Source organism: Sycon ciliatum, chromosome 7 (assembly GCF_964019385.1).
Source record: "Sycon ciliatum chromosome 7, ocSycCili1.1, whole genome shotgun sequence".
Lineage (NCBI taxonomy): Eukaryota > Metazoa > Porifera > Calcarea > Leucosolenida > Sycettidae > Sycon > Sycon ciliatum.
The window spans coordinates 7,871,962-7,939,484 of NC_088649.1; the positions used below are offsets into that span (position 1 = coordinate 7,871,962).

The 67,523-nt window shown below is 44.4% G+C and overlaps 4 protein-coding genes and 1 long non-coding RNA gene across 7 annotated transcripts in view; 1 reads left to right on the forward strand and 4 right to left on the reverse strand.

Annotated features, from left to right (window-relative positions):
* Positions 1 to 208: 208 nt before the first annotated feature.
* LOC135820881 (zinc finger protein 554-like) lies at positions 209 to 13,770 on the reverse strand. Of its 2 annotated transcripts, none has more exons than XM_065333930.1 (6): positions 13,556 to 13,770; positions 10,605 to 10,825; positions 6,018 to 6,172; positions 5,166 to 5,295; positions 3,355 to 3,482; positions 209 to 1,663 (listed from the first exon to the last, which is right to left on the reverse strand). In XM_065333930.1, the coding sequence occupies exons 1-6, from the start codon at positions 13,662 to 13,664 to the stop codon at positions 985 to 987; spliced, it is 1,422 nt and encodes a 473-aa protein (XP_065190002.1). In that variant the 5' UTR covers positions 13,665 to 13,770; the 3' UTR covers positions 209 to 984. The 2 variants fall into 2 exon arrangements, with proteins under 2 accessions (XP_065190002.1, XP_065190001.1); XM_065333929.1 differs by having other exon boundaries at positions 5,166 to 5,514.
* A 7,121-nt stretch (positions 13,771 to 20,891) lies between these two features.
* On the reverse strand, positions 20,892 to 22,601 carry LOC135820886 (zinc finger protein 233-like). Its single transcript, XM_065333936.1, has one exon. The coding sequence runs from the start codon at positions 22,510 to 22,512 to the stop codon at positions 21,406 to 21,408; it is 1,107 nt and encodes a 368-aa protein (XP_065190008.1). The 5' UTR covers positions 22,513 to 22,601; the 3' UTR covers positions 20,892 to 21,405.
* Positions 22,602 to 37,261: 14,660 nt separating this feature from the next.
* Positions 37,262 to 40,984, reverse strand: LOC135820879 (zinc finger protein 23-like). The gene is made up of 3 exons (XM_065333925.1): positions 40,189 to 40,984; positions 39,522 to 39,670; positions 37,262 to 39,013 (listed from the first exon to the last, which is right to left on the reverse strand). Exons 1-3 carry the CDS (start codon positions 40,735 to 40,737, stop codon positions 37,888 to 37,890), a joined length of 1,824 nt encoding a protein of 607 aa, XP_065189997.1. The 5' UTR covers positions 40,738 to 40,984; the 3' UTR covers positions 37,262 to 37,887.
* Positions 40,985 to 50,531: 9,547 nt separating this feature from the next.
* Positions 50,532 to 62,220, reverse strand: LOC135820885 (protein mono-ADP-ribosyltransferase PARP15-like). 2 transcript variants are annotated; one of them, XM_065333934.1, is made up of 9 exons: positions 61,651 to 62,220; positions 59,208 to 59,335; positions 57,051 to 57,265; positions 56,274 to 56,621; positions 55,481 to 55,588; positions 54,838 to 55,047; positions 53,031 to 53,177; positions 51,436 to 51,523; positions 50,532 to 51,038 (listed from the first exon to the last, which is right to left on the reverse strand). In XM_065333934.1, the coding sequence occupies exons 3-9, from the start codon at positions 57,138 to 57,140 to the stop codon at positions 50,905 to 50,907; spliced, it is 1,125 nt and encodes a 374-aa protein (XP_065190006.1). In that variant the 5' UTR covers positions 57,141 to 57,265; positions 59,208 to 59,335; positions 61,651 to 62,220; the 3' UTR covers positions 50,532 to 50,904. The 2 variants fall into 2 exon arrangements, with proteins under 2 accessions (XP_065190006.1, XP_065190005.1); XM_065333933.1 differs by having other exon boundaries at positions 57,051 to 57,268; positions 61,651 to 62,219.
* A 4,655-nt stretch (positions 62,221 to 66,875) lies between these two features.
* LOC135820889 (uncharacterized) overlaps positions 66,876 to 67,523 on the forward strand; it is a 3,936-nt gene continuing 3,288 nt past the window's right edge. The window contains exon 1 of the long non-coding RNA XR_010554216.1: positions 66,876 to 67,393. This is a non-coding gene — a long non-coding RNA (uncharacterized LOC135820889). The remainder of the gene's footprint in view (positions 67,394 to 67,523) is intronic.

Sequence of the window (67,523 nt, forward strand, 5' to 3'; positions counted from 1 at the left end):
TGAAGTCGAAAAACCCTCTCCTACATTGTAACTGGTAATCGCCTGAAAAACAATTCGGCGAAGTGTGCCTCTCGAGAATTGTCCCTAGCATCGACCCCGTTTCGACGATTCGACGGCAACGAAATGTCACTCGACGAAATGATGTTCGGGGTACTGACCGAGAACCTAAAGACTAAAGAACTCATCAATGCGATGAAAAATCATTGAACTTCACAAATCGATCATTTAGGTGGAGGAATTGGTCCCACAAAAAAATGAGCACAAGTTTAGCCGGCTTTAGGAATTGTTTATCAGGCAGTAACGTTATAACCCTGTTTTTAAAGAACTGAAATAACAGACAAAAGTGATAATTTAAGCACATTCCACTGTACATAGCTCCGGGATTGAGTTGTACGGGACCAAATTGGGATGTATGATGGATAAAGAATGCAAAAAAATGATTTCGGGGAAGAACTGATTCGCAGGCAATGTTTTATGATAGATGTGTGCAGGGGTGTATTACGTACTGCTGCTGTGACAGTGACGAGACGTAAGCTGAAAACAAAGATGTTTGTGATGTAAAAACTATTTTCCTACTTGTAACAGGATGGTCAGGAGGTGGGCTGTGGCTATGCAGAGGTGTGATTTTGTATTTTATAGCAAACAAGGAGATATTCCCAAACCGAGACAACAGACAATAATTGGTCGTTATGATCAATGTGGTCGAGTGGCGTAAATGTTTCTTCAAGTAAAGTATGCACCTAGGTGAAGTAGATTATAGTACTGATCGCTTTCAAACCTGTATATATATATGAGCAGATCATCATGCAGTGAGTTCGAGACTAATTTGTTCGCATATTGTAAATGAAGTTTGTCCTCTGTGTGAGTTCGGGCAGGAGCACACGACTTTGAGAATTCTGTGAATAACCTCTTTCTTGAATATTCACGTTCTCGTTCAGGTCGATTACTTGGTCTGTTGAAATACGATCTACACGACTTGCTCATTTATGAAAGATCCAGTGTGTGAAATCGTTCATGAGCATGTAGAATTGATAACTGCGTGAACGATTTTCGACATGTCTTGCATTTGTAAGGCCCCTCTCTAGTATGAATACGTTCATGAACACGAAGATAGGACCGCTGCTTAAACGATAATTCACATGTCTCACACTTGTAAGGCCTCTCCTCTGTGTGAATGCGCACGTGTGCACGTAGATTGGATGGATGCTTGAACGATGCATCACATGTCTTGCACTTGTAAGGCCTTTCACCTGTGTGAATATGTTCATGGAGACGTAGTACAGATAGACTACGCAACTCCTTCGGGCAATGCTGACACTTGTGCAACGTTTTATACTTAGAGAGCTTGGCTTGTTTGGAAACGGTAGTGGTAGCCGGAGACCCTGTGGACTGATGCAGGACGTCATGCCTGGGTTCTAATTGACTTTCGTTCCCATCCCCTTCCTTAAACGGATCTTGTCTTTGCTTTTCAGAACTTCCCATACGACCAAACGGAATGCCAGCGGAAGATGCAATCGCTGTCGATGTCAGCTGTGCGTCTCCATGGAGGTGATTGTGTAACTGTCTGGTTTGTTTTTGACTCCAACGCATATCAGCATCATTCGAATAATCTGATACCACATCTGTCCAACGTTCCTGCTGCTGATCGCCAATCTGAGTACCGCTGTGGAACGAAACAAATGTAAACAATAGTAGAGCTTTTGTTCTTTTTCTCAGGACTCTAAGCGCATAGTTGGGACACTATCTCATGCCTGTGCACGTGGATGAACCATTGGATATAACTTGCTAAAACAAATAAGTATTGCAATCTTACACGATTGGACAAGAGTATGGCTACGGGTCATGATTAAACAACACACCCCTAGTGTTTAGCCAGAAACTGCAATAACCTGACAGACACTCAACTACCTGGGAATGAACACTCGAATTCTTGTCATGAATGACAATCCACCACTGGCTTAGCCAAGAAGTGCACAAATTACGTACAACATTGACATAGCAGAAAGACACTTTTTTTACCAGCCGTGGGCCATCCCCTGCTTTCAGAGGTGCGAAACGTTTTACGTTTTTCATTCACTATCGTGATCAGGAAAAAAGAAATAAAGACTCGGATAGTAAGCCCATTATAGGTATGATGAAGAAAGTAAAAGGACAACATGTTACGAGTTATGACAAACTGTTCACCAACGTAACCAGATCTTATACAGTCAGCGAGTGCGACAAAATGGCACAAAACTGACAAGGAGTAATGACACTTTCGGCGACCTGACACCTAGCTGCAACTCTTCTCCAAGGCGCATACCAACAACCTTCCAACTTGGAAGGCTCAGGCTCGGAAAGGTCCAAGAGGGGAAGGAAAGCGCAACGAGGAAGAGCAGGAGCTACGCATCAAGGCAACAAAGACCTATCATGACCTATACGGCGAAACGTACGTCTTGTGGAACTACTTGTTATTGTACATAACTAGTCCATCATACATGATAGTGGAGTTCAGTAGGATGTTGGCGTTTCGGTTTGTCACAATTCGTCTTCGCTTAGCTTCCCCTTCTATGTTTATCACATAAACTTGAGCCTCCCAAGTTGGGTGGTCTGTTGCTCTGCGTCGATGAGTTGTGGTAAGGCCGGTCTGTCCAATAGTCTTACTAGTTTCGTCATCATCCAGTAACTTTCGGCATTTTTTGTTGCCGTGATGCGTAGCTCATGCTCTTCTTCGTTGCGCTTTCCTTCCCCTCTTGGACCTTTCCGAACCTGAGCCTTCCAAGTTGGAAGGTTGTTGGTTTGCGCCTTGGAGAGGTGTTGGAGCTAGGTGTCAGGTGGCCGAATGTCTCATTACTCCTTGTCAGTTTTGTGCCATTTTGTCGCACTCGCTGACTGTATTAGATCTGGTTACGTTGGTGGACAGTTTGTCCTAACTCTTAAAATTTTGTCCTTTTCCTTTCTTCATCAGAAAGAAAGACACTCTTAAATACTGTTAAATCGGAAAGTCTAACGAGTCACAAAGTCTAACGTTTGAACGTCCAATTATTTTTTTGTTATTGAAAGAAAACCGTTATCGCTAGATGTCTGTGTAAAGAAGCGCATACAGATGGGTGGCCAGGTAGCCATCGTTAAACTTTCTGCACGTAATCATGCCAAAAATACAAAAAACGTTAAACTTTCTGGTCGTTAGACCTTTCGGTTTTAGAGTACATCAATATCCTACAGTCCTACTCGTGAATTACAATGTATTTCGTCAAATTTACTCCCAAAACGACACCCTGTGCAAAAAATACAAATATATTCAAGATATCAGAATACTGTACAGTGTTGTAAATTAGAAAAAAATGAGAGATCAACAATTTAGTTTCGACTTACATCGCTCCCTGAGCAGGTCTTTTTGGGAAGGAAAGAGGGAAACGTCCAACTGGGCGAACAAATGGCATTGCCGGTGCGGTTATGTATGGCGAGGTATACACTCCTCCTATACCATCCAACTTCGGAATCTGTATATGGACACAATGTAAAAGTGTGCGTTTGATCACGATCAATGTTATTATTGCACTACACATGAAAACTTCAGTGATGTCACTATGTGTCACTTCTTGGTTGTATGCAGTGGCTATGCACGTGTTTCACTGTCCATTGGTACAACAATGTTTCCTGTTTAGGGACGCATGGAAACGTGTTCGAATAATTCTTGATTTTCACTATTGCATATTCTGGGATGGAGAGGCAAGGTTCAGTTTATAGTAACGAAAAAAGAACCACGAAACCGCAAGTTACGCTATAATGTCCACTAAAACCCCAAATTATCAGCTCATGCGATAGCAGTGCACGACACTGACCGACAGTACTGACAATCTTCAACTAACTGGCTAACAGCTCTAGCACATCTTGGATGCGCACTCCAACAGCCTTCCACATGGGAAGGTTCTAGGTTATAGAAATAGCATGAGGAGGGGAAGTAACTGGTGGTGTTAGTGGATATTATAGCTTACTTGCGGTTTCTTTACTATAGATCGCATATTCTGTTCACATTTTATTGCACAATGTTTCCATCGATTTACAAAGTCTTGAATATTTTTATATGTTGGTTTGAAACGGTGTCGTTTTGGGAGTAAATGTGACGAAATACATTGTCATTAATGAGAGAGTAGCCACGTGTCCGTCCAGCTTGTTCTCTTTATTCGGATTGCAAGATTGTTGTCTCCTAGCAGTTTGTTTATTAAAGTAAACGTAAGATCGTACGTTTGTACGAGACTACGGTCCTGTCCTGTCCTGTCCTGCGGTGCACACATGTACATGTATATGTACATGACTGATTGTCGTGCATGCCCAGACGTCCAGCACACACGCGTGTCGAAATGTGTTTTTTTGCCGGGAAAGTCTGTACAAATTAAGTCAGGGTCCCTTTAGTCCTTCGCATTTTGAATACGAATCCCTATCTAGTAGGGCCGCAGTCACCCGATTCGGTGGAAGTGCGCGAGTTCGTTTGGAAATAAAGGAGGAAGGGAGCGTATCAGCTTCCTGGGACCAAGACCATTCGGCTCAGAACCCCGAAGACTACAACTTGTGAAATTTTGATTTTAGGCTTAACTTCCCCTTCAACGCCTATCGGTATCACATGTGTAACCAAGCGGAAAGCGCGAGCTCCGATGTAAGGAGCTAACTTACACCTCTCGTTCATTTATCTTTTTCTTGTAAAGAGGGTTTTCAAACCACATAGTGCCCACGCCGTTCAAGGTCACAAAAGTGACCGAAAAGTAACGGACCCTTCTCTGGACGGATGCTACGTGTATAATATTGCGTTCTATCTGTGTTTTTTTAGTATTAAAAAAGTTACTTATATGGATTGGGTTGGAGAGTCAAGGATTTCTTGAAGTTTCTAGCTCCTTTTTTCTCCTTCTATAAATTACTTCCCTTCGGGAACGGATACGATAATTTATTATTTTATTTTTTTATAAATTACTTATCATTATTAGGCTTTTGTCCTTTACTATACAGTTAAGGCTTAACTGATATGGTACAAATCAGTCAACTACATTATACAAAGCTTTCGGCAGTCAACTATACTGTAATGGAGTGGAGTGTAGTGGCAAAGCACGTTAAGGCTAGACTTAATTGATCTAGGCTAAGTTTATTTGATATTCGCTGTGTTCTTCTGTAGTCTATTCTGGTTGACTTACCTGATTGTGTGTGCTATATTGTCCCTGTAACATGCTGGTGGCCTGCACCGAATCGGTAATGTGTGGTTTGGATTCCAGCGTGGGCCAGTGAGCGTCTTCCGCTTCCTGGTGCATTGTTGCAGCAGCAATCCTAGGAGTGGAAGTACCCCATGTGGCCATGTTAGTCACAATCTCTGAGGACCGACTACGTGTTTCGTGGCCCTGGTTGGTACTAGATGATGCGGCAAATGGGTCTTCGTTGAGGTAGATGTCCAGCTCTTTCATTTTGTCTTGGCTCCAATACCTATCATAATCATTGGATACAAATTCGGTCAAATGTTCTTTTTGCTGGTCGCTGCTCTGAGTACCGCTGTGGAACGAAACAAATGGAAAAAATGGTTCGGCTTTCGTTTTATATCAATCCATTCTGAGCGCCTTGTTGGGACATCCCTTATCCTTATGCACGTGGAAGGACCCTTGGATACAACTTGTTAGAACCAATAGGTATTTCTATATTACACAATTTACTGGACAGTACAGTTACAGGTCATGATTAACAACCCACCCTTCTTGTTTTATTGTTTAGCCAGAAGCTGCTTAATTCACGTAGCCCCTCAACTACCAGTGAGCCATCACTCGAATACTTGCCATGAGTAACAATACAAGGCAAGGAGAGCGACAATCTTCGGCACATCCTTGACATGGCAGACAGACCCTCAACGACCTAACATCTTGCACCAAAGTGGAACTTAACAGCATCAATGTCCTACAGCCGTTTTCAAAAAACGTACAAAAACATTCTACATATCAGAATAATGTACAATGTTGTCGATTAGAAAATATTGACAGATCAATCATTTTGTTCCGACTTACATCGCTTCATGAGAAGGTTCTTTTGGGAAGGAGGTTTCCGAAGGAAGTCCTAAAGAAGGAACACTTCCCACTGGGCGAACAGATGGCATTGGCGGTGCGGAAGTGCTTGGCGAGGTATACACTCCTCCTATAACGTTACCACCCAACTTTGGAATCTGTATTTTGGAAACAATGTAAAAGAATGCGTTTCATCGCGATCATTGTTATTATCAAAACTACACATGTCTAATTTATTGATGTCGCTACGTGTAACTTCTTGCTTGTTTATTAAAAGTACGTACTTGTTTGCAATATGAAACTCGGATGTTGAGCCATAAATAAATGTAGAAGAGAAAACTTAACTCGTATCCATATGTCCTTTTCTCTTCTACGTACTTGTTTCATTGCCCATTTGTACAGCGATATTTCCGTTTGAGTGGTATACCAAATCTTGTTCGAATTGTTCTTGATTTTTCTTTGTTGCATACTCTCGGATGGAGAGCCAAGAATAAATTTAAAGAAACAAAAAGAACCTAGAAAGCGCAAGTTACGCAAGAATGTCCACTAACACCACCAGTTAAACAGGCAGCTCATCCGATAGCATTACACGACATTGACCGACGGTACTGACTTTCTACAACTACCTGGCTAACAGCTCTAGCACATCTTCGATGCACACTCCAAATTAATATTTTAAAGAAATAAAATGAGGAGGGGAAGTAACTGGTGGTGTTAGTGGACATTATAGCGTAACTTTTGGTTTCTTGGTCTTTTTTCTTTACTAACTCATTTATAGTTGATAAATATGGTGGTAAAGACACACCCGGCAATATGGCGGTAAACACACGCCTGCCCCATTCTAACTCATTTATAGAAAAGAGAAAGACCAATAAACTTCAAGTGTCGCTATACTATTAAACCTTGGCTCTCCATCGGAGTCCGTTTCTGAACAACTTATTTATACATTGCATATACTGTCCACATTTTATTGCACAATGATTGTATCGATTTACACAGTTTAAATAGAGTAGCCAAGTGTTCGTTCAGTTTGTTCTCTATCTTAGGATCGTAAGATTGTCTCCTTTCACTTTGTTCATTATCGCCGATTGGTAGCAGATGAACGCGGCGGAAAGCACGAGCTGCGATGTCAGGAGCAAACCTACACCTCTCGATCATTTAACCTATTCGTGAAAGAGGGTTTTCACACCACTGAATGAAACTGCATGTATTTCGACCGTCATTATACAAAAATACATACTGTGATCACCTAATACCCCCGTCGTCGAAGGTCACAAGTGTGACCGAAATGTAACGGACCCTTCTCTGGACGGATGCTACATGTATATGTAGGACTCAGTATAGAGTCCATGCACTATATGATGTCCAGCACCCTATATAGAGTCCATTGGTCCAAAATCCACTATACAGAGTCCAGGAGTCCACTCAGTTTTTATCAGCTTCATCCTGCCGCGCAATCCCCTATAAGGAGTACACTTTTTCTACAAGTCCCCTATTCACGGTCCAGGAGTCCAGTTTATCCAGTCACGCCGTCCTGTGTGTTGTGCCCGAAACTGAAGAGAACAAACACCTTTTCAGTTTTGCTTGCCTCGTGGCAGCGCATTCCTTTCTTCACTTCAGCCATGGCTGCCAGTTCTGCTGTGCAGTTGCTGACAGTAATCTGTTTCGAGCTAACCAAGGAGGATAAGGAGACGTTCAAAATCAAATCTGGAAAGCGTCTTGTGGTTCTCTGAAGATGTTTCATCAGTGCGCGGGATGAAAGCAGAAATTGCAGAACGAGAAAAGTTCAGCACAGTTCAAATCTGACGAGTCAGGTACACTGACACTCTCTTTCGTTCGACGCCACAAGGATCCCCTGTTTGGCTGGCCATTGCTGCCAGTAAGGCGTTTGAACGGTTTCATCAGAGCGAGGGATGAAAGCAGAAAGCGGAGAACGAGAAAAGTTCAGCACAGTTCTAATCTGACGAGTCAGATACACTGACACTCTCTTTCGTTCGACGCCACAAGGATACCCTGTTTGACTGGACAAGAGCTGCCTGTACCACCGTGTCAAAAGGCTGTCCAACTACATGGCAGGACGATGACTGAGGTAAGGAAGCTTTTACTCGTTTCGATTGGTCTGCTGTTCTGTCGTTATGCTTGAATTTTTTTCCATTTTCAAGGATCGTATCGCGTTTGTTTGATGTTGCTTGAATGAATGCCCTAAAAGTAATCAACCACTTCGTAATAGTCCTCAAGGACTGCAAGGACTTTGCATCAATTGTATACGCATACGATCGTCTAGCTATCATCAATTATTATTTTATTTCATGAGAAATGTATTTTTATCCCTGTGATAATTATGTGAACTTCACGACACTCTTCCTCTACTAGGCTCTAGTATGATGTCAAATACAATGGGATCCACAAACGCAGTGCCAGTGTACTAGTAGTAGTAGTAGTAGTAGTAGTAGGAGGAGGATTTCTCGTATGCCGATGACAAGAAAAAGCTTCTCAAGCTAATACATGTACTCGTATTCCATGAAGTAACCGTTTTGATGTCACAAACATGACATTGTGTCAGTGAAACTGCCTCGTGACAACAAATCGTTGCATTTCCATCTTGGGGAAGACTGACTGACGGCAACGCTGTACAGATTGTTCAAATCACCTCATTTCAATTTAGTTGCAGTGAAGTGAAACACTGTGTACACTACATGTATGGTGGTGTGTCTGTGCATCTTGAGTGTGCACAAACGATCTTACTGTAAGACATGTTATTATAACGAGTCGCAAATTTAACGATTGTCCAAAATTCATAGGTTAACGAGAAGATATGTTAACGATCTTGAAATATTCTGCCATATCCACACACAGCATAATATGAATCAGTACGGCCTCAACGGATCTTATTATAACAAAGAAATGTCCGTTAAAACGTTAGATTTGCTTCCTCGTAATATTATACATGTCTTACAGTATTCCTCGTATTACTAATAGATTATTGTCCCCACCGTCACCTGTTCACAGGTCTTTGAGTGGATGGATTTTCATTGAGCATTACATTCGTTGAGAACTTGGTAGTTGTGTGCTTCCATGCATCATTACGGTAATACGCGTATCCTTGTGCTATCTATTTGTTGCAGGTGTGCTGATCTTCAGAAGATTGCGGAACTGAGTGCTGCTGAACATTTGCATGGCCATGAGCAATGGCCATGAGCAATGGTGAAGCTTGCTATTGCACTCTCAGCATGTTCTAGTATTATGCTGACTACTGCACTATGTTACTCTCTTACGCTACTACACGTATGTAAACGTGCGCGCATCCGCCCATGTATGCATTCGTTTCGTATAATTATTTGTTATCCCTCTTGACTTTACGTGTAAATGGGTGGACGTTTGCATGGCTGTTGGAGTTGCGTGTGTATTGTGTCTCTACTCTTTTCTTGGTGTTTTCCTGGCGTTGTATAAGTTTGCGTGTGTGTGTGTTTGTGTGTGTGCGCGTGCACAATCATTTGAAAACAAATAATTAATCCTTGGCTCTCCGTTGTTCTCTTTCGATTCTTGGTTTTTTTCTAGGTATTTTCTTGGCGTTGTGTGGGTATGTGCATGTGTGTGCGTGCACAATAATTTGGCAACACTACATGATTGAGATATTGTAATTTGCAGTGTCTGCGAAAAGACCACTTGATTTGAGGATGGTGTTTGTAGGGTTTTTCATGTAATGAAGTGGCTGCAGTGGCGCCTGAATACTTATTTTTTATCTTGAGAAGTGAATGATGTAAAGGATTAAAGGGAGAGGCCGTTTTCTGGTTAATATTCACTGCTTCAGCAGATCCTTTGTCTAATTTCGAACTCTGGATAGGGGATGCCTAATTGGCTGGACTTTATACAGGGAGTGTTGTCCACATAAAGATTCCTTATAGTTAATTTCAAAGTTTTGACTCCATACAGTTGATTTTGGACCAATGGACTCTATAAAGGGGTGAAGCCAATTGGCTGGACTCTATACAGGGAGTGATGTCCATCTAAACTTTGAGCTCACAGCTGATTCCAAGTTTGCACTCTGTACAGTGGATTTTGGACCAATGGACTCTATATAGGGGTTGGACATCATATAGGGGCTGGACGCTCTACTGAGTCCAACATATATTATTGCGTTCTATTTGTGTTTTTTTTAGTATTACCTAAGTTACTGATATATGGACTGGGTTGGAGAGCCAAGGATTTCTTGTTCTTTATTTTCTCCCTCTATAAATTACTGATTTTTAATAGGGTTTTCCTTAACAAAACAGTTTAGGCTTCACTGATGGCTTCACTTTTTCTCCTTCTATAAATTACTTCCCTTCGGGAACGGATACGATAATTTATTATTTTATTTTTTTATAAATTACTAATCATTATTAGGCTTTTGTCCTTAAATATACAGTTTAGGCTTCACTGATGTGGTATAAATCAGTCAACTACATTATACAAAGCTCTCGGCAGGCAACTATACTGTAGTGGAGTGGAGTGTCATGGCAAAGCACGTTAAGGCTAGACTAAATTGATCTAGGCTAAGTTTCTTTGATATTCGGTGTGTTCTTCTATAGTCTATTCTGCTTGACTTACCTGATAGGGTGCATTATATTGTCCCTGTAACATGCTGGTGGCCTGCACCGAATTGGTAATGTGTGGATTGGATTTCAGCGTGGGCCCGTGAACGTCTTCCAGCTGTCCAGCGTTCCGCGCTATATCCGTAAAGCTCGTTTCAACGCCGACAGCAGGACCTGGCAATCCGTCGATTATTTCATCCAAAATATCGTGCTCTCTTTGTGCGTTAGTAGGGTCCCCTAACAATACGGGAATGCACGACCAAAAGTGAAGAATATTTATTTTATGGTGAAAAGAAGAAGGGCAAAATGTTACGAGTTATGACTAATGACTCTTTTCACAATAATTTTATTGGCTCACCATCCGATTTAATTATTTTTTGATATTTGTTTGCTCAAATAAGATTTCGGTGATAAAAATAGCATTCATGGCGTACTTCGAAATCCAAAAACAACGAACGAAGCCCTCGCTTTCCATTCCGTCTTTGTTAGACACCACATTGGAGAATGTGTCATTACACCAAGCGCAAATTTAACATTGTGTGTTTCTTATCCTGCTGCAGCAGGTTATACCCTCATTTGACTTTCATTTTCCAATGAATGCAAAACTGCAAATCGATTAAAGTCCAGCTATAGCAAATTTACATGTATAATTCAGCCACAATGAAAATCAGGAGCAGGACAGCATTGTATTTCTAACTGTCCATCACCGTAACCAGATCATATACGAACAGCGTGTGCGACAAGAAAAGGCACAAAACTGACAAGGAGGCCTGAAAAATTCAGTGACCTGACATCTAACTTCAAGGAAGATTCCAAGCTATGATAAACCATGAAAAAAGGGGAAGGTGAGCGGAAGCAAGACTCGAGACTAAACTAAATCTAGAATGAAACTTGTACCACACAATTCAGTATTGTGTTAGCTGCGGGACCTTCGGACTGGTTTCTGCTAGTGTTGGACACAAACTACGGCTAAAATTTAAAATTTTGGTTGTTTTTTTAGACAATGATTCTTGGTTCTCCGTCCGAGTCTAACATCCACACCTGATGAGTCGTCAGAATCCAGATGGCCAAGCCTACTTCGTGTGATACTACCTGTTATTGCCGTTCGTAATCCCACCAAAAATTCCACTCTATATGTAGTTTAGGACGAAGAGATTGTACCATCCATTCTGTCTCACTTCGTGTTCGGGTAACTTCCAACCTTGTTGCTTATCTCCGATACACATGAGCAGCCCAACTTGGGTGGTCTTTGTTTCGCGTGCTCGAAGTAAGCCTTTCCTGTTCTGTGCCGTAGTTTTTTGGTCTTCGTTTCCAACTCGTCATAGAGAATATTCTCAGTTTGCTGTGATGTTTAGCATGCTTTTGTCTTGAATGCGCTCACCTGTACCATTTCGGTCCTTTCTTACAGATTACGTAAAGTTCATAATATGAACTTAGAAGTTACAAATTCGGCGGTGTTAATCATTAAAATTGGCTGTTCAAAAGAAGAACACACGCTTCCTGCCGTACTTGACACTTGACTGACTCACGACTGCATCCGGAGCATGCGAGGAGCACGTCGCACATTCCACTCGGCATACCTGCAAGAAAGCACCACTCCCTCCTCAATACACAGTGTTTCGGGAAATTCACCTCTCGTCAGGTGGCTTTTGTTTGGCTGAGTAAGGTTATGCCTGAGTCAGAGTCGCTCATAATGTTGTGTAAAGCAGTCTTTGAGAGCTATCGGCTCTTGAAAACGTGTCGCCTCCAACGAGGTGTTTGTCGCGCTCAAAACAAAGTGTCTCTGCAATTTTGTATCCCTGGAGATGGTTTGATCTGGAGGGAACTGTATATGTGGTGATTTTCAGGCACAATCTTCCTCAGCCTACTCAAGCTCAACTGACGAGGGGTGAATTACCCCAAACACTGTGAATTGTAGTGTGACGCGTTTCTGCAGATTTGCCGAGTGGAAGGTGCGACGTGCTCTTCGTGTGCTCAGAATGCAGGCATGAGTAAGTCAATAGTCAAGCTCAGCAGAAGCGTGCGTTCCTCGTTGGAACAACCAGCTTTCAGATTATATTTGACAACAATAATATCATGATAAAACGAACTCGGGCGCATCACGTTTGCACCCATTTTACATTTACATTATACTACTTGTACGGGTTATGATTAAATGTGCACCAAGGTAACCGGATCATAATATGCTGTGAACGAGACCGATGAAAGGCACACAACGAACTAGAAGAGTACATTCAGCGACTAGACACATCGGTCTTTCACGCCTTCGAGGCAGAAACCCATAACCTGTGAACTTGGGAAGCACAGGAAGGGGGAGGTCGAATGAAGGGAAGGAAGGAGCAAAGGATAATAGGCATTAGCTATGTCCGACGGCAACGAAGAGAACCAAAAGTCTATGAACGACAACGACATTAGCGGGAAATTTGGACATACTGACCTTACTGCAATTCGACGACGTGTATCTACATGTATTATGATCATATAATCACTTTGGTGGACTTTTGATCATAACCCATAATATATTGTCCTTCCTGTTTTGTCCATGAACACATCTGCTCGCAAACTCAGTTCTAAATCCAGACCATGTTTTTTTGCTACATGTATGTTCACACTCCCAGCTCAAAAATAATGAAGAAAGACAATGGTACTGCGTCGAGGACGAACGTGACCACTATTGAGCAGGGCCTGCACCGAGACGCAGCACTGATGGTAGGACATTGATGGCTCTGCCAACCTGAGGTCTCGGCATCACGGCCAAAAACGCGCACCAAAAAACAAAAGAGAGAGAGCTGTACGAGTCAGCAAAGTGAAAAGAAGGGAAGTCTAGTATTAATGTTGGTCTATCAAAGAGCTTGGTACCCTAGTTTGCAATGAAACAGCCAACAATGGATTTGCACTACACTCCTTAGAATATTGGAACAGGACGATTAGTTTTCAATAACTGTTATACACTGTACATGTACTCACGTGCCGTCGGGTAATTCAGGTAGGAGAACAGATCGGCATCGGACTCTTGTTGCGCATGTCCCGTTTGCTGGTCACTACCATCAATACCACTGTTTCTCCGGTCTTCCATGACCCTGTGCCTATGTGGTCAAATACGAAGAAGAAAACACTTCTAAAGAGACTGATTGGCTGATGAACACACAGACTTGAAAATACAAACTTCAATACTCAACTAATTTCAGAAAATAATGAGCACCGTCTCAAATTCATATTTGCCCGCGTAGTGTTGAAGATTGTATCACCCCGTTGTTGATGGTGTAATATCGTAGGCGAAACAGTAGCAATCATCGAACTTATGGTAAGAGAGTGAAATAGTGGTATTCCGCCAGTCTTGTTGTTACACGATCGTGTACATTCTCATAGTGTGAACATGGATATGAATTTCCAGTGCCAGTATTATGCCATGCGTTTTCTTTCTTGTAAGGTCAACTCGACTGCACAGACTCAGTATGTAGCACTGGCTCGGCAAAAGAGTAGGCAAGGAGGAAGTCAGTTTGTCGCGCAATATCGTAGTAATACTTCAGTGATGTTCAATTGCATCACTTAAACTGTGCAGCACTACAAATATCGACGTGTAGTAACCCTATCATGGTCAACTGGAGTAACGGGGATACAAGGTCGTGCTTACCTGGCACGCTTATGTATATCAAAATGGTAGGTCCAATGTAGCAAAAATTTGCTCCACACCTCAGCCAAACAGAGATCAACGAAGATATTATAGTACTCGGAGCGCTACACCGGTCCACCTCCCATCATCACACGGCTGACACTGAACGTTTCTAGTTCTGCTCTCTAGATCAAGGTGTGGGTCATCGTCACTCAAAAAGTCGAGTGCAGCTATTTTTGCTCCCTGCACGTTGCCCTGATGAAAACTTAAACCGTTTTCTAAGATGTGTCACACTCGCATTTGTCACCCAGAATACTGTAAACGTGTACGTAGCTGCTCCCGATTAACCCAAGCATCGATATATCGTTTTAGGTTGAATGAGAAATGTTTCTCCAACAGGACGGAAAGTTTGCGCATTGTTTTCTCAATTGACACGATAACTTCGGATGATTCGATAATGGGGCCGGGGAAGGTTCTCACTAGTAAGTTAAGAATGTTTTCCTAAACGTATGCATTGACATTAAATGCACAACTAGTTAAAAAGAATACTACAAAAAATCAGACGAAGCTTTGCTGCCTTGAAGATTGAGCAAAATCGAAATAGGATTATGATAATATATTTGCAAAGTGGTGCTCACGTACCCTTCATAAAGGCCTTACATTCGGGAGAATTTTTTATTATTATTTGTAGTGCACTAGACAGGTAAGCGTCGTTTGTGGTAACGTTCTTGCATTCTGAGATTTGATGAGTGCGTGGATGATTTCTCGCATACCTTATGAAAACACGGCGTCTCCCCAGTAAGTAGATGTGAGCGCAAAGTTGATAATTGCCTGAGAGACATTTCACACACTTTGTATGTAAAAGTAAAACGTTTTTCTCTTTCATGTAAGCGATTATGAACATGTAGAAGGACCAGGCGATGGAAGGATGGAGAGAGAGAGAAAGAGAGCACTATTTGAAGTGTTTGGCTCATTGTAATTACTCCAGATTATTGAATGGTGTATGATCTACTCGATATTTTCTACAATGGTTTTTCCTGATTTGCGGGATCTCTTCTTTTGCTGTTTGCGTGGTTACACGAAGTGGCTGTCTGGTGTAACTGCACCAGATCCTGGGGAAATTAAGTAAGATGCAGAGGCAGGATCGTCCAGTGATGCTACACTGCCGTTCTGTGTGCAACGCCGCTGCTAATGCCCCCAGCGAAAACACCAAAAAACAAACACGTGAAAGGACTACAGTATTTATCGTTTTGCTAATAAATGTATGACTGCTCGGACAGTCGATAATCGAAACACAGAGCACCAGCATGATGTTTTCATATTGGGAACCACACAACAGCTTAATTCTCAAGCCAAAGAATTGATGAATACAAAACACAGAGCGACGCAACAAGAGATCATCCCGCAACCAAACCAACATGGGTCTAATGTACTGAATAGTTCTGAAATATACAGGCCAGACAACGCAGTGCAAGCACATAATGTTACAAGGTACTTGAGTTGCAGAACAAAGTGGAACCAAAGATACACTGGGTTATAGCTGCACACTTGTGCATGTGCTTGCTTAGCCTAAGAACACTCAATCATGATGATAGAAACGATTCGGGGGAAACACGCTAACACCGAAGTAAGCATCAACACGTAAATAGTGCAGCTCTGAAAAAATACATTGGCATGTGCATTGGTGTGCAAAGTAGTATCATCCTTGATTAGTCATCCAACCAAGACTTAAATCAGGTTCTAGACGCTGAGATCGCACGCCGAATGTGAAGTGCATCTAGCCTTGAACCTGTCGCACAAGGCACACACACATGGCAAAATGACATCCACTCTAAATATTTCCAGAGGCCAATCATGACAGAACACTGAAATGAAACCACGGGCTCAACCAAGTAAACGCAAAGGAAGTTAGTCAAAATAAGCCATGAAGTGCTTATTTAATTGCAGCGCTGACTGCAGTGTGGCGTTGTAGCCCAATGCCCACTGAGCACAGACACAAGCTGCATTCGACAGGGGCAAGACATACGCTTTTAGTATAATGTCATAAAGTACAGCATTCCAATGACATTACGGACACCTCGGGCAAATGCATGGTCTGTTCGTCTGGCCGACTCGGCTACGCACGAGAGTGTGTGCATGTACGTGTGCATGTACACGCGCATGTAAGCGCGCACGTGCACACACACACACACACCATGTATTCGGTGCGTATGGCGTAGCAGTTGCGGCGTAATGAAGATAGAATCATTACCATGATGTTACATGTACATGAACAGTGTATGTTTCAGTGTAAAGTAAATTTTATTCCCGTAGCTATGCAGAAGACGTTACTTCAGTAACGTCTGGCGCTAGCCAGGGTCCACACAGCTTTAATTTGGTGTTTGTTTGTTTGTTTGTTTGTTTGTGTCACGCCTGGCGCTATCCCGTATCTGTCCCGTACCGTACCGTACCAGCCAAGACAGCTGGCCACAATATATTTTGGTTTGTTTGTGCCATCGGCATGCCTGACGCTATCCCGTACCTGTCCCGTACCATCAAGAATACGGTACAATCAAGAGAATGAGTATATATGCGGAGTGTATCGGGGTAATGCATTCAGTGCAGTAACATTTTGTGTGGATTTGTGTGCGAGGCCGAGATCCCACTAGCAGGCTGGCTGGGCCGCCTGTCGACCAGCCCGGGAATGGCATGTAGGCCGATAGCATAATAATTATAACGTATATAGATGTATAGCAGGGAGTCGTATTATGTAAACGACTCAGTGCTGTCTAGGGAGATTTTCTTGAAAGAAATACGAAGTAGGGAGATGAAGAAATGCAATTAGAATGGATGTTAGTTGCCGAATATGTGACATGATGCGTCAGCTAAAACAACCTTTGGAAGAGAGATCCCGTCGTCTCCAAAATAATCCTGAACGGGCGAGTCAGCGCCAGTCACAGGAAACGTCGGAAGAGAGATCCCGTCGACTCCAGAATGTCCGTGATCGGCAGAGTCAGCGCCGGTAACAGGAAACGTCGGAAGAGAGATCCCGTCGACTCCAGAACATTCGTGATCGGCAGAGTCAGCCCCGGTCACAGGAAACGGCAGGACAGACATCGCGTCGACTCCAGAACGCCCGTGATCGGCAGAGTCAGCGCCGGTCACTAGGGGTGTGCGGATAATGCTCGAAAAGGTGGCAGATTCTGCTCGAAAAGCAGTGAAATTGGCAGAACCATACAAACCTATGGCGGGCAATTACTCGAATTCTGCTCCATTTCTTTATCCACATACCAAACATGCAGGAAACTTACCAAAAAAGTACCGAATTTGCCAATTTTTCTGCCGGCATTATCCGCAAATGCCTACCGTTCACAGGAAACGTAACAAAAAAATTAAAAATTAAAAATATACAAAAAATATTAACGCCGTAGCAACAGACGTCACTTCAGTATCGTTTGGCGCTAGCCAGGGTTCACACGGCTTTGGCACGTCACATGCATGATGAGCAAGCAAAAAAAGCATAGCGTAGGGCCCTGAGCTTCCAAGCTCTCTCGTTTTATTGCAAATTTCTTCGACACAACTTAGTTACTTCACATCTTTGAATATCTCATAATCGATCCAATTGAACTCCGTATCAGTTTAGGAAAATTCTCCCAGGTATACACTAGTCACCACAGCCATGTGATGACATTGGGATGGGCCATAGGTACGATTGCACTCTCCAATTACAATAAATTTGCGCAGATTATCTGTGCAGAAAAAAAATCAAATGCATACCGGCAATCGATGGATGAAGAGAGAGTATGTAAATACAAATATCTTTCCACATGTTCAGGAGCTTACCTTTTGGAGTTCACATCGTTTACACGATCTCTCATGCTGTCTTACACCTTGGCTTTGTTGACCATGGATACGCAATCCCAGAAAACATTCTACAGGAGCTACTAATGTTTTTCACGCTCAATCTCGGCGGTCTACCTCGTCACGTCAATAAAATCCTCCGTGACACTGGCTACAGTCACAAGAGACGCCTCAGTAAGGTAATGAGAAGGACAACACCGTCGAGATCAAGGACAACGAGAAAACAAGACACTCAATAAATACAGCAAAGAAGAAACGAAGACAAGTACAGGATTCCTATATGTTGCCACTGGCAACTGGTTCGGTGGAGAGGACGCTACATTTGTTTGTACCCAGTGGGATCTTTGCTATTCGTATCGAATGAACTGCGACGTCATCACTTCACAGCCCCATATTGGGCTTTGGTAAAGCTGAACGCGTGTGCGAAAGGACCACCCAAAAATGATCTGGTCTAATAATGAGCTCCCAGCGGGAACTCAACAGCGGCAATTAAAACATTTCTGGAAAGTAGCAACTACATGCAGTTGTAGCCCTGCTTTCGCGCCACACCGTTCAGGGTCCTGGACCAGGGAGGCTCTTCCTTGACTTGAGTCATGCATGACCAGACCGGTAACACACCGAGTGTGCAATTCTGGCGCCAGAATTAGATAAATTCCGCCCTCTCTTTATAATTGACGGATTTGACGGAATTGGATAAAATCAATTCTAACGACGGAATTCGTCACTTTTTGTGTAATCGAACTGTGTATCAACAATAACTATTTCTAGAATTGACCGAAATGCGTTTAATCGTAAGCGCCCATTGTCTCTGTGCCTTGAAAATACAATTGCTTGTTGTTGCTGCTGTGCCTGCAAACGGGGATTGGTGTTGGGTCAGAGTGCGTTCTCTGCAGTTGCCGCTGTTGCCAGGGAGCCAGATAGAGCCCGCCGCAAACTATGTGAAGCCGTCGAGATCCGCGACACTGGGCCCCACGTTAACACCAGCACTGGATGGGAACTATAGTAGAAAAAATAAACAACTGCAGGATCAAGAACTCGTGTCCACTCGAAGGAAAGTGCAAGGCGGACAATGTCATCTACCAGGCCATGGTGTCGGACGACACTCGTAACGCCAAGGTCTATACCGGCATGTCTGCGCCGCCTTTCAAAGCTCGCTACTCCAACCATTTGACTACGCTCAGGCATGACCGCTATGAGAATTCCACCGAGTTGTGAAAGCATCTTTGGTCGATGAAGCGGGACAAGAGACAGTACGTCATTGACTGGAAGATCCTCGACAGGGCCACCTCGTTCGATAACACGTCCAAGAGATGTGGCCTCTGCACTACCGAGAAGTATCACATCCTCGAAACCGACGCCCGCACTAGGCTAAACAAGCGAAATGAGATTGTGTCAAAATGCAGGCACGAAAGCAAGTATGTCCAATTAAAAATTGTGCCCATCACATAAGGACAGTGATTATTCTATGGCCTTGGTAGCACCTTTATATCTGTTACCTGGCATGGCACCACTCTCCGCTATCGCCTCTCCCTAGGCACTCTGTGCAATGCATCATGAAAAATGGGCTGGTCACACCCCGCAATATCATCACCCTCGTCTAGCACCTAGGCACTCTGTACTATGCATCATGAAAAATGGACTTGTCACATCCGGGACCCGACATAATGATAATTTTCACACTCCATAATGACGGAGTTCACACCTTCTGAGTATATAACAAGTGTATCATACTTTGTTTGATCATCCATCTGATGATCCGTTGCTTGAACGGTGAAACACTGTGTAATGGAATTTGATCTCTGACGGTTTTTCCGCTTGTTTGTAGAAAAAACAAATAATTATTTGGATGATTTCAACTGTTTCATTCATCATCCATTGTGTTCCTTTTGCCCGTAAAAGAGGCTTCGCACTACAGTTTATTTGATAATAACTGAATTGGACAATCATTATAATGGAATACCGGTAGCCACAGAGCCGTCATCCCTGAATACGAGTCACTTACACTTGGGAAGCTTCACTCACTGATATGCCTCTTGCAGTATGCATGCACGAGGTGTAAGACATAGGTGTGAACCACAGGTGTTAGGAAGGTGAAAATTACTGAATGAGACACAAAGGCACACAATGAAAACCTTGGCAAATTTATTCCGTTGTGACTCCGAGTTTCATGGCTGAACCAATCATCAGACAACGATAATGGAATAGGAGGCAGCGCTGGTATATCTAAGTGGGGAGAGGTGTGATAATAATAGCGAGAGGAGTAATATGCCTCTTGCACTATGCATGCACGAGGTGTAAGACATAGGTGTGAAAGTAACGTAATGAGACAATATGCCTCTTGCAGTATGCATGCACGAGGTGTAAGACATAGGTGTGAACTACAGGTGTTAGGAAGGTGAAAATTACTCAATGAGACAATATGCTTTGGTTCCGGCGGTGAAGATCTCACCTACACCTTTGAAGCTCAACTCGCTGTATCTGTCATTCTTGTGGCGCCAGATGATGCTGTGTTTGGCGGTAGGATTTGTTCTTACAATAGGTTTTGGTGCTGGCGTTAAATGTCTCACTTACACCTCTGCCACTGATTCTACTTCTCTTTATGCGCGGCATTATTCTGTTTTGGCGGTAGGACTTTGGCATGAAACTGCTTCTTTCGACCTGCATGGCATCATTGTTCCATTTCGTACCTGACGATGGCAAATTTGCCGAAACATTGTACATAAAAGGAATCGGTTGGGTTTCGCAGTGCTGTGGGAATGGGTGTGTCCGCCCTACTTCTTTTTACTTCTAGGGCAAGATATCGATTCACTCGTGAATCTCGAGTGTACTAGCTGCCCAGACCAAGAGAAATTGTTGGGGCCGCTTGGGCTACTTTTGCAGTCCTTGCTGATTTGTTCAATGTTGTTGACAGTAATGAGACGTAAAACAAAAACAAACAAACCTGCAAGTATAATTTGTTCTATGAGCAACGAGACTGGTTATAAAATGACCTGCAGCTATAGGCAGAGAAAAGACTTTTAAGTTCATGGCTAACGCCAACTCAGTAAAAATGGACAACGATCATCATCATTCTTATGAATGTGTTCGTGTGGATTAAATGTTTCTACAGGTAAAGTAACCACCTTACTGCTGGATTTCACACCTGTATGTGAAGCGCATGTCCATACAGTAAATTTGAGTACGAGACTGATGTTTGCACAAACTGCATGTATGACGTTTGTCTTCTTTATGGGTTTGGGAAAGAATTCACCCAGTTGAATATTCCCCAAAATGTCTTTTTTTCTTGTGTGTAAACCTTCTGGCTCTTGCCCATTTCTTGGTCTGTAGAAATACGATTCACATACCGTGCTCCTCTATGAACAAATCAATGCGTGCCGCGTTCATGAGCATGTAGAGCTGACAACCGGCGGAACGACGCACCACATACCTTGCACTTGTGATGCCTCTCCCCAGTATGAATACCTGTACGTTCATGTCTACGAAGATGTGACGATTGCTTGAACGATGCTTCACATTTCTCGCACTTGTAGGGCCTTTTTCCAGTGTGAACACGTTCATGGTTACTTAGATATGATGATCTCGTGAATGATGCTTGACAAACCTTGCACGCGAAAGGCTTCTCACCGGTGTGAATACGTTTGTGAACTTTTAGATCGCTTGACTGAGAGAAGTGTTTGCTGCATACATCACACTTGAATGGTCGCTCTCCAGTATGAACACGGTCATGACGACGAAGATCAAATGCTCTCTTGAACTGTTTGGGACACTTTTGACACTTTTGTAGCGTTTTACTCATAGAACGTTTTCCTTGATCTAGAACCGTAGCGGTACACTGAGACCCAACTGACTGATGTCTGATATCATGTCCGCGAACTCCTTGTATGTCGATTGAATCTCCTTCTTCGGTTGTCTCCTGTTTCCACGGTTCAGAAAGTCTATTACCGTGTTCAAACGGATAACTGGAGGAAGATGTATTCGCCGTAGATCTCAGCTCTAGTTGCACAGGCTGTTCCGGGTCGACATTACCACTGTATTTTGACGGCGAGTTGTCTCCGTGTCCCAATTCAAAAGATTTTCCAGGCGAAGCGTGCTTCTTTTCATCGTGCCAGACTTGTCCACGTTTATTTAGGGATGATACACAACATGCATCATGATCTAAAGAACTTGCTGAACTACATTCTTTCTTCGTTGATCTTGTCAAAGGCGGTGCAGGCGGTGCCCCGGAATTATCTTCTTTGTGGAGAGAGATTTTGTCCTCTGGATCTAGGTCGGGCAATACCTCTGCTGCGGCATTCTGCATAGGTTGATCAATGCCTGTGATAGGCGAGTCAGAAGATGTCTGAGCAGATAGTGTACCATACTCGTAGGAATCCCCAGATATATTCCTTCTTATCCTGATTAATGGCGGCATTGGTGGCAGCTCATTAGAATCCACACTGCAGTCAGACATCGACTCCTCAAAGTCTTCCATTTCTCACTCAAACACTGCAGTGCAGTAAGGGATGAACTATAAGTTTCTAGCGGAACAAAAACACCAACCAAACTAGAGTACAAGACAGATTCAGCACTTTAGGGAAATTAATTATCTTGATGGTTGCGCATGATACTTCAATGGTAAGTCAGTAGCAGCCCACGTGACAAATTGTGCGAACTTTTCTCACTGTAGTGCGTGGAGGTGTTATTATCCTAATCGTGTACTTGATTTGTCGGTACCACTAAACGATGTGTTACACGTTAAAGATGTCCTTCTGGTGCAGGCGCTGATGACCTTACAAAACCAGCGATCCATCATTACATATCCATAGAGCTAGGGCGCCGTGACTATGATCGCGAACTCCTGACACAGGGTAACCCATGCCTACTTCGCACAAAGTGATTATAGTTGAGTAATACATTACCTGGGTTTACACTTCCCCTTATCACCCTCAGAATTTTCTTTGGACAGATAAGGAGCGACAATTCTAAGGCCGTATAAGCAATCAAACTCACTACATTCACACAGTGCGTTCCGAATTGCGTGTCGAACCCTACGTGTGAGCTAGCCAGCTCCTACCTTTGCAGCGAAACCCGACTCGAGGTGCATCGCGGAAGTGCATTAACCACTTTTTCACACGTTTTTTCCCCAATGGAGTCTCGCGATTTAGACGAGTTGTGGGCAACGTTATGAACGGCCAACGGCCCTCGCCTTTTTTCAGCATCTCCATGAGCTACAATGGCTCACACTGGCGTCGGGAGTTCGCTAGGTGTTTTCCCGCTGGAAACGCTGGAGTGTCACACTAGGCATCGAATAGCTCTGCATAATGCAGTGCTCTCTGAGCATAACTTTTATTAGCCTGAAAAAGCTGATGATTTGTGCACTCTTTCGAAATACTGTGCATTGAGCAGTGAATGGTGTTTTCTTTCAGGTTTGTAGACTGGAAGGTTTGATCGACTTCTCGAGTGCTAAAGATCACAGTCGTGAGTCAGTCCAGTAATATTCAAGTCGGCAGGATATGTGCAAACCCTCTCGCAGGGAGCGATACAAAGTTCCAAAAATGTAGCTGAAGTCGAACAAGTGAGAATTACTTCAAGGTTTTCTTTTAGATTTGCGATTTTAACCACTTTGCGCTAGTGCGCTACAGCCTGGAGGACAAAACTAGCTTTCCTTGATGCTGCAATACAATCCCGGCTGACTCAGCTTTGTTACTTGAACAGCAGACCTCAGGTTGCCTGCTTCCTACATGTACTTACAGACACAGTCATAAACATGTAGTTCAAGTCTGTCATACGCTTGCCCTAGTCCATTTTGTAATGCACTAAAAACATTATGATCCTAGTTTTGACGGTATCATGTTGTATTTCAAGTCCTTGCCTATACTCTGTTATATGTAAACCTCCTTGCTAGATATGCCCCGCGGTTAGTAGTATGAATATTCTCATTGCTGTATCATACATTAGACCGTTGTTAGAGCGTGGATAAAAACTGAAAGGCATAATTTATTTTGGTGATTTGCACCAACACCCGCTGGTCATCCGCATTGCGCAGGGCCGTAGTGTCTCATGTATAATTATTATGTTAGGCGTCTGTGCATTGCCCTAGATTTATATGTTTCCCAATTTTCATTATGGCCTGATTCATCCATAGAAGGATGTGTGCTTATTCATAATCACCCTCTCCTGGTGGCGTTGCAGCAGGATTCATCCTTCGTGTTTGTTATACTGTAAATTGTAGTCGTTTAAATATCTTAAATTTCGTAAAACGTTCGCAAGTAACGAGACTAAAACGTTTGCTAAAGTTTGTCACACGTGCATTTGTCACACACAGTAGTGTAAGCGAGTACCTGGCAACCACAGAATAAAGCCAAGCATCAATTTATCGTTTCCGGTTGAATGAGTGATGTTTCTCGAACAGGATGGAACGTTAGCACATTGTTTTCTAGACTAACACGATAATTACACATGATTTTATACTGGGGAGAGAATACATATTGTAGCAGAAAGTTTTCTAAAACGACCCGGCAACTTATAAACCAATGCAAATTTCACTGCAAGGTTCAAACTAGTAAGTTTTCATAATATTATCCTAAACATATTCGCAGAAAAGAAAAAGGACATGGAAACGAGTTGAGAGTAACTCTCCACCACTGTGACTAGATACTATATACAGTTGGAAAGTGCAACAACTGTATATAGTATCTAGTTACAGGGGTGGAGAGTTACTCTCAACTCGTTTCCATGTCCTTTTTCTTTTTGACAAATAGTTTATTATTATTATTATTAAAAGCATGTCCGCGTAGGTGGCGGGGGTGCGACTTTCGCTTATGCCATTCAGGATTGATTTCTGAAGAGTAATACGATACAATGAAATGACAGAAGTGACGTCAACATAAGCCGTTAGCAACAACACCAATATGACTAATGGAAAACTTCATCTAAAGTATAAAATAAAATAGAATATGCATACAACATGCATATTCTACTACATTTATTATTGGCCCAATACCCGCTCAATACCCGAGTTTCGAATTGCACACTTAACATATTCAATGAAATTTATTCCCGTAGCTATGCAGAAGACGTTACTTCAGTAACGTCTGGCGCTAGCCAGGGTCCACACAGCTTTAATTTGGTGTTTGTTTGTTTGTTTGTTTGTTTGTTTGTGTCACGCCTGGCGCTATCCCGTATCTGTCCCGTACTGTACCGTACCAGCAAAGACAGCTGGCCACAATATTTTTGTTTGTTTGTGCCATCGACATGCCTGGCGCTATCCCGTACCTGTCCCGTACCATCAAGAGTACGGTACCCTCAAGAGAACGAGTATATAATTATGCGAAGTGTATCGGGGGAATGCATTCAGTGCAGTAACATTTTGTGTGGATTTGGGTGCGAGGCCGAGATCCCACTAGCAGGCTGGCTCGCTCCTCCTCCGTCTCCGCAGCCTACACCCGCCATGAGAAGGCAAAGAAGCGTTGGTACGAACAGCGCTTGCGTGATGTAGAGCATGCCTCGTTTGTCCCGGCCGTGTTCTCTACGACTGGCGGCATGAGCAAGTGTGCGTCAGCTATGTACAAGAGAATTGCTGTCTTGCTTGCAGAGAAGACCGGTGAGTCCTACTCCCTCACCATGGCGTTCATCCGGTGTCGTCTTAGCGTAGCGCTAATACGGGCCAGTGTAATGTGTGTGCGTGGTAGCCGATCCATGTTTTCTGCCCATGCTCCTGTCGCGTCATCTGGAGCTGTGGTCACTGCGGAGGCATCCATTATGGCTGACTGAATATTGTCATATAGACTGTTTTCACAGCCACACTAGCTCATTTTTACTACTTGGCCCAACTTCTGCGAAAACCAGGCTTAGGGTGAAAATCATTTTTTTGAGAAAAATGATGTTTTGTAAAAAGGTTGTGTCGCGTCGACGCTCGAGTGCAGTGAAGTGGAACCAAAGAGAATCTCGCTTGTTTGAAGAAGTAGCACGGTCATGGCAGGAAGGGTTTCAGCAGTCAGGGAAGTCAAAGGGCTTCCGCAAGCCTTCCGGTAGAATATTCCCTGCTACTCCTCTAGTCACAACGAAGAGTTTTTGAGCTGATCGAACGGATTCCATCTCCTTCACTCAGGAATGGCGAAATTTCTGCGCTAGCTGCTGCTTGCGGAAAATGGTGAAGAAATCGTCTCCAGTTAGAGTCGTGATTGCGATAGCGAGGAGAACCTGGACGACATCGATCCAGCCAATCGAAGTATGGAGATACTAGCTGTTTCTTGGCCTCACGCAAAGGGAACACGCGCAGCAGAGCTCATACGTTTGCATCAAATTCACGAGGAAAAAGGCTTGAAGCGCAGTGTGAAAACGGTTTTGAATTGAAGTCCTTGGCGATGAAGTGCTCACTGAATGCCAGGCGAATGAGCGAGCAGATCGAGAGGCCTCCACTCGAGACTTTCCTCGCTGGACAGCTAGCTGCCAGGGATTGTACGGCGTGCCGAGATAATCGCGAGATTTCACTTGCTGGTAAGCACCAAGCAGACACTGCAGCACGCCAGCACACTATGCGCATACTATGAACAGTGGAACAGTTTGAAAGGCCGGGTTCTTTCTGGTTTCTGAACAGTTGTACCCTTCAAAAGGTGCCATCTCGAATGGAGTCGGGTTTCCTTGTGGTGTGTAGCGCCAGAGCATGCCAGTACATGTATTCAGCCCCAGAATGTGCTGAGTGAGGAGCAAACAAAACATGCAGAACTGTGCATGGCAGCTACAGCCTGCAGCACCAAGAGGCCACAACAGGCCTGCCCCCACATGCCTACATTGTCATGTCACCTAAACAAAAATCATCCATGTCTCTTCCTTCACTCTGGTGGATCTCTCTTCATTTCTTTCCTGTGATAACAATTTTGTGTTTTTTTTGGATTTTTTAACACAATACCCTAATGTGTTTGAGATACTTTTAATACCACTATGAGTCGACACACACCTGTAATATTTTGTTTCCTGACCTCCCATGCCCAGTAGAAGCTGAAAATGGGAAAAAGTCATTTTGTGAAATTTCACCCTAAGCCTGGTTTTCGCAGATTCTGGGCCACTTATTATTTGCCATGGCGACCCCCGTAAGTCCAAATAGCTGGCCAGGCAGGGTTGGGCCTTTTTTTCTTTTTCTTTCAAATTTCGTTGTATCAGTCACCGACAACTTGCAGGCTGGCAGGGCCGCCTGTCGACCAGCCCGGGAATCGCGTGTAGGCCGATAGCATAATAATTATAACGTACATACAGCCATGTAGATGTATGGCAGGAAGTCATATTATGTAAACGACTCCCTGCTATATGGGGAGATTTTCTGGAAAGAAATACGAAGTAGGGAGACGAGTAAATGCAATCAGAATGGATGTTAGTTGCCGTCAGTATAATAATAATAAGAAGAAGAACGCCCGTGATCGGCAGAGTCAGCGCCGGTCCCAGGAAACGTCACTACAGACATCCCGTCGACTCCAAAACGCCCGTGATCGGCAGAGTCAGCGCCGGTCCCATAGCTATGCAGAAGACGTTACTTTAGTATCTCATTGAAACGTTTTTGCAATACAATTATGTAGCTAATCAAAGGAAAACACATTTCCATCAGTTCTAACAACATGCACGATGAGCTAGACAACAAAGCATAGCGCAGGGCCCTGAGCTTCCAAGCTCTCTCGTTGCACAACCAGTAACATAGACAAGAACTACACAATGCCACAAATAGCTTTTATCTCTTACTTGCAACGGTGCCATCGTAGGAATAAAGAATTAAAAACGATTTGCAGGTGAAAAGATTGAGCGAAATCGAAATAGGATTATGATTTGTATTCTCAAATGGTTGCTGACATTCCCTACAAAAAGGCTTTACATTTGGGAGTATGGCATATTTTAAGGGCACTAGACTGATACTTGTTGTTTGTGATGACGTTCATGCATTTTTGAGATTTGATGAGTACCTGAATGATTTCTCGCATACCTTATGAAAATGACTAGACTAGTAAGAGCATTGGACAAGCCTGTCTGACAAGAATTCGCCTATATTTCTTTCGTATTGTCTCTCGTTAGCATGCCAGAAATAATTTGGAAAGCACTTTTGCTTGGGCCAATCTGGACGTATTGTTGACGATCGGTCACGTAGTTGGCCATCCACTCCAGAGCAACACCGCCTATGCGGAGAGCGTAGAGGTAACTAACTAGAGACTGATGCTGCACTTTTTCGAAGGCTTTCGACATGTGTACAAAAGCCACCCCAGTGTAGAGGCGTGCCACTTTTGCCTGGTTAATTTGCTCTACCGTTAACACTAGGGCATCAGAGGTGGATTAGTGGCTACGAAAACCAAATTGTTCCATTGGTAGCAGATCTTGGCTCTCCAGAAAATCAGACAGTTGTTCATGAACAATGATTCGTTCAAGGATCTTGGAGTCCACACTTGAGTCGCGTTTTATACATAGTGCTCGCATTTTGGTCTGGAAACATAGTGGTAGCCGGAGACCCCACAGAATGATGTCGGATATAATTTGCGCATTCTACTTGATTATCGTTGCCATCCCCTTCCTTACAAGTATCTTTTCTTCCCACACGACCAAACGGAATGCCAGCGAAAGATGTAATTCATCCTATTCATAAAAAAGTAAAAGTAAATTATCGCATCCGTTCCCGAAGGGAACTCACGACGGCCGCTAACACCCGATAAACCCTAGCGGCAGATGCAGCGCCTAACGGTGGGGGTGAGTGGGCAAGTCTCACAACCACTGGCACAAGTGCCGAAAACGACCCCATTAGCTGCATCCATGTACCCCTTGTGCCTGGCCACAAGTTCCCAGTTGACTGTGGGTAGCAGCACGGCTGGAAAAACCGCTCCCAGGCAGGACTTGAACCAGGTACCTCCTATTCATAGCTATATTAAAGATGTAATCACTGTCGATTTCAGCGGGGGGGGGGGGGGTGCAGGCGTTACTCCACAAAGATTAAAGGGAAACTGAATTCCAAAAAAAGTATGGCTTATCGGAAGGAGAATTGGGCAATGATTCCCATGATCTATATATCGAGCCGATCAGAGAAGAGGGACCATGTCAAATTTCATAAATAACACCTTCCATATTTGGACATTGGGCTTGATGACGTTCGTAGCGCTTAGCTATCACCACCCTGTGCATGCTCAGGATTGTAAATGAATGGAAAGAAACAATTATTTTGGTGTTTTGCAGCTCGATTTCGTTCCCTGACGGTAACCAAATATAGATGTAGGAATCGGTTGAGCAAGAGAGTGCAACATGCCTTTCCGAAGGCTGCTGTCCAGCCAGCAGTGGTGATGACGAAGACACGTTACTATTATCAGCCTTTTCGAGTTTGCATCGCCTAGCAAGCTTGGGTAGTCTTTGCTTAGGCTAATTGGAATGAAGAATTCGGAACGAGCGAGGTCAAAACTGATGAGTACTTCTCGCTCCACATAGACTGGCACACACAGAGAAATAGACAGCAATAGCGACAACACACAAAGTGAAAGGTAGTTGGCCGCAGCCAGATGTGAACCGGATAACGAGTGAGGTATGGAAGCAAGGACTGAGAACAGAGTGTCTCAGATAGAATAGGCATGCCAGTGGATAGCAGAAATAGGCACTGATGCAGAACCACTTGGGACCGTCAGATTAATTTTCCTGGACCGAGCCAGCCGGGAAAAAACCCTCGCGCCGATGGACGCAGCTGTGATGAAAAAAACCGGCTGCATAATCCCCAATGGCGATTAGGCATCATGTAGGCACGGCAAGCACATCACCGCAGAAGTGATAAAAAACAACGATAATATCCACAGAAATGAAGGGTGGGAGTGGACACTGGTGAGACTCAAAACTGATTGAATAAGTCAAAAAAAAGAAACGACAACAAAAAACACACCAGATACCATATTTGCAACATAGAATGGTTCGCGAGAAATCATTTCTCGTCTATCTCGCTGCGATCGGCCGGAGAGAAATACAACTATACTGCAAGTATGATATATGTACAGATAATTGACGTACATAGTGTCAAAAACCGCTGACATAATACAGGTTAACGTAAGTGCAGTTTTCCTGATACACAATACTACAGTGTAGCTGAGAACTACGAAGTCGAAATCTACACATCAAGCGGAAGGTGAAATTTATCAAGGTGAAGTGTATTTTCTTTATTGTTAGAAGTCATTGTGTTCAAACAATCACTCTGAGCTCTACTAGCGAGAAACAAAAAGGTGTACTCATACAATGCCACAAAAAGTGGTAAGTCTTTGTGGTCCACTTTCACGACAATAACACACACAGAAGTCTCTGCTGTGAGCACGGTGGCTTGGCAAGAAAAATATGCACAAGATACTGCTGCTAGTCGCACAGCTAAGCACACAGAAAACGACAAGATGTTACAAAGAGTGTTACAACACCCGTCCAAGCTAAAGGACCTGCCCAAGCCCTGCCCAAGAACGGTATCTTGAAAAACCCCACACACTCACCACACGGTCATCATCCAGCTTCAGTTCAATCACAATACAGTAGTATTCTTCCCATGCAGATTTAATTGAACTCCCCTGGCACTAGCTATACAATCTGAAGCTGTACGTAACCATACAAAGGCCCGCGACGCACACACCACCCCTACGTTTTTTTTAACTAAAAAAGAAAAGCAGTCGTAACTGCCACAGCCACATGGCCAATACGATAAAATGGATAAACACACACCCAGAAGTCAGGGGTGGGAGGGTGGGATACAAACTGCACCAACGAAAAGCCACTGCGAAGTGACAGGAATGCGGTCAAGCACACCATTTTTGCTGAAGCAAAAAGTTGCAGGGAAATCCCAAAATCAGTGCGATTTTACATGAGCCCCAAATGTTCAAGTTACCCACAAAGACACAAGCTTTCCAACTCTCTTTGGCCGTTGGAAAGCGTACCATCTTTGTGGTCCACTTTCAAGACAATAACAAACACAGAAGTCTTTGCTGTGAGCACGATGGCTCGGCAATGGCGAGAGAAAAGGATAGCCTGGCTGCAACATACTCCGTGTTACCTGTCAAGCTGTGTCCTCCGGTTCGGCGGCATAGCGCTTGCCTAGATTCCAAATGTTTGGCAATATGAGCGATGGATTCGGCCATAAGGCAGACTGCACTATCCATGTTACTGGACACCACTCTCGTTAACTTCCTCCTCGTGCAGCATCTATAGAAACAGCTCTCAGTCCAGGTATACGTCATAGAGTCACAGAGACGTAAAGGCCATGGTAAATGGCAAGTATGTGTCTCGCCATACAATGGCTGGCCCAGCTGCTGATGTGATTGTACCAAGAACGTCTTTATTTAAGCCAAAGCCCCTACTGTACGGTCAGGGCATCGACTCGGTAGGTACCAAATGGCCCCCTGAACCCAGCCATTCTTCGTGCCCTTCAGACCACTGCGATAACCACACAACTGAGTGCAAGGTTAATACGAGATATGGCACCGCTGTGCCCCAAGCCTTCACCTGTGAAAACACACAAGTTACAGAAACGAAGCACAAACACCACACACAACTGCAGGCCAAAGGAGGTACGGTATTTCTCACCCATCTTGTATGAGCTCCACGCAGGAGACTATGGTAAGATCATGCCATCCCCCTTTCATGCCAGCAATGGCAGTGGCCACTGACACTTTGTAAGATGTATGCACATCTGCCCACACACTGCTGCATATTGCCATACGCCTCGTGCCCTGCTAACTCTTTTCCTCTGGATCTGAATGTGCACCCCTTACGCATTATATACTTATACTTTATTTAGTTCTCGCCCCGAACCCTCCCCGCTCGCACTCCCTCTCTCTCTCTCTCTCTCTCTCTCTCTCTCTCTCTCTCTCTCTCTCTCTCTCTCTCTCTCTCTCCCTCTCTTTTTTTTAAATACTTTTTTAATTCTCTTATTTAGTTATCTTGCTCCCCAATCCTCACCGCTCTCTCTCTCTCTCTCTCTCTCTCTCTCTCTCTCTCTCTCTTCTCTCTCTCTCATTTTTTAAATACTTTATTTAATTCTCTTATTTAGTTCTCTTGCTCCCCAACCCTCCCCGCTCTTTCTCTCTCTCTATCTCTCTCTCTCTCCTCTCTCTCTCCTCTCTCTCCTCTCTCTCTCTCCTCTCTCTCTCTCTCTCTCTCTCTCTCTCTCTCTCTGTCTCTCTCTCTCTTTCTCTCTCTATGTCTCTCTCTCTCTCTCACTCTATCTCTCTTTCTCTATCTCTCTCTCTCTCTCTCTTTCTGTCTAAGTTTCTCTCTCTTTCTCTCCCTGCTATCGGCGCGCCTGGTTGTGATGAAGCCGAGACCCAAGGTCGGCAGAGCATCCCAGACCACGCCACCACTCCCCTTATTCATGGCTCACACATGACCGGTTTACGTGGCCCTAGTAAAAAAAAAAAAAATGCCAAGCAGGAGTTTTCTCACAGTGCAAATTAACATTGTCACTCCAGTCCAATACCATCCCCAACTCATTTGTATACTAGTATAGTTAAACTTTCTCAACTCTCTGAGACTGCCTTCAAAAATAATGATTGTTTATCTGGGCGTTCTCTAGCCCAAGTTTCCGATAATGCAGTGCCATGCCGATAGTGTCTTTTAGGCATGATTCTCTCTCATTCATTGCCTGCGGTCATTCACACCTCCCAAACTGTGCTGCTTCCGCAATCTCTCTCTCTCTCTCTCTCTCACTCTCACTCATTGCCCGAAGGCATTCACGCCCACCAAACTGTGTCACTTTGGCATTAGCTCTCTCACTCATTGCCCGAAGGCATTCGCACCCACCAAACTGTGCCACCTCGGCAACCTGTGCCACTTCGGCATTGGCTCTCTCACTCATAGCCCGAAGGCATTCACACCCACCAAACTGTGCCACTTCGGCATTAGCTCTCTCACTCCTTGCCCGAAGGCATTCACACCCACCAAACTGTGCCACTTCGACAACCTGCGCCACTTCGGCATTAGCTCTCTCCCTCATTGCCCGAAGGCATTCACACCCACCAAACTGTGCCACTTCGGCATTAGCTCTCTCACTCCTTGCCCGAAGGCATTCACACCCACCAAACTGTGCCACTTCGGCAAGCTGTGCCACTTCGGCATTAGCTCTCTCACTCACTGCCCGAAGGCATTCACACCCACCAAACTGTGCCACTTCGGCATTAGCTCTCGCACTCATTGGCCGAAGGCATTCACACCCACCAAACTGTGCCACTTCGGCATTAGCTCTCTCACTCATTGCCGGAAGACACTCACACCCACCAAACTGTGCCACTTTGGCATTATCTCTGTCACTCATTGCCTAAAGGCATTCACACCCTTCACACTTCTGAGCCGCACCGGAGCTCTCTTACACTTCACTGACAAGGAAAAGAGGCAAAAATAGGGTACCAGATATCCGGTTATCGCCTACACAACTATTGCACACTTTTCGGTGTTTGTTTCATTCAGGCTCCTTATCCTTAATTCATGCTTCCGTAGGTACCCATATACCTTATAAAAGTTTCTGTTTTTTTCATGTCCATGGATCATAGTGATGTTACACCATTGGTTTGGCGTAGGGCAAAGCAACGAGAATTACGAGTAACTATAACCCTCACACAGAAGCTGCACGACCCACCAGACCCCTACATCATATTCATCTGCTTGTAAGAAGCTTGTTGCATGGCCTAACCCCTCATTCAATGCAAATTGAATACCTTATGCCAAAAATAGATATTGTTTATCATCAAGTACACTTGCCTGATGGATAATTTAGCCAAGGTGGTATCTGAGGGAATTAACATGCCCTCGGCACATGGATGGCTATCCTGCATCGCACTTGTCAGATTGCCGCTGTGGGTGATACCGGATTTTTCTTGATGCCTTGCCGCTGTCCAAAACTCGGCTAGCCTCCTCCGCTGCAATACCGCTACTGAGGCAGCCATATCAAATCCATCCACTTCCGCGCCACTCCAATACTGCAGCATCTCCGCCATCATGGTTTGATCATTCTTCACGGCCTCCAGACTTAGATGGATGCCGGCTCTCGCACTACACCCGAATCTCTTGCTGCTCATGCAGGGGTTGCTTGCTGACCGGTCGGGGTGTTGCAGCTACTTACTGGACCCCAGAATAATTGTGAAAACCTCTCCACTCGTTCATGTGGCCACAGAGCCCACGCAGGAGCAGCACTGTACGGTATATCCATCATTACCGTGATGTGAGAAAACTCGCTGGCTAGTTGCAGCAATATGTGCGACTGAAGGCAGTACACGACATACGGGTACCGACCGATCGACAGTAGTCGACATATAGGGCGGACCGCCAGCAGGAAATTAGTGGCTGGCTGGCTTCTAAGGGCAAATATGGGTGACCCGCAATATACTGTCTTCTGAACAATGTGCAAGTGATTACTTATAGGTCACAGACTGTCTTAGTCTGTCTGTCACACGTCCCATTGACCAACATCAACATTTAATTTTGGCAGACCTGCAGCAGGTGACACGATGGTTAGCTGACGGGCAGAACTGGACGAATCATTTGACAGATTCCCCGCAGATTTATGTAATATACTGTATGTGATGGACCAGAAGTAGCAGCCATGGCCAAATTTGGCAGACTCGCAGCAGTTGACACTGGATTTGACTGACCAGATCAGAGGCAGCAACGAAGTAAAATGTAGTTGGCTGAACAGCGTCAATGGACAACTTTGGCAGCCTCGCTGTAGATCACACTATATTTGGATGAACAGCCGTAAGAGGCCGTACATGATAATATTATGCTTGGCCAGCAGTTGACGTCGACGTCGAGGACTCTGGCTGCTCAGCAGATGGAAAAAGCGGCCGAAGCAATTACAGAAAAACTATCCTGCCTACGGTCCGACAGGGTGAATATTTGACTTGCCAACAGCTAAGCAACAAATCGTTCAATCACGTCTTCCCTCTGACCACCAGCATCGATTTTCTTTCCTGCTGTAAAGCTACAGTTGAAGCCCTGTTCCCGTCGAGAGAACACTCTTCCATGATCATGATAGACCCAAAAAATTCACACAACTCCAAAATACAAACTGCACCAAGGAAAATCCACTGCGAAGTGACTGGAATGCGGTCAAGCATAACATTTTTGCTAAAGCAAAAAGTTGCAGAGAAATCCCAAAATCAGTGCGATTTTACATGAGCCCCAAATGTTCAAGTTACCCACAAAGACACAAGCTTTCCACCTCTCTTTGACCGTTGGAAAGCGTACCATACATTGGTTACCGTAGCCATGCATTTATGGTAAAAAAAGAGAAGCACAAAATGTTACGAGTTATGAATAACTGTTCACCAACGTGACTAGATTGTATACAGATCTTTCCGAACGTAAGCCTTCCAAGCTGAAAGGTTATTGGTTTGCGCCTTGGAGAAGTGTTGGAGCTACGTGTCAGGTTGCCGATAGTCTCAGTACTCCTTGCCATTTTATCGCACTCGCTGACTGTGTAGGATCTGGTTACGTTGGTGGTCAGTTAGTCAAAACTCGTAACATTTTGTCCTTCTACTTTTTCACAATAAATTAATTAGCTCACTATCAGAGTCGAACCCAGCCATGTATTACTTGCAGTATAATGATATAAAGTTTAACTCGGATGGTGAGCCAATTTTAAAATTATGGAGAAAAAAGGAGGACAAAATGTTACGAGATCACCAACGTAAGCAGGTCTTATACAGTCAGTGAGTGCGACAAAATGGCACACAACTTACAAGGAGTACCTGGACATTCGGCGACATGACACCTAGCTCCAACACTTCTCCAAGGCGCAAACCAACACCCTTCCAACTTGGAATGCTTCGGTTCCGAAAGGTCCAAGAGGGGAAGGAAAGCGCAACGAAGAAGAGCACGAGCTGCGCATCACGGCAACAAAGAATGCCGAAAGTTACTGGATGATGACGAAACTAGTAAGACTATTGGACAGACTGGCCTTACTAATTCTCAAAGACGCAAAGCAACAGACCACCCAACTTGGGAGGCTCAAGTTTATGTAGTAAACATATAAAGGGGAAGCTAAGCCTGAGCCATACAAGTTTGAAGGTTGCTGGTTTGCGTCTTGGGAAAGTGCTGGAGCTGGGTGTCAGGTCGCCGAATGTCTCAGTACTCTTTGTCAGTTTCGAGCTATGTTATCGAACTCGGTGACTGTATAAGATCTGCTTACATAGGTGGACAGTTAGTCATAACTCGCAGCATTTTGTCCTCCCTTTTTCACCATAATTTAATTGGCTTACCATCCGAGTTAAACTTTGCACACCTGATGAGCCGTCACGACCTATAGGACGGCGAAACGTACGTCATGTGTGACTACTCGCTATGCTACATAGCTAGTTCATCATACATGATAGTGGGATTCAGAAGGAAGGTGGCGTTTTGAATTGTCACAATTCGTCTTCGCTTAGCTTCCCCTTTTATGATTTTTTTACATAAACTTGAGCCTCCCAAGTTGGGTGGTCTGTTGGGTGGTCTATTGCGTTGCGTCGACGAGTTGTGGTAAGGCCGGTCTGTACAATAATCTCACTAGTTTCATCATCATCCAGTAACTTTCGGCATTCTTTGTTGCCATGATGCGTAGCTCGTGCTATGCTTCTTTGTGGCGCTTTCCTTCCCCTCTTGGACCTTTCCGAGCATGAGGCTTCTAAGTTGAAAGGTTGTCGGTGTGCGCCTTAGAGAAGTGCAGGAGCTAGGTGTCAGGTCGCCCAATGTCTTAGCACTCCTTGTCAGTTTTGTGCCATTTTGTCGAGCTCATTGACTGTATAAGATCTGGTTACGTTGGTGGACAGTTATTCAGAACTCGTCACACAAATTCTGTCCTCCTTTTTTCACCATAATATAACTAGAGAGCGTGTGTGGTCAGGTGCGTGGGCAGGCGTGTGTTTACCGCAACATTGCCATGTGTGTCTTTACTACCATATTAATCAACCATAATATAACTAAATAAAATAAATCAATGTGTACGGACTTTTTGATATTGTCATCTACTGTCAGGGCTGAATTTTCATGCGAGGGGACTTGATCTTCTTAATATCCTGCTGTTTTGCAGAGCTGAAAGTATTTAGGTCTCTCTTCTAGAAGATCAAAGTGTCCACACTGCTCACCTTTGGAAGATGTTGAGTCACCTCCACCATTACACTGCGCTCTTTAGCCGACTAGACCTGTCGCACCCTTTAATAATAGCTCACTGTTGGGACTCTGAATAGGAACGTTAACCGGTTCGTGGGAAAAACAGGTAGTACACGTGGTAAAGCGAGCTTTCGAAAGTGTTTTCGAAGGATTTGTACGAGACCGAAATTGGAGAGCATAATTATTATGATGAACAAAGAACTCTACAAAGCGATTGCGTGGATCACTTCATTCACAAAACCCGATGTATGATAGCTGTGTGCAGCGATGTGTTAAGTTCTGCTAATTTGACGGTGACGAGACGTAAGCTAGAAACAAAGGCTTTTTTGTAATGTAAACACAAGTTGTCCTCCTTGTAGAAGGATGGTCATAAGATGGGATGTTGCTACAGGCAAAGGTGTAATTTGTATTACAGGGCAAACAAGGAGATGTACACAAGCCTAGTAAGATAGGCAACGGTTGGTCGTCATTATTATGAATGTGTTCGTGTGGTGTACACTTTCAACAAGTAAACTATGCACCTAAATTGTGGCCTGCTAGCTTTCACATCTGTATGTGAGCGCACGCTCATATAAATGTGTGCGCTACTTGCTTTAGCAATACATGTATGCATTTTGTCTTCCGTATTCGTTCGAGCATGAGGACACGACATTGGGAGTTCCCTGAATGACCTTTTTCTCGAGTATTCACGTTCTTGATGAGGTCGATTTATTCATCTGTTGCGATACGATCTACGCGACTTTCACCACTATGAACGATCCAGTGTGTGCATGCGTTCATGAGACTGTAGAGTTGATAGCTGCGTGAACGACGCTCCACATGTCTTGCATCTGTAAGGTCCATCTCTAGTATGAATACGTTCATGAACCCGAAGATGTGAGCACTGCTTGAATGATGATTCACATGTGTCGCACTTGTAAGGCCTCTCCCCTGTGTGAATACGTGTGTGGCAACGTAGTTCGGAAGATGTCTTGAACGATGCGTTACATGTCTCGCACGAGTAAGGCCTTTCACCTGTGTGAGTACGTTCATGTCGACGTAGAGGAGATGATGCCGTGAACGATGCTTGACAAACCTTGCACGTGAATGGTTTCTCACCGGTATGAATACGTCGGTGTACTAGTAAACTACTTGAATGAGAGAAGTACTTGCTGCATACATCACACTTGAATGTTCGCTCTCGTGTATGAACACGCTCATGCTCACGAAGTCCGGTTCCCTTACAAAACTCTCTCGGGCAATACCGACACTTCAGTAACGTTTTAGACATAGAACACGTCTCTTGATCTGGAACCGTAGTGGCAGCCGGAGACCCTACAGGATCATGTCGGATATAATGTCCCCGTCCTACTTGCCTCCTATTCTCATCCACTTCCTTAGCCGTATCTTTATTTCGGTTTTCAGAAATTCCCTCACCTTCAAACGGAATTCTGGCTAAAGATGCAATCTTTGGCGGTTTCAGCAGCGGTTGTCCAGGCTGTACTCGACGAGCATTGCCAAGACACGTTGAAGATGAGTCTCCTCCGTCTCTAATCATACCAGATATACCCGATGTTGCCTCCTTCTTCACTTCCTCGTGGGCGTTGCGAAGAATAATCGTGTTTGTTGATGATGTCCCATCATACGGGTTCACTGTTGCAGCAGCATCCCTGGCAGTGGAGACATTCCATGCCGCCATATCAGCCACAACCTCTGCAGCAAGACTATGTTCATCTTGGTATTGGTACCTGCTACATGTATTATGTGCAGCAGGTTGGTCTTCGTTGAGGTAGATGCTCAACTCTCTGATTTTGTCTTCGCTCCACAGCATATCAACATCATTGGATACAACATCGGTCCAAAGATCCTTCTGCTGATCGCTGATCTGCGTACCGCTGTGGAACGAAACAAACGTAAACAATAGTACTGCTGTTGTTCAATTTTAACGGACTCTACGCACATAGATGGGGCAAAGCATTACGGTTATGCAATTGGAAAAACCATTGAATACGACTAGCTAGTACAAAATACCAAGTATTCCAACCTTACACGATTGAACAACAGTATGGGTACGGGTCATGATTAACATTCCAACCCTATTTTTTAGCAAGAAACTGCAATAATCAGACAGGCCCTAAAATACCTGGGAGTGATCACTCGAGTACTTGTCACGAGTGACAATCAACCACATGCTTAGCCAAAAAGTTCAACAATTATACACATCATTGACATGGAAATCAACCGTCACCGACCTAACATCTACCATATAAACGAAACTTAATTAACACCCTTACACCCAAAACCATATCTATAGCAACATACAACAACATTCCATATTTCAGAATACAGTCGAGTTAGGGCAATTAGAACAATTGACAGATCAGCAATTTAGTTCCGACTTACATCGCTTCCTGAGCAGGTCCTTTTTGGAGTGAAGCTTCCGGAGGAACTCCTAAACCAGGGAAACTTCCAACTGTGCGAACAGATGGCATTGGCGTCGCGGAATTGCATGGCGAGGTATCTACTCCGCCTATACCACGCAACGTCGGAATCTGCATTTGTACACAATGTGAAAGCGTGCGTTTTTTGATGACCATTTTTATTATCACATGTATCCTTCACTGATGTCACTGTGAGTCACATCTTGGTTGTTCAATAAAAGCACATAATTATATTATGTGTTTCATGGTCCATTGCTACAACGATGGATCCTGTTGAGTGGCATACGAAAACTTGTTCGAATCGTTCTTCATTTTCACTATTGCACATTCTTCTAACATTGATAGTGCACAATATTTCCAACGATTTATACAGTTTCCATAAAGTGTGCCCAGGTCCGTTCAGCTTGTTCTCTTCACAGTTTGTTCATTGACGCCCATAGTTAATTGATGTATAACACCGAGGAATCCGCGAGGTGGGTGTGAGGATCAAACCCTCTTCCTATTTTGTTATAACACACACTCTAGGTGTTATGACTGCTGTGTGAAGACTATCTCCCCTGCCCCCCCCCCCAACCCCTCAACTGAATTGAGTTGCATGTGTTTGGAACATCGTTATAGACAATACATACTGCCTTCACATAGTGTCCACGTCCTTGTGTAGAATCACAAACTGTCCGAGTAGAAGCGGACCTTGAAATGTCCTCCACATAGTGTCCACGCCCTTGTCCAGAATCACACACTGTCCGAGTAGAAGCGGGCCTTGAAATGTCCTTCACATAGTGTCCACGTCCATGTCCAAGGTCACTAAATGTCCGAGTAGAAGCGGACCTTGAAATGTCCTTTGAGCAGTAGTCTTCGGGAGTCGTGTATTCGTCACCAGCCGTCAAGAATTCGTCCCCAGACAGTCTCTGTGTATGTCTTTCTCGGGAAACTCCGGCACTTGTTTGGACACGAGACTGAGTTTGCGGAGGATTGAGGGCGGTAGTCTGCACTGTTTGTTCCATTGTAGCCGCGTTCCTCGCTTTCTGCTCGTTGATACTATACTCGTATAGTCGTTCCTCGCCAAGGCAAATAGATATCGCTCGATCGATATTTTCTTGGCTCCAGCTATTATGCTCATCTTTGGCTACATTTTCTTGATCACTGCGTTGGGAATCGCTGTTTTCCCGGTGTTCCATAGCACTTTGCCCGTATAATTGAATCCCGAGAGGAAACTTATTCGGGTTGTCGAATATGAAGAGAACCACACTTCTAAAGAAACTGGCTGGCAGCTGAACACACAAACATGAAACTATAAACTTCAACACTCAACTCTGGCCAGACTATCATAATGAGCACGGTATATAATTCATAGAGATATAACTATGTCATTCAGACTATAATGCGGAAACTGGGAACGTTTCACCGTCAATTAGTATTTTCTTCGATAAATGAGTTGCATCAATCTTCACCGTGTTTAAATCATTATCTTACGTGATATATTACGTTTCGTAGGGTTGAGGAGTTTAGCACGCCATTGTTTAAAGTGCAACATCTCACGAGAAACAAGACAAATTATCGAACTTTGATAAGCAGTTCCAGTTGTTGTACATACTGATATGAGCAGACAACGGAATGTTTGAAGCAGACCACAAGAGTGCTAAAATATAAAGATAAGAATTTTATTTCCTAGATGAGGTGCCAGCCACACAAAATTCCCCAAGAAGAGATATTGTTCGCGAAGTAACATGCTGATATTTTTGGGGTCTCGTGCTCGTCCTTTTTGTGATCTGAGTTGCTGGAGTTCGCAGTAGGTAGCGAGGTGTGGATTGGCCTCAGGGCCTGTGAGAAGCGAGTGAACGTCCTGCAAAAATTGTCTCTAAAAGATCGATACTCTAATCAGTGGCAACGCAGGGCCGTTTGACCGCGCAGAGTGTGATCTCAGCCCGACTCCCTCGACCTGGCAAGAAGTATATTTGAAATTCAGCTCGTAATGAAAATTCTATTCCTAGCACTCGGATGACAACGCTCCAATCCTCCAATAATGTGTCGAGATCATCACGTTACCTGGACGCAGCAAAACAGACTTTTATCACAGCATGTGTTTATGTAATAGTGTGTGATATCAAACATGCATGGACGTGATCCATACAGTTCTCCATTATCACTTCACGATAAGCACTGCGCGATTATTGTAGACAGCGCCAGTATATCTTCGAAGCCCCCTTGGATTGCGCTTATAATAGTGACTGGACTTCTACCAAAGACTGCGTTTGTAATATAAATAATACGGTATAGATCAGATGGATGTGGAGATGTTATGTATCATTGAAATCAACAATATTCCCTTGGTCTATGTTGCCCCTGCAACACAATAATCCACATCCTTGCCGGCAACATACAATCACAGTTGGCATCCTAAAATATGCACGAAACAAAAGACCAACTTACGAGATACATGAGATAGCCGTCAATGTACGTCTTTACCCAACGGGTCCCTCTTTAGTGAGAGCACATGAAAAGCACGTCTATCCCCATATCGTGAAGTCTAGTGTATCATGCCGGATCATTGGTCACTCAGGCAACATAACATCATCATATATCATAGCATTGTGAAAATCCTGATGCTAATCAACCTGATTTTCCAGATTGTGATTCCGTTCGTGATTGCTTATCAACTCGATAGCATCTGTCGATCTGCATGTAACGCGGTGGTCGGCGCAAGGCGAGTTCCAGGGACGCAAACATATCGATCACACACATGTTGTTGTTCTGCACTTGTGCAGAGCTACCTTGCTGCTCCTCTATGAATGGCCATCGTTTTCTTGGATGTAGCCATGACTCTATGTGGAGGTGATGTGAATAATATTCAGGTGGGGTAATGTTGGCATGGCGGTGGTTTGTTCTTAGCACCATTGTGTACTCTGTACCAGCACTCGTTTTTGGACACAAAAATATCATTCGTATTTTTGGCCCATTTCGAGGTGGTCTAAAAGTCCCAAAGTGTTCGTCAGTTGTGCAACAAATCCTTTTGCATAGTTGTTGTGGACATCAAAAGAAAACATACTTGCATCATTCGAGCAAAAGAGAAGAGGTGGCCCCTGCCCAGCACTCCTGGCTTTCACATACCTGCTCTCTTGAAAAGCGGGATTTCGGAAGTGTTCTGGAATGATTTTTTTGTTACTAGAATTGGAAACTACATGAACACAGAATTCTACAAAAACGTTTGCGTGGAAGAATTGATTCACAGAGCATGATAAAGGATAGATGTGTACAGCAATGTAGTATGTACTGCTACGTGGACACTGACGAGACGAAAGCTAGAAACAAAGGTGTTTGTAAAGAAAAACAAATTGTCCTACTTGCGGCAAGACTCAGACTCGAATGAATGAGCCAGCCGCTCATTGCCGACATTTGCGCCAAGTCTTCTTCACGCATCCTCGTGTTACCCTTCTGCAAGCTCACCTCCTGCTGCAGTAAAGAAGTACCATGACCGTCTGTGTGCTGCATACAGCAAAGTGCAGTTCTGCATAAAGGAGACCAATGAGGAGATCGAATAAATAAACTACATAGAGTTCAGCAGTTCAGCATAAAGGTGGTCAATTTGCAAGATTCGCACTTTCTCTTCATTAGTCTCCTCTATGCAGAACTGCACTTTGCTGTAAGCAGCACACAGACAGTCATGGTACTTCTTCCCTGCAGCAGGAAGTGAGCTTGCTCTGCCCCTATGCTGCAGATCCACGGTAGGAAAATCAGTAGCCAAACTAGATTAGGCAACAGGTGCTTCAAGTAGTAGCGCAAGCTAGAGGGATCAACTACCGTACTGGCAATATATGTTGCCGCAGTGAGGCCATGAAGCGTCACATTGGCACATGTTTGCCGCACGCAGGGTGTTACATGCAAAGTCGCATAGGAGCCGTTACACAGGTTTCTATATTGCCGCAGTCCTTTTTTGCTATTGCCGCATCACTTTTTTTGAATGAACAACAACTGCTTCTCCTCTGATGAGTTCCCCGTTATTATCTCTATGGAACGAAACAAGACTTGTCAGGAGTACTACTACTTGCTTTCGTGGAGTGTGGCTGGTGAACTGTTCGTGCTGTGATCTGCAAGCGCCGTATGGTCTCGTCGTGTCAAAATGAAAAACCTACTACTACTGTATTTGACGGACCTATTGAAGATGGCACAAAGAATTCTATAAACAGTTCCGCATCCAAAAAATAGAATGGCCAAAGCTACACGAACCCTGAACCTGCAGTCCCCAACACTTGACAGAACTGTATCAAGTATGATCCGTGCCATTCCTCTGCTCTGCCTGTTAAAAAACATATGAGATATCGCATACTAGTACATAAGTGAAACGTCACTGCATATTGCCGTAGCATTTTTAGCAATTTAGTAGCAGCACACTGCATGTGCTTGCCACATCAGACCAGATTACTATGTGCTACTTCGAAGTATAACAGTACCTGGTGGCATACTTGCTGTCTGACACGTAGCTCGCCTAGTTGCAGTAGTAGTGGAATCTATTCTCGAAGCTATACAAAATTGTGTGTGTGTGTGTGTATATGTGTGTATGTCTGTGCCAGCTAGTTCGGTTGGTGGGTACACTTATGCCAGATAGTGTTAGGCCTGTTGCCAACGGGCTCGGCTGATTGAAGGTGTATTGTTGTACCTACCACCTTTGTTGGTTTCAGGGTTCATATACTTTCTGTTTGAAGTATACATACCTGTTAACCATGGACTGCTTCTGGCTAGACTAACTCTTGTGTAATCAATGGTGCTAGTGAAGCTTGTATCAGATCCACTCTGATTTAGCCACCCACACTAGTACCAAGTATTACCTTCACTGGGGGCAGGGGTACCTGCAGTTGGATCCCGGGACGGATACCCTGATGCCGTCAATCCTTTTTCTGCACCTTGTCCTCACCCACTTACTGAGGTGTGGTGAGCCCATAAGTGGGATCATTTCAAGTCCACCCTAGTTTGGGGATTTCAGGGGGTGTCGGCCGTAGGGTGGTTCAATGGCCAATTGAGTCATCTTTCCAAGATTCCTTTGGAGTCTCTCTCCCCTCTCCCGGGGAGACCCACGTGACCAGTTTTGGCAGTGAGCAACAAGTACAAGTACAAGTGTATGTCTGGGTGTGTGGGGGTGTGCGTGGGTGTCTATGAGAAAACACGTGGGGCTTTGCGTGAATTTAGCACCACATTGTCTTCTTTGAATAATTGTTGTGTTATCATTATCTTTATGAATCTAGCACGTCACGGTCGGTGCGATGTAGCACATCATAGCATCACAAATTGCATATAACTGTTCCTTTGCAAACTTGCACACTTTTGCATACCTGATGAGGGCAATTTTGCCGAAACTTTTCCAAACTTCATCGCGCAACACAAACCGGCGATGGCGCCTCCTTCTATACTTGAAGTACATGTGAGCGACATTCAAATATTGGTTTCAACGGCAGGACTATGACATAAAAGCAACTTGGTAGAATTTGTATGTTACCGAAGGATATCTACAGGGAATGCATGGAGAGCGGTAGTGTGGGTTCGAATCCCATATTATGGGTGGAAATTAAAAAAAGAAGTAAAGAAAACAATGTCTAACGTTTTAACGTCCAATTATTTTTTGTTATTTGAAAAAACCGTTATCGCTATATTTCTGTGCAAAGATATTCATACAGATGGGTGGCCAGGTAGCCATCGTTAAACTTTCTGCAAGCTATCATGGCAAAATTACAAAAACGTTAAACTTTTTGGTCTTTAGACTTTCCGGTTTTACAGTATAGAAACTCGGGCTTTGATCCAATAGTAAAAGAGAAATAGACCGATAAGTCACTTATCCCGTACCGTTCGACATTCTTTGTTGCCGAGATACATAGCTCGTGCACACCTTCGTGGCGCATCCCTTGGAACTTTCCGCATCTGAGCCTTCCAAGTTGGAAGGTTGTTGGTTGGAGCTTTGTAGATGTAATGAAGTTGAAGACACCACAGCAGCTGTATTTATGGTTGATAAATATGGTGGTAAAGACACACCTGGCATTATGGCGGGTGTGTCTTTGCCACCATATTTATCAATCTTTATTCCCGTAGCTATGCAGAAGACGTTACTTCAGTAACGTCTGGCGCTAGCCAGGGTCCACACAGCTTTAATTCCCGTAGCTATGCAGAAGACGTTACTTCAGTAACGTCTGGCGCTAGCCAGGGTCCACACAGCTTTAATTTGGTGTTTGTTTGTTTGTGTGTTTGTGTCACGCCTGGCGCTATCCCGTATCTGTCCCGTACCGTACCGTACCAGGGTCCACACAGCTTTAATTCCCGTAGCTATGCAGAAGACGTTACTTCAGTAACGTCTGGCGCTAGCCAGGGTCCACACAGCTTTAATTTGGTGTTTGTTTGTTTGTTTGTTTGTTTGTGTCACGGCTGGAGCTATCCCGTATCTGTCCCGTATCTGCCCCGTATCTGTGACTACAAAGGCTCTACAGGATTTTACATAACAGCTGTCCACAATATTTGCGGGCTCCTGTATCTGTCCCGTACCGTAACAATATTCGTCGTATTATGTATACGACTCCTTGATGTAGAGGGAGATTTGGAAAGAAATAGGGAGACGAGGAGGAAATTAAATTAGAATAGACGCCGAATAGGTGATAGGATGCGTCACCATAAACATACTTTGGAAGAGAGATCCCATCGTCTCCAAAATAAGCGTGAACGAGCGATTCAGCGCCGGTCACAGGAAACGTCGGAAGAGAGATCCCGTCCACTCCAGAACGCCCGTGATCGGCAGAGTCCGCCGGTCCCAGGCAACGTCAGGACAGACATCCCGTTGAGTCCAGAACGCCCGTGATCGGCAGAGTCAGCGCCGGTCCCAGTAAACGTCAGGACAGACATCCCGTCGACGTGCCGAAAAACTAAATCTGCACCCTCTTTTGCCGTCGGACAGGATACGTATTATAGGAGACTGTAAAGTTATGTAATGTCCAAATTTCGACATGAGCAGCAGGTCACTCGCGTTGATTTTTCGACGTGCGAGCCAAATAACGCGAGCTGAACTTTCGCGTCGCAGACATCCCGTCGACGCGCAGAAAAACTAAATCTGCAGCCTCTTTTGCCGTCGGACAGGATACGTATTATAGGAGGCTGTAAAGTTATGTAATGTGCTCCACAAGCAACCAAGCATTCGGCGAATTCATTGGCTCAACAGGTCAATGTACATGTATTACTACAAAAAGGCCAGAAAATCCGATTACTGTATTAAAATTCAACTAATTTTCGCTGGCGATTTAATTTCGCTGATTTCGCCGCTTGGTACCAACCGGCCAAAGTAAATCGCAGGCCAAAGTTTGTCATATAGGCAAATGATGCATGATTGAGCAATGGATGCATGAGAGAGCAAAAATACCGATCGGTTTCAAATTTCACGTGAAATTGCGCGTCACGTCGGAAATAACGTGCATTTCTCATCGGCCAAAATTTGTTGATTTACAGTATAAGGAGATAAAAAGAAAAGAAGGAACAAACCAAAAGTAGATGATTATTAGAGAAATAACAATCCGCAATAAATTCTGCAAATACTTTTGCTTAACTCATAATATTGAAACCGATTGAAACAAAAATGCCAGTAAAACCCAAGTTATGTTTGTGAGACCCCGTGGGTGTCTGGATGGACCATCTGAAGTGAAGTGTGGTACCACAGTGCTTGATGTTACTCCAGTCACGAAGTATCTCGGTGTCATGCTTGATGACCAACTGTCCTGGAAGCCCCAAGTGGACTTTATTGCCAGCAAGACTGCTACTACAATCGGGCAGCTCTGGCGCCATGGACGGTGCCTTTCACTCAATGCCCGCCGGGCCTGGTACATGAGTATGATCCAGTCTGTTCTCTGCTATGCCTCAAACTGTTTCTTTCCTGCTCTATCCAAACTGCTGCTACATCGACTGCTACGCATTGCTAAGTCTGGCATACGAGCCATCTTCCAACTCCCCAGAAGGACCCCCACTGCTCCCCTATTTGCCAGACTATCAATGCCTCAGCTCCACCAGCTGTACGTGCAACGTCTGCTTCTCTTCGTCTTCCGCTGCCTTCATGGCAGAGCCAGCTCACTGTTCCAATCCTACTACTCCCTCATTGCCACGGATGTGGACAGAAGTTGTGTCACGCGTGGTCAGGTCAGCCAGCTGCTCAGAGTGCCGTTCCTACCTGGTCCCTCAGGCCGTAGCTCTATCGCCTTTGTTGGCAGTACCACATGGAACTCTCTCCCTGCTGATATTCGCGCTTGCGACGTACGCCACACGTTTCAAGCATTGCTGTCTGGCTATGACCTCATCTCCCTCGTCAACTAGCTCTCCGATGTTGTGCCAACTATGTCTTCTTCACAGATTCTGCCTGAACAGATGCTCATCAATTATGTTCTTGTCCTCTATCCTAGTCCAAATCCTGCCTTGCCCATGCATGACTCTCATGAAATGCCCGTACTAAATAGTCTATAGAACAAGAATATTGTATATAATACTTCTCTCATCAACTATGATAATACCCATTTCATACCCCCCCTTCATAAAATTAATACCTACTGTTTTCTTTCCTTTCATTTCATCTTCTTTTCCGTTCCTTTCTTCTTCATACACATTTTAAACATTTTCATCATATTGTGAGAGCCGTGGGCCAACAGCCCCGGTGAGAAGGCAGTCTTGCCTGTTCATATGGTGAAGTAAAATAAAGAAACAACAACAAACAACAAACGTTTTTGCAAGACAGTGATGTGGCCAATCAACGGAAAAAGACATTTCCATCAGTTCTTATAACATGTACGATGAGCTAGGCAAAAAGGCATAAAAGCATAGCGTAGGGCCCTGAGCTTCCAAGCTCTCTCGTTTGGTATTTGTTTGTTTGTGTGTTTGTTTGTTTGTTTGTGTCACGCCTGGCGCTATCCCGTATCTGACGGCAAAAAATCATAGGGATGTTATACATTTTTCAATTCTCCTATTTTTTCAGGCATATCCTGGGATTCGAACCCGCACTATCGCCCTACATGCATTCCCCCATACACTTCGCATTCATATTCATTCTTCCAAGTTGCTTCACGTTATGATCTTGCGTTTGAAAGCCCTATTTGAATATTGGGGGCAGCTGTATGTGGCCAGCTGTATTTGATGGTACGGTACGGGAGACGGTGTCGTATTACCCTCGATCGTACCTCTCCCGTACCTATCCCTTCCGTACCGTACCATCAAATACGGCTGGCCACAATGCATATTCAAATAGGGCTTTCAAATGCAAGATCATAATGTGAAGCAACTTGGAAGAATTAGTATGTATGCGAAGTGTATCGGGGGATGCATGCAGGGCGCGATAGCGCGGGTTCGAATTATTATTATTATTATTATTATATTTTCTTATTTTAAAGAGTCGGCGTGGAGAAAGCAATTTTATTAGTGCAATTAGGAGTATAATCGATGCAGACATGGCCAGACAACAACGAGTTCATGGAATTTTTAAGGATTTTTATGTTATTCAAAATCGATTTTCGTGTTCCGCTCATCAGTGAATAGTATCGGAACTGAGGGTACTGTGTACAAAAATAGAACATTTTATAACAGCATAATTAATTAAAAGTGTGAACAACAAAGGAAGTGCTACAGCATTACATAATAGGTGTCAAACATAGTGCTAACGTATATAACTGAGTGCAGCCAAAAAGCAAAAAGTCAGCTGTATTTTGTCACTTGTTATCACGTCCAGATTGTCTTAGTGTGTAAGATGATTCTCACTTTTCTGTTTTGTGCCGTGCAAGTTATGTTAAGCAGTTGAAGGTTCTGGAAGCTGTATGTATTCGTGTGCATAATCCTGTTCTTTGTAAACAAAAGAAGCATGTAGTCGCGCTAAAGTTGTTCTCGTAGCTGGTTATCAGATGTAAATGTTGTGTCATGTTGCACTGTATCACCTCTTGCTTTGTGGCTGCACTCAGTTATATACGTTAGCACTATGTTTGACACCTATTATGTAATGCTGTAGCACTTCCTTTGTTGTTCACACTTTTAATTAATTATGCTGTTATAAAATGTTCTATTTTTGTACACAGTACCCTCAGTTCCGATACTATTTTCTTATTTTGTTAGGGATTTCCCAACAGGCAATGTTGCCTTTTTACTGGGAACCCTAAATGAGACTTTGTGTGAGCGCGAAACAAAGCAGGCGACTCGGCCAGGCGACAAGATGGAGGCAGCGCATTCCATCTGTCGGCACCAAGATACGCAATGGAATGGAAACCATACCGGGAGTGGCAGGCAGGCAAGACAAGAGCAGCTGTAGCTTGGCCCCGGGTTGTGGCAGCAGAATGTGGGCCAGTGCAGCGGGGAGTGAATTGGAGGCTGAGAAGTGGGCTAGATAAACCATGCAGACAGCGAAAGACAAAGACGTATTGCTTGAAATTTAAGCGTTGCTCTAGTGTGTAGATCTTGGTGTAAGCGTACAGTGTCTCAGTGGGAGTTCTGCGGTCAAGGGCAAATATTCTTTTAAGACTAGTACGGCTGGCTGTGATCAGCTGGTTGTATGAACGGTGAGATAGACAGTTAATGTAGGCAGAGCTAGCATACTCAAGGGTGGATTGAATAATAGATAGATAGAAAAGACGACGCGCTCTGTGGTTCAGGAATCCCAGGTTATGTCTTAAAAAAAGGAATTTTTTAAAGACCGGGGCATGCATGCAGGGCGCGATAGTGCGGGTTCGAATCCCAGGTTATGTCTTAAAAAAAAGGAATTTTTAAAGAATTTATAACATCCCTATGCTTTTTTTTGTCTAGGTCATCAAGGCAAAAAAGCATAGCGTAGGGCCCTGACCTTCCAAGCTCTCTCGTAGATGTTTTAGAACTAGGTGTGAGGTCGTCGATCAGGTCATGGAATGTCTCAATATCCTGTTCAGTTTTGCGCCTTGTTGTCGCACTACCGGTATCTGACTCTATAATGGTCACCTTGGTGGACTGTTAGTCATAACTAGTAACTTGAATGTTCTTTTTCTGTGAACATAGAATATAGAGTAATATATCTTTTAAGTGAGCATTGGTTAATAATTGCCTGGTCCATATTTCCATCAGACCTGTGAAGACTGCATTTTCACAAAGATAAAAATAGTAGAAAACCTAAAGGCAAATCACGTTGAAAAAACCTGAAACCACTCTTATCCGGTATACAATGTAATGACAAAAAATATGAATATTTTGAGTAGAGGAACCTACTTTACTTGCTTAGATCAGCAATTCACGGCAGCATTATGGCGGTCACCTGACATGCGCCCCCTACAAGCCATGCATCCCTAATGGCATTAACCTCTGCCTATCACACTGCAGCAACCAGCAGGCACTTATGCAGCACATTCATGCTCTTCTCCTTGGCTGTACGTGATTAGGTAGAATGGATACGCCTGGCAGTTGTTGTAGACCATGTAGACACGTGTTCCCTTGGTAACGCCGTTCACTGTGTCATAGCGGATGTCACCTGAATAGAAAGAGAACCGCGAGAAGAGAAGTCGTGCATTGATGATGTAGCAAACTGAGATGGCAGGCGTGTATGTGTGTGTGTGTGTGTGTGCGTGTGTGTGTGTGTGAGTGTGTGTGTGTGTGTGATTACGCACGTGCGTGCGTGTGTGTGTGTGTGTGTGTGTGCGTGCGTGTGCGTGTGAGCTTGCAAATGTGTATTTGAGTGTGAGAGATTCAGATGTCAGATAGAGACAGTAAAAGAGAAAAGTGAAAGACACTGTAGCAGCGACTGAGAAAAGGAGACATACATATGCACAAGTACAACATACATGGATGATGTGATTGATAGATAGAAAGAGATTTGAGCTGGAAAGACGTTTTGGTATGGGTAGCACACTGATGAACGAAGTGCTTACCAAAGGTTGCTGAGGACTCTGCTGGTTTGAGAGGAGGTACACGGATAGTCCTGTCTTTTTTCAACTGAACACTGTCGCCAATAAGGACCTGGGCGGGCAGTGACAAAAAGGGGAAAATAATACAAACCATGATAACTACACCATAGCTCAGTGGTTAGAGCATCGCTAGCTACAAGCGAGGGTCCCTGGTTCGAGTCCTGGTGGTGACAGTCAATTTTTTCTTCAGACTTTTCCCGTTTGTCTCTTTCCCTCAAACTAGTGAAGATTTTATGACTTGGGGCTCCCCGCGTGCTAGAGTGTACGTGAAGTGTGTGGGTACAGTGAGGGCTGCGTCCCACCCGCCTGTGTGGATTCACAGGAAGTGTGAGCTACGAAGTCTGAAGAAAATGTTGAACAGTCTCTGCTGGGATGACGACTACACCATAGCTCAGTGGTTAGAGCATCGCTAGCTACAAGCGAGGGTCCCTGGTTCGAGTCCTGGTGGTGACAGTCAATTTTTTCTTCAGACTTTTCCCGTTTGTCTCTTTCCCTCAAACTAGTGAAGATTTTATGACTTGGGGCTCCCCGCGTGCTAGAGTGTACGTGAAGTGTGTGGGTACAGTGAGGGCTGCGTCCCACCCGCCTGTGTGGATTCACAGGAAGTGTGAGCTACGAAGTCTGAAGAAAATGTTGAACAGTCTCTGCTGGGATGACGACTACACCATAGCTCAGTGGTTAGAGCATCGCTAGCTACAAGCGAGGGTCCCTGGTTCGAGTCCTGGTGGTGACAGTCAATTTTTTCTTCAGACTTTTCCCGTTTGTCTCTTTCCCTCAAATTAGTGATGATAACTGTAGGATGGCTAATTGTTGCTAGTACAATGTTATGCGTTTTCTGAATCAGGACCAGTTTATGATGAAGATTTTAGGTTTATAAATGCTGACTACTACTTTACTATACTTCACTACTTGCAAAATTTCGATTGCCGCGACAAAACATTAGCGAAACCACTCCTTTCATTAAAATCGCTACACTATCGCTAGCGCTGAAATGTTGTATTTCTCGCCGGCCAAGCGCAGCGGCCAACTACCCTTCACTTCGTGTGTTGTCGCTATTGCTGTCTATGTGTATGTGTATGCCAGTATATGTGGAGCGACAATAGCCGTTTACAGTAATTAATTAAGACTGGTTACTGTGCTACACAACGAAGATAGAGAGAAGACACAATCGGTGAATGATGGCAAGAGCCTCACAAACTTAAGAAGCTGAACTGCTGGTGCGTGAACGTGTTTCCTCTCGACTTAAAGGCGGTGCAGTCCCTCTGCCTCGATTAAACAGATCATTGTTGTGCTCCTTCCAGCTAGACAAAACCTACTACAGACAGTGAAGCCAATTTGTTGATCATCATGTGATCATGCCTAGGGCTTCTTGATGCCATATATACATGTCCACTGTACGGAGACATTGAACCAGTTTGCCATGCGGAAAGATCAAAAGGAAGGCAATGTACAACACAAACACAAACGCATACGAAAATACAAACCCACGCGCACATACAAACACACACACGCATACACACAAGAACACATGCACATAAACGCACAATCAGATCCCTTACCTGAGCAAGAAATACTTGCTTCTTGCCATCAGGCAGTTTATGGGCGAAGGCGTTAGAATACTTGGCCTCAGTAGCAAAATAGTTTGCTTCTCCCCAAATTCCCTTCGCCGAGAACCGCATGTCAAATCCGACTTCACTCTTGAATATCTGCAGTACAAAAAGAGTGAATGATACTTAGCCTGTAGAAATCTTGAAATTGAGTGATTGGTAATTATTGGAAAGGTAAATGAAACTCAGGCCGGCATAGTGTGCTGGTTTTAGGCCATGATTGAGAAACAGAAGGTACCAGGCTCAAGTGCTGCTTGGAAGCGGAAGGAATTTTTCAAGCCCTGCTGCGACCCACAGTTAATTTGGAACTCGTGGTTTGGCACGAGGGTAAAATGGATGCAGTTAATGGGAGTTTGGTTTTTTATCACCTTGTGGTAGAGCCGATCTACTCAACTCGTTTAGGCACTGCATCTGCGCCATGATCCTATAGGGTGGTGGTGTTCCTACGGATGCGGAAAACTCGGCTTCCAGCCGAGTCTCTCGCGAACAGTGAAACATATTTTCAACTCGGTAAGAGTATTCAGTATTAAGCTCCGCTGGATTTTCGGATTTTTTCGTTCCAACGAAAAAAGGTTTCAGATCTGTTCTGGAAACTTTTTTCCTAACAATGAAGCTGCAGGAAGCCTCACTTCTGCTACTAATTTTGTTTCAAGTTGTAATATTAAGTTACTTTCCTTCATTTAGATCATTTAGTTGATTATCGATCAAGAGTCCTAGAAAAGCCAGACCTCTTTCATTTAGGCATCTAACGTGGAGCTTTAGAAGTCAAGTGAATGACATAGAAGAATTGCTAGTGATGCTTGGCTTACCAGGTGATGCATCTCAGCTCACCAGCCAAAGGCTGCCATACACTGTAAGAAGCACTTACGGTGAAAGAGCAGTGCAAATTCCCCAACAAACTTTTCGGTCCGCATACTAGAGTAGGGTAAAATGGAAATGTAAAGATAAACCATAGCCAATTTTGATGATTGGAACGAACAGTGTTAGAGACCTTCCGCTTCATCAAGCTCCACACAGTGATGGAGATGCTTATATCCTCACCCAGGTCGTCTTTTCCTCCCTATCCAGAGCTACTTATCAAATCCGAGATTGGTCTCCTGAAATCTTCACTCAAGTTGAGAAGTGAACCCATAACCTCAAGTTTGGAAGGCCTATGGTCTAGCTAAATTGCCACCCACGCACCTACATACTACACTAGTAGAATATCCAGTAACTTGATATCGGATATACAGTAACGTGAAATCGGATATACAGTGCCTCACCTCCCGTAAACCTAATAATGCAGCTTGATTTGCAGCCAAATCTCTTCTTTTATTGTTGTTGATTTGCACTTGTTTTTTGTTGTTGTTTTTGCCATGGCTGGCTATAATCGCCCTCACCTCCTCCTTGATTGGCCTTGGCCACGAGTGTGTGTGTAATAATAATAACCTACACAAGTTCACACTGTTACCGAAAGCGATGCTTCGGTTGACAAAAATGTCCCGTCATTGTGAACTTGTTTTGTAGGCTCCTCTTCACGAGTTGAGCAGTTTCCGATCCCAGCAACAACTCCAAGTACCTTGGCTATACACGTAGTAATGCTTCCGTCCCTTCACGAAGGTACAGCGCACTGAAAATTCATTGTTTAAGTTTCCGTTGCTGGAAGACAACACAAAATCAAGGCAGCTGCGGTGTACGAGATCCAGTTTACTGTGACGTTTGTAGAGAATCAGTTGCCTTTATAATAATACTTAGGAAAACCACGTTAAATACGCCCTACCTTTTCTGGAGCTGTGGTTCGTGTGCCGTGAAACAGAGGCTTGTCTTCTACAGCCTTTCCGTTCTTCTGTCTCAGCATCTCCCTAGTTTGGCAATATCGCGTCCACAGGAACTTGTTCTGAATACGCTCCACATGATGAATGCGAGCTGATGGTAGGGAGTGGTGCAGAAGGGTTTGGACTAGATGATATTCATCGCCACTTGAATTCACCTGCATGAAGGCAAGAATAAATTGTTTGTGCGTGTAGTGTATGCGCAAAGGGCACTCATCATTAGTTTGGCACCAAATACTGGCAATAACATGAAACTTACACGTACAGTATGGGCCAAAGAAATCCTACCAGGGAGTCAAAAGTAACGCTGTCTTTCTACTTCGATTACATCATGCATGTTCCGAAAATCTCTAATCTTGACAAAGTGGTTTCATATCCTATCGCATGACCATACTGGGTAACCATATTGGTTCCAATCCCACTCACGCCTTACATCTATCTATAGGTCACATGATATCGGCCATGTTGGTTCAACTGTTCACTTGGAATTATCACTTTCCGTACAAGTTCCGGTACATGACAAAAATACGTGGAACCAATCTTTATCTCCGTTAAGACTGTCACCCTGAGCACTTCAAATTCACAACTCACCTGTTTCAGTTCCAGCTGTGTGTCCTGTGGTTCCCACTCTTCAGGCACTGCATACTCACTGGAAAGCACTGATTGCTTCCCTGAAGCCGCTGCAGCCGCCTTGTACAACTATGGCACGACGATCCAAACAAATGGAATTGCAGGTCACCCAAGGACATATTGCATTTCCCAGATCATAAGCAGTACTAGAGTATGGGCCACACTGTCACCAAATACAGACATCTATGCCATTCACCACCTGCGCTATGACCATCGTGGAATAAGCCGCACCTAAAATGTATTGTCTACCCATGCGTCTACACAAAAACGCACCAGCAATCCATTAGGACTTGTCTCTCCGTTATTTTCAAATTTTGAGAAGAAGGGAACAAAAACGTTCAAAATTTGAGACATGTCCTACTTAGCTGGTGATGCGTTCTTGTGTAGCTGACTTCGTGTTAGTGATATTTTCTACGTTGTTCTTAGTTTCCATGTGGCACTCTTTTGTATTTATGTCCATTCAGAGAAAGGATAATACAGTGTTTTTGTAACAGGCGGAGTTACAATAAGACTCTGTACTGACAATTCGCTTTTCCCATTCCTTCACCATAGCAATGAGATCGCACCGAGCGAAGAAGAACGTATGCCCAGTGGTTCTCTAGTCTGTTGTCTCTTTTCTCCGTTCTTATCTACTCTCATTTCTTTAATACTTCTTCCATATATTATTTATTCAATACTACAAAACCTTGTGTTCTGCAAGTGGGAGGGGACTACGTTTAGCCGGGAGTTAACATTTTCATTCCAATGAACCTACTTGCAAAGGATCGACAGTGCGTAACATTTCAAACGCCATTGTTAGAAGTTCATCCTGCATCATATGGAATGGGATGGTCCGTTGCTGTGTCTCCGCGCAAAGCTGTTCAAGGCCTTCTCGCACCTGAACAACGTCATCGAACTGCCCAGTCAGTGAGAGAGATGGACCGTTGGACTCATCCCCGCACCCTTGTGCGGCCGCTGTGGGCTGGGATTTATGCACACGCACGTTGTGACGCATGGCCATAGCATTGATCCTGGTCATCTCATTGCACGTTATGATGTAGCCAAGAAACTTGGACGGGAAATTAAACATGACGTGACATGGAGCATCGTCCTTTGGAAGTGCCTAGAAAGTAAACAAAAAAACATATTTTTATCAAGCCGAGCATCATTACATTGCAGAAACTGTACAGTCACCTATAGGCCTTTGCGGATAATGCCGGCAGAAAATTGTCAGAATTCGGTACTTTTTCTTGTAAGTTTCATGCATGTTTGGTGTGTGGATAAAGAAAGGGTTCAAAATTCGAGGAATTGCCCGCCATGAGATTTGTATGGTTCTGCCAATTTCACTGCTGTTCGAGCAGAATCTGCCAATTTTGGAGCATTGTCCGCACACCCCTAGTCACCTATGTGTGGTGGTGTGTGTGCATGTGTGTTTGTGTGTGTGCCCATGCATGCGTGTACGTCTACCTGCATCCAAGTGTGTGTAGAGGTGCGAGTCAGGACATGCACTCTAAATTATTTCTTGTCCTTTCTAATTTGCATGTGCCCCTACCGATAATGGACCTGAGTATCGATCCTGCTGCCTTGCAGAGAGTGACGTCTCTTTTTTTGACCGGCTTCTGCGACGCATGGAGCGAGGCATAGTGCAATGTATAGTTTCGGAATCTTGGACTGAACTTTGAGAATAAATCTTCGAGTCACTTTCAGTGTAGCATGACTGTGGCCTGGCACGGTGCCGAGAGTCTTGCACACTGGACGAACTGTGTCCTGCTGCAAGCAAAGGAATAACAACAACAAAAAGACACACACACATTCATACATCAACACACTTAAACATAGGCTTTTATTTTTGTTGGTTGGAGGAAAGCAAATCAGCATACGAAGCAAAGAAGCCAAATTTTTTCGACTAGGCATTTCATTCCATTACTCTTCAGGTCGAATACAATGGTGATTAACAAGGTAGTAAGCAAGTCCTTATAACTGGCACTTTTTGGCGGGCAGAGCATTGACAAAAATAGCACTTTAAAAATAGCCCTAGTGGCGCCAACAGCATAATTGGCGGTCAGAGCATGGACCAAAATAGCACTTTAAAAGATAGCGCTAGTGGGGCCAACTACACAGTGAGACAATGAATATTACCAGTATCAGACAACAGTGTGGCCCACGGTACTACAATGTCAAAACTTTCGCACATACTTCTTTTGAACGCACAGCTCAGGCTTCAGCTTGGCAATGTACACTGCCTCCAGCACAGCAAGGTGAGATGTGTTGCTCGCACGCGCTTGAATGGTGAAGTGAGGGTGGTTGCAATGTTTGCAGACTGCACTTGGGCAGGCTAGTGACGACGTCAGGTGACGGAGTATCGCTCAGTCCTTCTCATTATCGCCATTGTCTATTGGTCCATTCCTGTGGTAGCTATTGTGCATCGCAGTTGGGCCGCTGGCGACTTCTCTGCCGGGCGAGAAGTCACACACTGCTCCACATGCCGATCCTGTATCAGCCGCTTGTACGGACAGTTACAGGAACAACAACACCGGTCAGGACAGGGAGAAGCCGAGCAGTCAAGGACATCACCGTCTCGGTCAACACAGGGTGAAGAAAATCAACACCGGTCAAACCACCAGCAACTGTCACATGACGAAGTGAACGGCTGCTTCTCCGCAACAACGCTCTGCAACAAGCGGAGCTACGCTCTTAGGCGCCCAAGAGTATTGTAGTCAATACATAGTGTGGACATTCTCTGCTATTTTGCATTTATATTCGCAAGGTGCTGGAAACTGTCAAGCACAACATTTCACAACTCTATGCTGATGATATTGCCTTCTTCATCATCGGACTGGACCTTCCTGCTATGTTACAGGACCTCCACCACGATCTTGCTGTCTTGGAGCTCAATGTAAATGAGAAGGCGCTCATCATGAACCCTGATAAGACCCAGTTTCTCATTCTGCCAAGAGTGCAGATAGCAAGGCTCTTGGCCTGTAAAGTAAAGGCTCTTACCACTACTAGCACTGCCAGATACATTGGTTCAGTGATAGATGACAATCCCACCTTCTAGCCAGAGGTTCAGAAATTGGGAAATCAATGTTTGCTAAAGTTACTGCCTTCCAACACGGTCGTAGAAAGTTAACCAGTGAACCGATTCAAAGAGAACATTTTACTTGTCTAATATTCAGTTCACTTTAGACTCGGCCAGTAGTGCTTACTTACACTGTTCTACATTGTTCAAGCTCAACTCTGTGCAAAAGAATTGTGACCGTTAGTCACATAGCAATGAAGAGAGTGTTTGGACTCGATCGTACCACGGCCACTGAACTAGTTCCTCACCCGGCATTTTGCAACGCCTCTTCTTCAATACTTTTACCTGCTTCGGGCAACTGCACCTGGTCACCAGGCATTCACGCGGGGCAAAGCATAAAAAGCCTTTTGTAGTTCTCCCAACGTATATAATGCAGCATGACGTGGGTTCTATTTCTCTTCTGGTGGTAGGCAGATTGATTTCTATTCCACTTCAATGTCGCCACGCCCAGTCACTTTTTCTGATCATAAGCATGGTTAAACTTCACCAAGTACACAGTAAAAACAGCAGTAGCCTGTTTGGACTCCCCTAGAAATAAAAATCTACTACCACCACTACTACATATTTGGTGTTTAGGAAGATGATGGTGATAAAGGTGAAACTCAGTGTGTTATAATTATGCTAACTAACCTGCGCATGCATTTTGTGAGGTAGGTTCCTGCGATTTGTCCCTTTTCGTCTGAAGCTCCTGTTGTCAGGGTGCTAAACCAGCCGGCTTGGCGGCCGAAGGTTGACTGAGGCGGCATGGACTGGTGTTGCTGCATTGGAGATGAGAAGACACGGCAGACAATGTGCACTCAGTCACACTGATTTGAAGTTTGTGAATGTCACAGCTTTCCACAAAAGCTTCTCACCTATCGAGGTTTTCTCCATAATGTCTAACCTGTATAAAATGTGAAGACCAATAGTTAAAAACTAAGATGGTCAATCAGGCAAATTTTGAAAAATGTAAATCTTTCGTGCCGTGGAATGTCTCAGTACTCCTTGTTAGTTTTGTGTTGACTTCCGCACATGTGACCATCCAAAATCTGGTTTAATTGGTGGACTCGATCGCATAACTTGTTCCACATATAACCATTTTGGCAATGGCTATACAGAAAGATGGAAAAATAAAGTTGAGCGAGAGGGAGGGAGAGGGAGAGACAGAGACAGAGACAGATATAGAAAGAGAGAGAGAGAGAGAGAGAGAGAGAGATGGAGGGAAAGGGAGAGTGATAGAGAGAGAAAGAGAGACAGATAGCCAGAGGGACAGAGAGAGAGAGAGAGAGAGAGAGAGATAGAGAGAGAGAGAGAGAGAGAGAGAGAGAGAGAGAGAGAGAGAGAGAGAGAGAGAGAGCGAGAGAGAGAGAGAAACGGAGAGAGAAACGGAGAGAAACTGAGAGGGAGAAACAGAGACAGAAAGACAGCGAGAGGGAGAGACAGACAGACAGACAGAGAATGAGAGAGAGCCAGACAGACCGAGAGAGAAGAGACAAAAACAGAAACCGAGATAGACACAGATAGACATGGAGTGACACGGAGAAAGAGATACAGTGAAAGACCGATAGAGGGAGACACACAGAGGGAGAAAGATCGAGAGAGAGAGAGGTAGTGAGAGCGAGAGTGAGAGAGGGAGTGAGAGCAAGAAAGGGAGAAAGAGAAAGAGAGAGAGTCGCTCTGTACAACTTTAAGCCTAGCAATGCCTGCAGATCTACGGCTGCACTATGTCTATCTTGGAAGTCACTCACTTGAACGTATTTCATTGCGCTGCACCGTATTAGGCAGGATATGTTTGTCTAAACAGTCCGATTGCTATCTATTGCATCACTCTCAGTCATAGTCATAACCTGATCTGGTATAACGGGTCACATAGCAAGTACACTTCACGAGCTGCATCTGCGCTATTATCCACAGAGAGTGCTGGGTGATCAAGAGTCATCTGTCCCTTAGTGATAGTTGTCGTGAGTTGTACAGAGATGATCTTTTCTCAGTTTTGGCAGATCTGTATTACACTTGGCTACTTTGGAAGCCTTATATATCCGTAAGTTGTCCCCTGAACTATGTGTTCAGCAGGAACATGTTTTGTCACTGCATTTTTTGGCGCCAATCCTCGTGAAATTGTCAGGAATTCTTCTCCTAACTGATGTTTTCAATATGTTTTAGCCATTTCTTCACCTTCACCCTGTGTTTGATCTGTTCTGCTGGATTTTTTTCCCACACGTATAGCGTGAGGTTCTCCATTTATGGTTTTGCTGTAGCTCTATAAATTGCTGCATTTTGACACTTTTTCCATTATTCCTTGCACTTACGCATGATGAGAAGGGAATGAAAGCATTCGGTTAACAAACTGGCTTACTTGCCTGTGTGGATTGCGTCGGTGCTGCCACCTTTTCTTTCGAAATAGGTTAAAAAATCGTAGTTTAGCAAGTATGCAGATATTGTGCAGGGAACCACACACCAACCTAGGGTACATTTATTTTAATAAAGGACTTTGCAACATTTAATTGTTACATGACTCAAGGCGGTAGCCACTGGATTGTATGTGGTCCGGCCAAAATGGATATTTGGGCAGAACATTAAGCAGCATTGCTGACGATAACCCCCTTGTTGCACCAATGGATCGACATTATCCAAAATGAGGTCAGGGCATACCCGTGTAGACCGGACAGACTGCTATGGCCCTATAACTCTATGGCAACTCACAATGATGTAGAAGATAGTCTTCCTCTCTGCTTATGCGGTGCTCAGTACTGTCATTTTCAGCGCTTCACTTTCTTGAATATATGTAAGAAACTGGAGATTTTCAGCTGCGAAAAACACTGTTCAAAAGGACTTGAATGCACCTTTAGTTGATCTCTCATCTGCTCAAACTATCGATTACCACACTCTGCGCAATGGCTTATGATTGCGGTGAGGTGGATTGTGAAGTGTTATGTCTACAGACATAACCATGAAAGGGATTATGATTGTTGAATTTTCGGCAACCATATACGTATACAAGGGCCAGTAGCAACTTGGTAAGTATAAGTGATTTTGATCACAGAAGATAGGCAAGGCGTGTACAATACTTCTAGGTTGTGAAAATTGAAATTACCTCATCTCCCCAGCTTGGTTGGCTTGGTGGCTAAAGTCAGAGCAATGGTCCAGGACTGGTTGGAGTGCTAGTAGTAGATCTACTGTGCTTGTGTTCTCAGGTGGATACAATGTACTAGCTAGGGCTAGTACCACGTCAAGCCGCTGCCATGTAGCGTCTCTCGGCCCTTATTCACAGCACACTTCTCAGCACTCAGTGCAGAGACTGCGCGTGGTGCCGTGTCGCGACCCGCTGGTTGGTCCTACGTCCCGGTATTGCTCGCAACCGTAACTGGGGATGCTGCATCCAAGGCATGTGCTGTGTCCAGGTCCACTTGGTAAGTCGATACGATGGTATCGACCTGCTCGCAACGATCACTTAGTCTTTCAAATGTTTCATTCATCCGTAGGCGTGCACATAACCATCACATCACCTCCCTGATCTGCCAGAGAACACAGAATACATAGAAGTGGCACTCCTTGCGATGCTGGAAAAGGCCCACTAACTTCGCAACGAGAAGCGCCAAACTAATCGCTTCGGAGTTCGCACTCTGAAATTGTGCGGCAGTAAAGGAAATGCGTGTATTTTCCAAACAGTAGCGTCTGCGGCAGGAATGCCTTAGGAGAGTCCCAAACAGGTCCCCATCCATTTGCTAGCTGTTCAGTGCAGCTATGAAACAAAACTAACTTTCAACATGATAAACTTTCAACATTCCGATCCGGGTTGGTGACAGGGTCCAGGAAATTGGCCGCTAAACAGTGCACTGCCGATGCAATGCAAAGTCATCATTCAAATCACTAGACATTGCCATGGACCATTTTGACACGGAGAGAAAGTTGGAATACGCACTGCTCAAAGAAATCCCATCGTGCGAGTCACTCGGCTTTTTGGCCCTCCACATGCACCAGTCTAGTGCAGAATCACAGTGGTCGTGGTGCATTGCATGTTGCACGGTGCCTAGCCTAGCACGTACTTGATAAATAAATCGGATTTCATGAAGCCGGGCTGAGTCGCTCCAATGTTCTAGTACAGTCACGTACAATGTCCACTCATATCTCCATTATTCGGACATCCAAGTTACCCGGTTACGACACCTCGATCGACGGGGCAACATGTAGATGATCTGTAGTAGAAATATTATACATGTACTACTATAATACTATACTATACTAATAATACTAATCCTCATCTCATTTATCTTTGCGTGCTTGCTTGCTTGTATTGCTGAGGGAACATAATAATTATGCTGGTTTGTTTTCGTGGGTCCCCATGGTGCATGGGCCACGCGTACTCATCCGGCGGATATGTGTGAATAATAAGAAGAGGTTGGCGCCACTACGCCGATATTTGGGGAATTGTGCGGGCTCCCTACATGGTCCGCGAGCTCGCGGTTTTCCTGCCGACTAGATTTCTCACTGGACTAACTCACGACTGCCATCCGGTGCGCACGAAAAGTCCATCGCACCGTCCACTCGTCAAACAGGTCAACGGTAGCACTACAACTGCCTAATCCTCAAACCTAGCGAAGCAATGAGAATCGATTCTAAAACATTCGATCCTTTGGCTGCATTTTCATAGTTCATAGTTGCTTCCCCTTCCACATCAATGCAGTTCATTCATTCATTTTGCGCAGCTAAGAGCATGCACGAGGGCTGGAAGTGTTTGCATATGGAATTAAACCACTGCCCGTGGAGTAGGAGAGTTCTGAGACTATACTAAGTACTAATAAGGAAGAGTACATGTGTTAAGAGTAAGAGTTATGAGAAACTTCCCGCCACTTCAGCAAAATAATTATTATAATCCCCGTAGCTATTGCAAGATCATAACTTGAAGCAACATTGAAAAAATGAGTATGTATGAGAAGTGTATCGGGGGAATGCATGCAGGGCGATAGTGCGGGTTTGAATCCCAGGTTGTCTTAATAAAAAAATTGGAGAAATGAAAAACTTATAACATCCCTATGCTTTTTTTGCCTAGGTCATCAAGGTGGTAGACGGTGTCGTATTACCGTCGAATGCAAAGAGAAAGTTTCATGTACCCAATCAATGAAAAAAACCCACATTTCCACCAGTTCTAATAACATGCATGAAGAGCTAGCTAGGCAAAAGCATAGCGTACGACCCTGAGCTTCCAAGCTTTGTCGATAAATTAACGCAATAAATAGAGTAAGCTGCGCCCTCAGTACAAACACCATTAGCAAGTCTTGCTTTCATGTATAATAAGTATTAATTGTTACTTGAACGTTTTTGTGGCCATCTATTCAGAATGATTACTGGCAAAAAAAAATAATTCAAAACTCAATGTAAAAACGAACAATTCAAGTAGTAACTTAGAGCTGGAAGAAAATCATGCAAATCAACGCTAGAAGGTGACAACAAAATTAGGGCTGAAACAATTCTACCATACTCGAGTATTCGTTGTTTTTTTAATTAATCGTACTCGGAATAAATCAGAGTACTTGTTCATACATAGTACATGCATTTACCACAGAAATCGGCAGTTTCAGAGCAGCAGTTGGCAGATATTGATGTGCAGACTGTGTGGTGAACATTTGCTCACGATTAGAGAGAGAACACACAATTCCCCAAGTATCCCCAAAGTCGCACCGACCTCTTCTTAGTTTTGTTGTCCCCAGGACGGGCTTGCGAATTAGATGGTTTGGAGGCATCAACGTTGCGAATGGCGAGCGGTTCTCGGCTCTTGTTCAGCACCTCCGTCAGCGACACTGACTCACGCTGCTATCTGGTGTTAACGAGGTGTTTGTCTCGCTGGAAACGGAGCGGCTCTGTATGTTTGTATCCCTGGTGAAGTTTGTGCCTGGAGACCACCATATGAGTGGTGCTCTTAAGGCACAATCTTCCTCAGCCTACTCAAACTCAACTGATGAGGGGTGAATTCCCCGAAACACTGTGTATTGCAATATTGGGAGAGAGTGGTGCTTTCTTCCAGATTTTGACGAGTGGACGGTTCAATGTACTTCTCGTGTGCTCTCGATGGCAGTCGATGAGTCAGTCAAGTGTAAATTCAAGTCGGCAGAAAAAGCGCGAGCTCTCATATATGGAGCAACACACAATTTTCTAGATGCTGTTTGTACAATTGTAGTGCGCACTGTCATAAACTTTCAAGTCTGAGTAACCTTTGTGCTCCGGGGTGACTTCATGTATAGCTTATAGATTCTTCCACAGTCCATTTCAAAACTATAGACGCGTACCTAGGCAAAAACCGTTATGCCAGCATCTATACCACATACAATCTGTCATCACTTTGTGCATAATTGTTTCCAAAAATTAATTGGGCGTCTTTTATCCAATCGTGGACCAGGCAGGCACAGTGGGTTGGTGAAAGACCATGATTGAGATACGAGAGGTACCTAGTTCAAGGCCTGCCTGGGAGCGGTTTTTCCAGCCGTGCTGCTACCCACAGTCAACTGGGAACTTGTGGCCAGGCACAAGGGGTACATGGATGCGGCTAATGGGGTCGTTCTCGGCACTTGTGCCAGTGGTTGTGAGACTTGTCCACTCACCCCCACCGTTAGGCACTGCATCTGCTGCTAGGTTTAACCGGGTGTTAGCGGCCGTCGTGAGTTCCCTTCGGGAACGGACACGATAATTTACTTTTTCTATTTATCCAATCGTTTAGAAACTATAATGATTGTGGAGCGGACCTGAGCAACAATCCTAAAACTATGTGTATGGTATTGATGGTATGGTATTGACTTAGTTGAATTTGCTATCTCAACAGTGAAATGTACAACTTGGGAAGATCCGAATACCATTCTCAAAAAGTTCCAGCCAAATTTGAAATATTTCAAAAACACTGCGCGTCTATAGGTTTGAAATGGACTGTAGGATTTTTGACAGACGCTGAGTTCTCACACAGTGTGGGATGAAATTGGCAGACAATTTTGCCAGCACTGTTGATTTAGACGATTAGGCAACACCACTTATGTGCACCTGCATCACCGAATGCGGATTGTGTATAAAAGCCCAGTGAACCGATGACTCTTGTTTTGAGAAAGCCCGACCCTTCCCGATGTTTGGATACTTTATGACAAGTGCCTTATTCGACTGGATGTGTGCATGTGTGTTTGCGTGATACTTGCGACATTTTACCCACTATCTTTTTAAAGTATTATCCGCCTGCGATCGCTTTAAAAACATTATAATATTATTATTATAATTATTATGAAGAAGAGGTTGGCGCTAGTAGGGGAAGAGTGTATTGCTCCCTACATGGGAGCTCGCGGTTTTCCTGCCGACTTGAATTCTCACTTGAGACGACTGCCATCCAGAGCACACGAGAAGTCCATCGAACCGTCCTCTCGGCAAACCTGCAAGAAAGCACCACTCCCTGCTCAATACGCAGTGTGTCGTGGACTTCACCCCTCATCAGTTGAGCTTGAGTAGGCTGAGGAAGATTGTGCCTGAAGAGCACTACTTATATTGTGCTCTCCAGGCACAAACATCACCAGGGATACAAACTGATACAGATGCTCCGTTTCCAGCGCTTTGTTGTCCCCAGCGTGTTGTGCCCATCGCGGGATTGCGAATTAGATGGTTTGGAGGCAACAACTTTGTGAATGGCCAACGGTCCTCAGCGCTTGTTCAGCACCTCCATGGTTAACGAGGTGTTTGTCGCGCTGGAACGGGAGCGTGTCTGTAAGTAGAGCTTTAGTTAGGTTTTCGAGAGTCCGGTACCAGGTCTCGAGGTGTCTTTTCTGCCTAGGTGGGCCTACGGCTGATAGAACTATGGGGAAAATACCAGCGAGAAACAAGTGGAACTATGATGAAAAGAGCTGCTGCCAAGAGGAGGATTGCAGATGAGCTGAATCTGTACGCAAAACAGCTATCCGGAGGTGATCAGGAAATGATATACACGGCCGCTATCGTTCACAACTCCAGCAAACTCAGCTGTGGAGACGCTCCACCAAGATCATACTAGCGGACAAAGAAATAGTAATTATTCTTGAAATTTTGAGCCATAAGCCGCGCACTGTGCGCTCAGCTCATCCAGAAATCAAAATTCCCGCTCTTCCTTCTGGGTCACGCGGGTCACTTTTTTTCGGCTTGCATGCACAGCATTTGACTGTGTGAATGCACAGGCGTTTCAAGTGACTGGTGCTGTCATGTAAACACGAATGTTTGTGCCTTGTGTGACTACCGCCTTAGCCATCCATGCCGCTCACGCTACTGTTTGGAAAATGCACGCATTTCGTTTGCTGCCGCATGATTTCAGATTGTGAACTCCGAAACGAATAGTTTGGCGGTTCTCGTTGCGAAGTCAGTGGTCCCTTTCCAGCCGCGCAAGGAGTGCTAGTTCTATATAATCCTGTGTGTGCCTGGCAGATCAGGCAGATGATATGATGATTATGTGCACGCCTGCGGATGAATGAAACATTTGAAAGACAAAGTGATCGTTGTGAGCAGATCGATAACGCCATATCGACTCTACCAGTGAAACGTGGACACAGCACATGCTGTGGATGCCGCATTCCCAGTTACGGTTGCGAGCACTACCGGGACGCAAGCCACCCTGCGGGTCGCGACACGGCATCACACGCAGTCTCTGCAGTGAGTGCTGCGCAGTGTGCTGTGAATCAGGGCCGAGACGCTACGTGGCAGTGGCTTGACGTGGTGCTAGCCCTAGCTAGTACATTGTATCCACCCGAGAACACAAGCACAGTAGATCTACTACTAGCACTCCAGCCAGTCCTGGAACATTGCTCTGACTTTAGCCACCAAGCCAGCCAACCTGGGGAGATGAGGTATGGTCCATTTTCACAACCTAGAAGTATTTACCACGCGGTGCCTATCTTCTGTGATCAAAATTACTTATACTTTCCCGTATCCGTTCAGCATATGCGAATCTGTGGGCATTTATCATGTACAAATTGC

What these genes read in the sequence shown, in the direction of transcription:
- LOC135820881 (XM_065333929.1), bottom strand. Translation starts at nt 13,664, where the DNA reads ATGGAAGACCGGAGAAACAGTGGTATTGATGGTAGTGACCAGCAAACG. An exon ending in CCTGAATTACCCGACGGCAC is followed by an intron (nt 10,826 to 13,555) that starts GTGAGTACATGT and finishes CCGTATTGTTAG; the next exon opens with GGGACCCTACTAACGCACAA. An exon ending in AGACCTGCTCAGGGAGCGAT is followed by an intron (nt 1,664 to 3,354) that starts GTAAGTCGAAAC and finishes TTCGTTCCACAG; the next exon opens with CGGTACTCAGATTGGCGATC.
- LOC135820886 (XM_065333936.1), bottom strand. Translation starts at nt 22,512, where the DNA reads ATGGAAGACTTTGAGGAGTCGATGTCTGACTGCAGTGTGGATTCTAAT.
- LOC135820879 (XM_065333925.1), bottom strand. Translation starts at nt 40,737, where the DNA reads ATGGAACACCGGGAAAACAGCGATTCCCAACGCAGTGATCAAGAAAAT. An exon ending in GTGGACACTATGTGAAGGCA is followed by an intron (nt 39,671 to 40,188) that starts GTATGTATTGTC and finishes GTACAAATGCAG; the next exon opens with ATTCCGACGTTGCGTGGTAT. An exon ending in GGACCTGCTCAGGAAGCGAT is followed by an intron (nt 39,014 to 39,521) that starts GTAAGTCGGAAC and finishes TTCGTTCCACAG; the next exon opens with CGGTACGCAGATCAGCGATC.
- LOC135820885 (XM_065333934.1), bottom strand. Translation starts at nt 57,140, where the DNA reads ATGCCTCGCTCCATGCGTCGCAGAAGCCGGTCAAAAAAAGAGACGTCA. An exon ending in GATACTCAGGTCCATTATCG is followed by an intron (nt 56,622 to 57,050) that starts GTAGGGGCACAT and finishes TTTACTTTCTAG; the next exon opens with GCACTTCCAAAGGACGATGC. An exon ending in CACAGCTGGAACTGAAACAG is followed by an intron (nt 55,048 to 55,480) that starts GTGAGTTGTGAA and finishes GCCTTCATGCAG; the next exon opens with GTGAATTCAAGTGGCGATGA.